The sequence below is a fragment of the Hevea brasiliensis genome, chromosome 3 (genome assembly GCF_030052815.1).
Source record: "Hevea brasiliensis isolate MT/VB/25A 57/8 chromosome 3, ASM3005281v1, whole genome shotgun sequence".
NCBI classification, from domain to species: domain Eukaryota; kingdom Viridiplantae; phylum Streptophyta; class Magnoliopsida; order Malpighiales; family Euphorbiaceae; genus Hevea; species Hevea brasiliensis.
Window position 1 is genome coordinate 95,955,924 of NC_079495.1, and position 72,089 is coordinate 96,028,012.

At 32.7% G+C, this 72,089-nt stretch overlaps 5 protein-coding genes and 1 non-coding gene across 8 annotated transcripts; 3 read left to right on the plus strand and 3 right to left on the minus strand.

Annotated features, from left to right (window-relative positions):
- Positions 1 to 31,216: 31,216 nt before the first annotated feature.
- LOC110651568 (expansin-A4) lies at positions 31,217 to 33,268 on the plus strand. The gene is made up of 3 exons (XM_021806938.2): positions 31,217 to 31,443; positions 31,666 to 31,984; positions 32,561 to 33,268. Exons 1-3 carry the CDS (start codon positions 31,302 to 31,304, stop codon positions 32,868 to 32,870), a joined length of 771 nt encoding a protein of 256 aa, XP_021662630.2. The 5' UTR covers positions 31,217 to 31,301; the 3' UTR covers positions 32,871 to 33,268.
- A 1,201-nt stretch (positions 33,269 to 34,469) lies between these two features.
- On the minus strand, positions 34,470 to 34,541 carry TRNAK-UUU (transfer RNA lysine (anticodon UUU)). Its single transcript has one exon. It is a non-coding gene; the product is annotated as a tRNA-Lys (tRNA).
- On the plus strand, positions 34,539 to 37,797 carry LOC110651569 (uncharacterized). The gene is made up of 3 exons (XM_021806940.2): positions 34,539 to 35,100; positions 36,322 to 36,490; positions 37,457 to 37,797. Exons 1-3 carry the CDS (start codon positions 35,041 to 35,043, stop codon positions 37,651 to 37,653), a joined length of 426 nt encoding a protein of 141 aa, XP_021662632.2. The 5' UTR covers positions 34,539 to 35,040; the 3' UTR covers positions 37,654 to 37,797.
- Positions 37,798 to 38,012: 215 nt separating this feature from the next.
- Positions 38,013 to 43,729, minus strand: LOC110651567 (receptor-like cytoplasmic kinase 176). The gene is made up of 6 exons (XM_021806937.2): positions 43,332 to 43,729; positions 42,385 to 42,701; positions 39,780 to 39,915; positions 39,507 to 39,643; positions 39,260 to 39,383; positions 38,013 to 38,700 (listed from the first exon to the last, which is right to left on the minus strand). Exons 1-6 carry the CDS (start codon positions 43,381 to 43,383, stop codon positions 38,306 to 38,308), a joined length of 1,161 nt encoding a protein of 386 aa, XP_021662629.2. The 5' UTR covers positions 43,384 to 43,729; the 3' UTR covers positions 38,013 to 38,305.
- Positions 43,730 to 54,674: 10,945 nt separating this feature from the next.
- On the plus strand, positions 54,675 to 59,083 carry LOC110646290 (transcription factor AS1). 3 transcript variants are annotated; one of them, XM_058144086.1, is made up of 2 exons: positions 54,675 to 55,147; positions 57,755 to 59,083. In XM_058144086.1, exon 2 carries the CDS (start codon positions 57,805 to 57,807, stop codon positions 58,873 to 58,875), a length of 1,071 nt encoding a protein of 356 aa, XP_058000069.1. In that variant the 5' UTR covers positions 54,675 to 55,147; positions 57,755 to 57,804; the 3' UTR covers positions 58,876 to 59,083. The 3 variants fall into 3 exon arrangements, with proteins under 3 accessions (XP_058000069.1, XP_058000070.1, XP_021655382.1); XM_058144087.1 differs by lacking the exon at positions 54,675 to 55,147 and adding an exon at positions 55,256 to 56,861; XM_021799690.2 differs by lacking the exon at positions 54,675 to 55,147 and adding an exon at positions 55,261 to 56,170.
- A 269-nt stretch (positions 59,084 to 59,352) lies between these two features.
- LOC110646291 (uncharacterized protein At2g37660, chloroplastic) lies at positions 59,353 to 62,196 on the minus strand. Its single transcript, XM_021799691.2, has 7 exons — positions 61,931 to 62,196; positions 60,986 to 61,257; positions 60,864 to 60,900; positions 60,671 to 60,768; positions 60,428 to 60,489; positions 59,801 to 59,924; positions 59,353 to 59,648 (listed from the first exon to the last, which is right to left on the minus strand). Exons 1-7 carry the CDS (start codon positions 61,983 to 61,985, stop codon positions 59,529 to 59,531), a joined length of 768 nt encoding a protein of 255 aa, XP_021655383.1. The 5' UTR covers positions 61,986 to 62,196; the 3' UTR covers positions 59,353 to 59,528.
- Positions 62,197 to 72,089: the final 9,893 nt, after the last annotated feature.

The window sequence follows — 72,089 nt, forward strand, 5'->3', positions numbered from 1 at the left end:
TACTTTTCATGCAAAACACAATATAAAATCATGATTTCAAATAAAATTCATCATAACTATAATGAACTCAATCAGCTGTTGTAGAAAAATCCTTTCATGGAGAATGTAAAACATGTAACAATAAAACCATTTTATCAATATAAATATATAAAAACATTTAATAGTTTAATACTAGTTGTGCATAAACCTGTTTATCTCCAATTTAGGTGTTTTTGGTTCCTAAGTCAACACTTTCACTTTTTTCCTTATGAACTGCTATCATATAGAAAAATACAGATAGTTTAGAATAAATTCCTCAACTATTCCTAATAAGCACTCTCACCGAGTTAATTTTGCTATTTATTCAAGAATTTTCCTACCCGATAAACTATAAAAATTTTCTTTAATCAATTGGTCATTCTTCCCACATTATATTAAGTTCATTTAGGCATTTTATAAAACACTTGGTGTGCAAGATTCACATGCCAAAAAAAACTAGCTTCCTTTGTTTTTCAGACCCTCGGAAAATACCTTGGTATTCTCCGTCAAAAGCGCTTTAATCTTGCTATGTCACCATCATCCAACCAACATCCACACAATACCAAATAAATTCATCAAAGTGGCTAGCCAAAAAGTACCTTTTCTTCATTTTATCATATATTTTCTACACTTTAACTCATGAGAAATTCAATCCAACGTCTAAACAAGTGTTCTAATGCTATAATTCATGTTTAGAATGCTTAATTAGCTCATTTAACTTATTTATTGGAATCAAAATCTATTTTCCCCAAACTCCCCCATCTTGGCTGAACCATGACACTTGGAACCCTAGGTGAGTTTTGTTTATTCATGCAAAATTCTTGTTGGTTTTGTGTTTAGAATGTTAAAATCATGCTAGAAATCAAATTAAACCTAATTAAATCAAGTTACTTTCATGAAATCTTAAATTTCCATCAATTTCCATATTCCAACCCACATCAACCCTAACTTTCCTCTCTCCCAAATCATGAAATTAACTAAGAAAAAGTGAAAATAAATTGCATAGAATTGATTTGGAGTCAATTTACCTTGATTAGAAGTGAGAAATCAAGTTGAAAGATGGAATTTCTTCTCCCCCTTTCTCTTCTCTTTGTTCAGCCACTCTCTCCCTTTCTCCTTTCTTTTTATTTTCTAAACTCTAATATGGTTTAAGGGATGTTTTATGGCTGTGTGGGTCATGTGCAAGTCACATGACTAATTCTAGTTTTTAATTGTTACCTAAATCTTCCTTAATTATGCCAAATGTGTCCTTTTCCTATTTTAATTTAACTTAATTACTTCTTTTCATTACTTTGGCTTATTAATTCATAATTATACCTTAATTAAGTCTTAAATAAGAGTCTTACAAAGTCCTACACTTATTAAAATAGCAACAAAATCAAATTACCGATTTTTAGCTATTTCCCAGGGGAGTTGCTCATTGACAGGACTTGAGCACATTTAACTGTTTCTAATCCATTCCTTTTGATTTCTTTTACCATTAATTGACCAATTTAAGATTAAGTTATGTCTCATCACTTTAATTTAAGGATAATTCTAGACATTTTAGTCATCCGAACAGATGTTAGTCACCAAAACAGTGGAATATACGGAACTACCTTAAGTGAGGGCATTATAGATGTTGTAAATGTTATTATGTGGTTGTGCTTGGATGAGGGAGTTGAGTTTCTATTGGATTATATGTATTTGTTTGAGGATTGTGAGGATGAGCTGAGCTCTTCAAATTGAGATATATTGTGATTACAGGTCAGTGAGCGATGCTCCCCGTTGGGTAGCCTAATTTATGAATAGACTTTGTCCGTTTGTTTTCTTAGATTTGGACTACAATGATGGGCTATATGGTTGGGCTGAGAAAAATTAGGCTTATTACGGGCTTTGGGGGCCTTATGCTAACCCAAGTTCTAGTGCCAGTCCGGTCCATAATTTGAGTTATGACAGTAAGGCTATCCTCTCATCCTTATCTAGGATCCTAATCTTATAAAGTTCATTATCTAATTGTTTTGGAGAAAGAAAATGATGTAAAGTAGAGAGAGTGACTAAAGACCTAGTGCTTCCAATGATAGGTAAGCTAAAAAAACCACGAAAAAGTGATTTATTCATACCTTATAAGTATAGTTATTGTAAGGAAATAGCTTGAAAAGGCATTGAAATAGGAAGGCAAAAATAAAAAAAAAAACAACAAATAAAAAAATAATAATTTTGATAACCAAGGTAAAAGGCTTATGAGAGAAGGAAGAGCTCTATATGGACAGAAATCCTCCATTATCATCCTAATATGTGGCAAAAAAGGGTTTAGGCACCAGTTTTATTGCCATAAATGATTGATAATTGGGCGTCGCGTGAAATGAAGGGATGCGATCATTTAACTGCAATCATGAATAGGTCATATCCTGATATGTGAGTAATTACCCAAGGTGCTAGCCATAAATAGCTTGCACTCAGAGTAAAGGACATCTAATACAAAAATGGACCCTAGCCTCTCACACCATATGTCCCTGACCATAAGCTTGATAGTTGTATTGCATTGAATGTCAAGTATAAACATATACACTCGATATAGGATTAGGACCTTTTAGTGGGTCCCTAGTGAGGAAAGTGCTCTAGGTGGGAAAAAAGCTCATAGGAAAGTAAAAGTGCTCATAGGTAAGAAAAGAGCTTGTTACCTCCCATAATACTTAACTTAGTCTTAATAAATGCCTTTAAGCAATCTAGGCCTATTTAATGAGTACCCTAAGGACTATTAAATGAATAGCTTGCTAATTAAGGAACTTCAAGCTAGCTAGGGCATTAAATATATTACTACACATATTTAATGCACTAGAGCTCTAAGAGCCCCCTATGTCCTTGCATAGATACCATAAAGTAGCATCTTGTAAGATAACCATCATTGGAGAATCAGAGTGTGGCCCTGGCAACATCCCACAAAGGCATGATGGATAGGACATCTCAATAAAGCCTGGACCATTCATTAATGACCGACTTGCACTGACACAATACATGGCTTAACCCTATGCAACGATCAGGATCCAACCACTAGAGGAATTATCCGCTTTGATCATAAGCCTCACGGTTTTGTCCTATAAGTGGAATGTAGAACGTCCCAGGAGGTCACCCATCCTAGGATTTCTCTCAAGTGAGCACGCTTAACCCTGGAGTTCTTCCAACTCTCCAGGCCATTCCACCAAAAGGCGCCTCTAGTGATTAGTTTCCCCATTTTATATATCATTACTTTTTGAACCCAAGACCAACTCCGTGCTTTGCCAATGTGGGATTTGCCTAAGGGACCTTTCTCCCCCCCTTTCGGGACTCAGCGTCCTTGCTGAGGTTTGCCCCACCATCACCCAAGAGGACACGCGAGCGGCTCTGATGCCAATTGTAACGATCAGGATCCAACCACTAGAGGAATTATCCGCTTTGGTCATAAGCCTCACGGTTTTGTCCTATAGGAGGAATGTAGAACTTCCCAGGAGGTCACCCATCCTAGGATTTCTCTCAAGCGAGCACGCTTAACCCTGGAGTTCTTCCAACTCTCCAGGCTATTCCACCAAAAGGAGCTTCTAGTGATTAGTTCCCCCATTTTATATATCATTACTTTTTGAACCCAAGACCAACTCCGTGCTTTGCCGATGTGGGATTTGCCTAAGGGACCTTTGAGACTAAAACATGTCACATCTTACCCTTCTATAAGGCATAACATGATCCCGTAGAATACCTAATGAACTATCAAACTTCACCTACCGATAACTCATTAAGTACCCTACAAGGGATTTTAAACAATTTTCTTACTTTTGACAAGTGGTGAGCATTTTCTAATAGGTATTTAAAACATATGATTAAAAGTAAATCTAGTTAATATTTTTTGTCCATTTTATTTTTTCGCAAATTTTATAAAAATTTTGATAGAGTTTTGTTTGTATTTTGAGAAACCAGTTCTTCAAATACCTGTAAAAAGCACTTCTAAAAATGTTTTCTCAACAACTACTTCAATTTCACAGTCAAACTCTATCCATTTCAACAACTCCACAATCATTTCAATCAATTTCTCAAGTTCAAAATTTAATAATCCTCAAAATACTAGCAATACATTTCATTCAAATTAAATAAAATAGTTCCACTCATTTTTCATTAGTGACAAAATAATTTATATGCATCCTTACAAAATTTACATCAAAAGAAATACAAACTAAACTTTATTACAAACTTCATACAAATTTTGTACAAGCTGCCCAAGACCCATTTACATGTCCATACTTTTATATACAATACATACATCAAAAGAAATATTTACAATTAGGGTATAAATTATACCCAATGACTTCAAGCTGAATGATCTTTAATCCTTAGTAGCTCAGTCTGCTGCTCTTCTAGTCTCTGTATCTGCGACAGCAATAGAAGCTATCGCTGAGTACTAGGACTCAGTGGTGCACAACATACTAAAATAATCTTTATGAAAAACTTAAATCACATTTATTCAAAAATTTGACTGAACATGAGAATTAAGTACAAATCATGCATTATGAGATTTAAATCCCAAACAATTTCATTTTAAAAGATCAAATCACATTTCATAAAACCCACAGTTAGTTCATGCCATTCGAAACAAATAGAATCTCAATAGCCAGAGGCTAAAGAGAAATCACATCACAAGGCTAGCTAGCTCAAATATATGGATATCCATTCACATCCTCTTCTACTAGCACACCTCAACACTTCTCCAGAGAAGGAATCAAAATTCAAAACTAATTACCCCCACTAGTCGTGCTAGTGAGGTGTTCAAATATATGGTCATGACACTGTGGTTTCAAAACTTATCTTAACAATTTGCTAAACATTGTCATTTCAAATATACATAATAACTTTCAACAATTTAAATCAAACATCATAAGAATGCCATAATCCAATATTTCACATTATTCAAAACAGTATGCAAAAGATTATTATAAAAAGTATACGTTGTGCACAAACCTCAAACGAGTCGCTTGTTGGCCTTGACTCGACTCCTCGGGTTCTGTCCCGGTATTCCTTTCCACTGAAACAAACAATTTCACAGTGTTTCAGTACCATAACTTGGCATAAATCCAGAAATAAATTTAACTTCACTTTTACCTAGCTATAACGTGTTAAACTTGACGTTCTTGAAATTTTGTGTTTTGGGTTACTATTCACTATACTATTTAAGTCAAATTATTGACTTTCTAAGGCTTAATAGGTATGGGAATTTCAACTTTACCCACATACCACATTTTGGTCACCAAACTTGTTGGTTTTGGTCATTTTCTCAACACTTAAGTCTTTTAGGCAAAATTGTCAATTTTCAGTTTTTGGTGTCTAAGGTTGCACTGTTTCATTGGTCACTTTTAACATTGGAATTTGGCAAAACTTTCTTCATAGAAAATTTTCCCTATTGTCTTAAGTTCATTCTTCTTTTTGAATCACTCCAATTGGAGTTTTGTAGCTCAAGTTATACCCAAAATATAGTTACTGTTCATGCTGCAGAATTTAGTCTGGCAAATTTATTGATCCAAATTCGTTCAGCAATTTGATCAAGTTAAGTCCATAATTTGGTCTAATTTTCTTCATGTGAAATGTTCTACTATGTCTTAGGTTTCCATCGGTTCAAGAATCACCTAAATCAGAGTTTTCTAGAGAGAGTTATAGCCATTAAAACTTTACTGTTCATATAGTAAATCTGCAGTTCTGTAGGTTCAGGTCACCAAATTTGCTCAGTAATTTGAGTGGGTTAATGGAATAATTTGGGTTTGTGTTCTCCATGAAAGTTTTAGGTCTATATCTTATTTAACCACTGGTAAAATTTCAGGTCATTTTGACCTGCCTAGCTCGAGTTATGACCAAATGAATAAATACTATTCATTTGGTCAGTTTGTGCAGAGGTAGACTGTGATTTCTCAACTTTGGTCAATTTGTTCACTAGGTTTTAGTCACTTTTTGGGCATGCTTCCTAAATGAAAATTGTGTCATTTAGTGCCTATTTTCATTCCCAATTGGTCCCATATCAATTGGACTTGTAAAATTTTATGTTTGATCCCTCAAAGTTGACTTTTGGTCATGCTTCATACCCAATCCGAATTTGGCTTTGATTTAAACACTTCTAACACACTTAATTAGGTCACAAATGACCATTTCTTCCCTTAAACTATGTCAAAGATATCATTTAGAACTTCTTCACATTTTTGGTCTCTAAACCCTAATGTTCAAAACCCTAATTCATGTAATTTGTTGCATTTAGCTAATTAAACACTTATAAACATGCTCCCTTAACTTAATTAAGCTTCCTAACATGTTTAGCTCAAACAAATTTATACTTTGTCCAACCAAACCCTAGCTGTCCAAAATTCTATATAATCCCTCGACAAGTTTTCTTTCCATTTTAAGTTTATTTCTAAGTCACTTTAAGCATATTTACATGAAATTTGAAGAATTAATTTAGAGTTCATTACTAACCTTTTTTTTGTTGAATTTCTCCCTCTTCAAATCTTCTTTCTTTCCTCTTCTTTTTGTTGTCAATATGCTTGTCAAGATCCAAGAACAAGATTTACTTAAAGGAGTTAGGGAGTTTATAAAATAAAATCAAGCTTTGAAAGCTTGAGATGGGTGTTATTTATTTTCTCCGATTTTATTTGACAGTTAGGTCAGGAGTCAGCTCTCGGGGTCAACTAACCAAATTGCCCCTCGCCGGTTCATCCCAGTTTGCAATTAATTCCATATTTCTTCTAGCTCCCTGACCTAATTATTTGACTTGCTTGACAGTTCTTTTTCGTGATTTTCTCTTTTCCACTGTGTTTATAAGGGTCCTAAGGACTGCAGCATCACATTTTACGATTCAAAATTTGAGTTTAAAACGACTTCGCAGTCGTTCCCGAGACGGTCACCCATCGCTGTGACTCTCAGCTCATTTAACTTCTTATGTTCTGTTTTTCTTATTTATACTTAACTAATTGGCAATTACTAATTATTTGTATTTATGGCTTCTTTAGTTGTCTTAAGTGTGGTTCTAATCCCCTTAATTATTCGGACCGACATCGATCACCGGAACAGTGAAATATACCAGGCTATACAAATAGGGGTGTTACAATTCTCCCCCCCTTAAATAAATTTCGCCTTGAAATTTTACCTGGTATTAATCTCTGAACAGCTGTGGGTGCTGTATCCTCATGTCCTCCTCTCGTTCCCAAGTAGCTTCTTGGCCAGAATAATGGTTCCATAGCACTTTTACCAACGGTATCTGCTTGTTCCGTAGCTGTTTCACTTTATAAGCCAGAATCACTATGGGTTCTTCCTCATATGTGAGGTCTGGATTTACTTCAATTTCCTCTACTGGTAGTACATGAGATGGGTCTGATTGATACCTCCTCAACATCGATACATGGAAAACATTATGTATCTTCTCCAACTCTGAAGGTAGTGCCAACCGATATGCCAAAGGACCCACTCTTTCCAGAACCTCATATGGCCCAATGAAACGAGGACTCAGTTTCCCCTTTCTGCCGAATCTCATAATTCTCTTCCAAGGAGAAACCTTGAGGAATACTTTCTCATCCACTGCATACTCAATATCCCTTCTCTTTAGATCAATGTAGGACTTCTGACAGTCTGATGCAGTCTTAAGTTGATCTCTGATCACCCTGATTTTCTCTTCAGTTTGCTGAACAATTTTGGGTCCAATCATCTTTCTTTCACCCACGTCATCCCAACACAACGGGGTTCTACATTTTCTGCCATACAAAGCTTCATATGGAGGCATCCCAATGCTTGATTGGTAGCTGTTGTTATAAGCAAACTCAATCAAAGGCAAGTGTGTATCCCAACTGCCCTCAAATTCAACCACACAAGCCCGTAGCATGTCCTCCAAAATCTGAATTACTCTCTCAGATTAACCATCTGTCTATGGATGGAATGCAATACTGAAGTTCAATCTAGTTCCTAGGGCTCTCTGAAGACTACCCCAGAATCTAGAAGTGAACCTAGGATCTCTGTCAGACACAATGGATACTAGCACTCCATGCAGTCTCACAATCTTATCGATGTATAACTTGGCCAGTCTTTCTAAACTGTAGTCCATCCGGACTGGCAGAAAATGAGCAGCTTGGTTAGTCTGTCAATAATGACCCATACTGCGTCATGACTCTTTTGTGTCCTCGGAAGTCCCATCACAAAATCCATCGTTATTCTTTCCCATTTCCATTCTGGTACTAGTAGTGGATGTAACAACCCAGTGGGTACTTGATGCTCTGCCTTCACTTGCTGACAAGTTAGGCATTTGGATACAAACTCTGCTACATTTCTTTTCATACCCATCCACGAGTAATGCTCCTTTAGCCCCCTATACATTTTTGTGCCACCAGGGTGCATGGCAAAAAGAGACTCATGTGCTTCCTTCAAAATGATCTGCCTCAAATCAACATCATTAGGAACACACATTCTTCCCTGGTGCAGCAATAGACCATCATCTCTTATTGAGAATTCTGGTTTCTTGCCCTGCCGGACTTCTTCCAACAGCTTCTGATAATTTTTATCATTCTGAGCAGTCATTCTAATCTGATCAATCAACACTGGCTGTACATGCCATGCAACTACTGTCTGTCCATCGTCATTAATCTCTAAGCTGGCATATAATGATCTTAACTCATGCACCAAAGACAAAGGAGTAACTCATAGACTTGCCATAGTCTTGCGACTTAAGGCGTCAGCCACAACATTAGCTTTTCCTGGCTGATAGTCTATCAGACAATCATAGTCTTTTATCAACTCTAACCATCTCCTCTATCTCAAATTCAACTCTTTCTGGGTGCCCAAATACTTCAAACTCTTATGATCTGTGTAGATGTAGCACTCTCCCCATACAAATAATGTCTCCAAATCTTAAGAGCAAACACAATAGCTGCAAGCTCCAAATCATGTATTGAATAATTCCTCTCATGCGGTTTCAGCTGGCATGATGCATAGGCAATGACATTTCGATCTTGCATCAATACACAGCCTAACCCATTATGAGAAGCATCGCTATAAACGGTGTATTCTTTACCCGGTGTAGGTAAAGTCAGGACTGGAGCTTCAGTCAAACATCTTTTCAATTCATCAAAACTCTATTGGCATTTATCCGTCCACTGAAATTTTACATCTTTTTGGAGTAGCTTAGTCAATGGAGATGCCAACATGGAAAATCCCTTCACAAATCGACGGTAGTATCCAGCTAAACCCAGAAAACTGCGAACCTCTGTGACATTTCTGGGTGCCCTCCAATTAAGGATAGCTTCTATCTTACTTGGATCTACCTTGATTCCCTCTTCTGATACTATATGCCCTAAGAAAGATATTTCTTTCAGCCAAAACTCACACTTCGATAATTTGGCGTATAACTGTTTCTCTTTCCAAGTCTGCAATACAATCCATAGATGTCTATCATGCTCTTCTGCATTCCTCGAATAGACCAATATATCATCTATAAATACCACAATAAACTGGTAGAGGTATGGTCTGAAGATAGTGTTCATCAGATCCATAAAAGCAGCTGGAGCATTAGTTAACCCGAATGGCATGACTAGGAACTCATAATGGCCATAGCGGGTTCTGAAGGCAGTTTTAGGAATACTCTGCTCTTGTACTTTCAGCTGATAATAACCTGATCTCAGATCAATTTTGGAGAACATAGCTACACCCCTTAACTGATCAAACAAGTCATCAATGCGGGGCAATGGATATTTATTCTTTATTGTCACCTTATTCAACTGTCGATAATCAATACACAAGCGAAGAGTGCCATCTTTCTTCTTTACAAACAACACTGGCGCTCTCCAAGGTGACACACTAGGGTGGATAAAGCCCTTATCAAGCAATTCTTGCAACTGCACTTTCAACTCTATCAATTCTGCAGGTGTCATTCTACATGGCGTTATGGAGATTGGGTCCACACTAGGAATAACATCAATCTCAAACTGCACCTCTCTTTCTGGAGGTAATCCTGGCAATTCATCAGGAAACACATCCGGAAAGTCACATACAGTAGGGATGTCCCTTAGTGCTGGGCTCCCCACTTGGGTGTCTATCACATGTGCCAAGTATGCTTCACACCCCTTTCTGATCATCCTTCTGGCTAGTGCAGCTGAAATGATGTTTGATGGCAGTAAATGCCTCTCCCCATGTATTACCATATCACCGTACAAAGGGAGACCAAAAGTGACTGTCTTCAATCTACAGTCAATCATCGCATGATGCCTGGCTAACTAATCCATGCCCAAGATGATATCATACTCTCTGAAGGGCATTTCAATCAAGTCTGATAGGAAAACATGTCCTTGGATCACCAAAGGACAGTCTCTATAGATTCTGTTGACCTGGTCCTCTTGTCCTAATGGACTAGTTACTAGCACTTCAAAACCCATTTGCACACATGAAACAACAAGTGAACTGACTATGCTAGCACTAACATATGAATGGGTTGAACCCGGATCAAACAACACAAATACATCTTGCTCAGAGATATAGAATATACCAGTTACTACATCAGAAGTCTCAGCCTCTTTTTGTTGTCTCATTGAATAAACTCGATCAAGCACTTCCTGTCTTTGGTGACCAAGCGTGCCACTGAAGCAGTGCCTCTAACTCTGCCTATTCCTCTGCCAACTGAATGTGAACCTCTGGGAGCAGAACTCTGAATGGATCCCTCGGCAGTAGTAGGAGCTGAACCATATCTCAGAGACGGAGCACTAGTGCAGTCTCTTGCTAAATGACCCTTGCCTCCGCAATTAAAGCAGGCTCCCGTGGCGCAATAACACTCCCCCCCATGAATCTTGCCACAAGTCTCACAGGGGTGGGCAGAATGTGAACCCCTGCTCGACTGCTGACTAGACTTAGGGAGTCTCTGTCTGGAAGATCTGCCCTACCAAATCTTCCACCTTGACCCCTGCTGGGTCCACTAAACTTCTTTTTCTTTCCAGAGGTACCACCAGAACTCGGCTCTACTGACTTTTCCCCCTTATCTTTTTCTAATTTCTCAGCTTTCTCTGATTTTTCTTTTACTGGGGTTGCTTCTGATTCTATTCTTTCCAACTCAAGTGCTTGAGATATGAGCTCTGAGAAGTTACTGTATCGGAATCCCACAACTTGCATCCTTATGCTGGGTTTCAAACCCGTCTCAAATCTCTTGCACCTTGTCTTGCTGGTAGTAAGGAGACTCTCAGCATAATGACTTAAGTGGGAGAACTCCCTCTCATACTCTGCCACTGATCTATTCCCTTGTTTCAACTCAACTCAACTAAGCCTTTATCCTAAAAATTTAGGGTCGGCTATATGGATTCGCTTTCTCCACTCTGAACTATTTTGGGTTAAATCCTCAGAAATGTGTAATGCTTCTAGGTCATGTTGTACTACTCTCCTCCAAGTCAATGTAGGTCTACCCCTTTTTTTCTTTCTATCCTCTAACCTAATGTGCTCTACTTGTCTAACTGGAGCCTCCGTATGTCTACGCTTCACATGACCAAACCACCTCAATCTCCCTTCTCTCAACTTATCTTCAATTGGCACCACTCCTACCTTTCTATAATACTCTCATTACGGACTTTATCTAGTCTAGTATGGCCACTCATCCACCTTAACATTCTCATCTCTGCAACTCTTAACTTAGATGCATACGACTCTTTCAGTGCCCAACACTCACTACCATATAATATAGCCATCGTATGGTCATGCGGTAAAATTTTCCTTTTAATTTATTGGGAATCTTACAATCACATAAAACTCCCGTGGCACGTCTCCACTCAACCATCCGGCTTTAATCCTATGACTAACATCCTCCTCACATCCCCCATCTACTTGAAGGACCGAGCCTAGATATTTAAAGTGATTACTTTGGGGCAGTATCACTCCATTCAAACTAACTCCTTCCTTATCACCAGTTTGGCCTTCACTGAACTTGCAATGCATGTATTCTGTCTTCATTCTACTTAACTTAAAACCCTTTGACTCTAGAGTACTTCTCCAAAGTTCTAGCTTTCTACTGACTCCTTCTCGTGTCTCATCTATCAGAACAATATCATCCGCAAATATCATGCACCAAGGAATACTCTTTTGTATATGTTTCGTCAGTTCATCTAAAACTAATGTAAAAAGGTAAGGGCTTATGGCTGATCCTTGGTGTAATCCAATTGAGATCGAAAAATCCCTTGTGTCCCCTCCCACTGTGCTCACAATAGTAGTTGCTCCTTCATACATATCTTGCAATACTTGTATGTACCTAATAGATACCCTTTTTTGTTCTAACACATTCCATAAGACCTCTCTTGGAACACTATCATAAGCCTTCTCCAAATCAATAAAAACCATGTGTAGATCTTTTTTCACATCTCTATATTTCTCCATCAAGCTTCTAATGAGAAAGATCGCTTCCATAGTTGAACGACTGGGCATGAAACCAAATTGATTGAGAGAGATAGAAGTATCATGACGTAGTCGATGCTCCACAATGCTCTCCCATAATTTCATAGTATGGCTCATGAGTTTAATTCCCCTATAGTTTGAGCAACTCTATATGTCTCCCTTATTTTTAAAAATAGGTACTAAAATACTCTTTCTCCATTCATCTGGCATTTTCTTTGAGTTTAGAATCTTATTAAATAATTTAGTTAACCATGCCACTCCCATATCTCCCAAATAATTCCACACTTCAATTGGTATTTCATCGAGTCCACAGGCTTTACCCACTTTCATTCTCTTAAGTGCTTCCTTTACTTCTAAAGATCTACTCCTTCTAGTATAATTCACATTCTTTTCTATTGTTCTATAATCTATATTCACACTATTACCATTTTGACTATTATTAAAGAGATCATTAAAATAATTTCTCCATCTTTCTTTAATGTCTTTATCTATTCCCTTGTTTCAAACTCAAAAATTCTTGCAATTTCTAATCAACATATGCATCTGGGATGTATTTCTGTCTGAATTCTCTGATGAAGTCATCCCAGGTCAGCACTGGTGGTTTAGCCAAGCTGTGGGGGATGGTCTTCCACCAATCATACGCATCCCCTTGCAGTAGCGACACAGAATACTCAAACTTTAGTTCATCTTGGCAGTACAGCTTCTTAAATACTCTGTCCATTCTTTCAAGCCATTGTTCTGCCTCTAAAGGTTCCACTGTACCCTTAAATTCTGCAGCCCCATACTTCAATAACTTGTCATACTGTCTAGCTGGAGGCAGTGGTTATGCCACAGATGGTTGGGGTGAAGCTTGAACAGGCATACCCCCAGCCATTTGTTGAAATATTGCCGTCATCTGTTGTGCAAACTGTGCAGAAAATTACGGCATTTGCGGGGCTGGTGCTACGGATCCACTGACATTCTGTAAAGCTGGGGCTTCCCTTTGTGCCTTAGCTTCAACAGATTGCTCGACTGAGCGATCCCCTTCTTCCATTTCAGTCCTAAGTTAGGGTATCTTCTGAAAAAGTAACACATGGAGATTTCCCTCTGTTAGTTCATATTTATGATGTAATGCACTGTATGTAACAAATATGGACATTGAGCAGTTGTACTTAATAAAGAAAAGACACAAATTCTCAAGTTAAAACATACTTCAAAAACTTGCTCTGATACCACTAAAACATGTCACACCTTACCCCTCTGTAAGGCATAACATGATCCCGTAGAATACCTAATGAACTATCGAACTTCACCTACCGATAACTCATTACGTACCCTATAAGGGATTTTAAACAATTTTCTTACTTTTGACAAGTGGTGAGCATTTTCTAATAGGTATTTAAAACATATGATTAAAAGTAAATCTAGTTAATATTTTTGGTCCATTTTATTTTTTCGCAAATTTTATAAAAATTTTGATAGAGTTCTGTATGTATTTTGAGAAACCAGTTCTTTAAATACCTGTAGAAAGCACTTCTAAAAATGTTTTCTCAACAACCACTTCAATTTCACAGTCAAACTCAATCCATTTCAACAACTCCACAATCATTTCAATCAATTTCTCAAGTTCAAAATTTAATAATCCTCAAAATACTAGCAATACATTTCATTCAAATTAAATAAAATAGTTCCACTCATTTTTCATTAGTGACAAAACAATTTATATACATCCTTACAAAATTTACATCAAAAGAAATATAAACTAAACTTTATTACAAACTTCATACAAATTTTGTACAAGCTGCTCAAGACCCATTTACATGTCCATACTTTTATATGCAATACATACATCAAAAGAAATATTTACAATTAGGGTATAAATTATACCCAATGACTTCAAGCTGAATGATCTTTAATCCTTAGCATTTCGACACGCTTCTAGTCTCTCAGATTCACATGATAGAAGCTATCGCTGAGTACTAGGACTCAGTGGTGCACAACATACTAAAATAATCTTTATGCAAAACTTAAATCACATTTATTCAAAAATTTGACTGCACATGAGAATTAAGTACAAATCATGCATTATGAGATTTTAATCCCAAACAATTTCATTTTGAAGGATCAAATCACATTTTATAAAACCCACAGTTAGTTCATGCCATTCGAAACAAATAGAATCTCAATAGCCAGAGGCTAAAGAGAAATCACATCACAAGGCTAGCTAGCTCAAATTTATGGATACCATTCACATCCTCTTCTACTGGCACACCTCAACACTTCTCCAAAGAAGGAATCAAAATTCGAAACTAATTACCCCCACTAGTCGTGCTAGTGAGGTGTTCAAATAAATGGTCATGACACTGTGGTTTCAAAACTTATCTTAACAATTTGCTAAACATTGTCATTTCAAATATACATAATAACTTTCAACAATTTAAATCAAATATCATAAGAATGCCATAATCCAATATTTCACATTATTCAAAACAGTATGCAAAAGATGATTATAAAAAGTATACGTTGTGCACAAACCTCAAACGAGTCGCTTATTGGCCTTGACTTGACTCCTCGGGTTCTGTCCCGATATTCTTTTCCACTGAAACACATAATTTCACAGTGTTTCATTACCATAACTTGGCATAAATCCAAAAATAAATTTAACTTCACTTTTACCTAGCTATAACGTGTTAAACTCGACGTTCTTGAAATTTTGTATTTCGAGTTACAATTCACTACACTATTCAAGTCAAATTATTGACTTTCTAAGGCTTAATAGGTATGGGAATTCCAACTTTACCCACATACCACATTTTGCTCACTAAACTTGTTGGTTTTGGTCATTTTCTCAACACTTAAGTCTTTTAGGCAAAATTGTCAATTTTCAGTTTTTGGTGTCTAAGGTTGCACTGTTCCATTGGTCACTTTTACTGTTGGAATTTGGCAAAACTTTCTTCATAGAAAATGTTCCCTATTGTCTTAAGTTTATTCTCCTTTTTGAATCACTCCAATTAGAGTTTTGTAGCTCAAGATATACCCAAATTACGGTTACTATTCATGCTGCAAAATTTAGTCTGGTAAATTTATTGATTCAAATTCGTTCAGCCAATTTGATCAAGTTAAGTCCATAATTTGGTCTAATTTTCTTTATGTGAAATGTTCTACTATGTCTTAGGTTTCCATCGGTTCAAGAATCACCTAAATCGGAGTTTTCTAGTGAGAGTTATAGCCATTGAAACTTTACTGTTCATATGATAAATCTGCAGTTCTGTAGGTTCAGGTCACCAACTTTGCTCAGTAATTTGAGTGGGTTAATGGCATAATTTGGGTTTGTATTCTTCATAAAAGTTTTAGGTCTATATCTCATTTAACTACTGGTAAAATTTCAGGTCATTTTGACCTGCCTAGCTTGAGTTATGACCAAATGAACAAACAATGTTCATTTGGTCAGTTTGTGCAAAGGCAGACTGTGATTTCTCAACTTTGGTCAATTTGTTCACTAGGTTTTAGTCACTTTTTAGGCATGCTTCCTAAATGAAAATTGTGTCATTTAGTGCCTATTTTCATTCCCAATTAGTCCCATATCAATTGGACTTGTAAAATTTCATTTTTGGTCCTCAAAGTTGACTTTTAGTCATGCTTCATACCCAATCCGAATTTGGCTTTGATTTAAACACTTCTAACACACTTAATTAGGTCACAAATGACAATTTCTTCCCTTAAACTATGTCAAAGACATCATTTAGAACTTCTTCACATTTTTGGTCTCTAAACCCTAATGTTCAAAACCCTAATTCATGTCATTTGTTGCATTTAGCTAATTAAATACTTATAAACATGCTCCCTTAACTTAATTAAGCTTCCTAACATGTTTAGCTCAAACAAATTTATACTTTGTCCAACCAAACCCTAGCTGTCCAAAATTCTATATAATCCCTCAACAAGTTTTCTATCCATTTTAAGTTTATTTCTAAGTTACTTTAAGCATATTTACATGAAATTTGAAGAATTAATTTAGAGTTCATTACTAACCTTTTTTTTGTTGAATTTCTCCCTCTTCAAATCTTCTTTCTTTCCTCTTCTTTTTGTTGTCAATATGCTTGTCAAGATCCAAGAACAAGATTTACTTAAAGGAGTTAGGGAGTTTATAAAATAAAATCAAGTTTTGAAAGCTTGAGATGGGTGTTAATGGTGGAAAGGAAATGAGAGAATTGAGAGAGAAAAGGGGTGACGGGAAAAGAAGAAAAAGAAGAAGTAAAAAAATGTTTTTTTTTCTTTATTTTGGATATTTATCTCTTAGGAAGACCCAAAAATCCAATTAATTAAATTTACAAATTCTTATTTTTTTTATGGCATCATGCATGAGGTCATGCATGATGTCATCACCTTTTGACTTTTCCATTTTCTTTTTTTTTTCTATTAGTTCTTTAATTTAATTCTCGATTCCGAAATTTTCTTTTCTCTGATTTTATTTGACAGTTAGGTCAGGAGTCAGCTCTCGGGGTCAATTAACCAAATTGCCCCTCGCCGGTTCATCCCGGTTTGTAATTAATTCTATATTTCTTCCGGCTCACTGACCTAATTATTTGACTAGCTTAACAGTTCTTTTTCATGATTTTCTCTTTTCCACTGTGTTTATAAGGGTCCTAAGGACCGTGGCGTCACATTTTACGATTCGAAATATGAGTTTAAAATGACTTTGCAGTGTTCCCGAGACAGTCACCCATCGCTGTGACTCTCGGCTCGTTTAACTTCTTATGTTCTGCTTTTCTTATTTATACTTAACTAATTGGCAATTACTAATTATTTGTATTTATGGCTTCTTTAGTTGTCTTAAGTGTGGTTCTAATCCCCTTAATTGTCCAGACTGACACCGGTCACCGGAACAGTGAAATATATCAGGCTATACAAATAGGGGTGTTACACCCTATTTGTCACAAGATGGTATATAAACTCTGTAGATACTAGGTATAGAACATTCATTAACTTATTTACTCTTTTGTGTTTACTTTATTTTCCCCTTATTTATTCTTTCTAAGATTTATATTACCTATTATTATCCCTTCTAACTTAACCATTAGAGTGCCAAGTAGGGGAGTCCAACTTGGCCCCTTAACACCTTTTTTTTTTCTTTTTCAGATAACTCAACCATAACCCTTAAGAGCTCAAGAGTGATCATTGAATAGTCATAGAGGTCAAAAAGTACTCGTATTCAGTTACCCTACCTGTTACCACTTGATTCCATAGGCTGGATGGGCACTAGGACCTGGGCTAGCATAAAACCCCCCAAACCCGTAGTAAGCCTAACTATTTCTAGCCTAACATAAAGCCCATAAATATAGTGCAATTTTAAGAAATCAAATGGACAGAGTCTCATCATAAATTGGTCTATCCAATGGGAAGCCTTAACTTACCCGACCTGTAAACTAATAAAACAACAATATGGGGAGCTCAGCTCACCCTCATAATCCTTAAAATAGATAAATAATCAAATGGGAGCTCAGCTCTCTCACCCAAAGGAATGAATATCTCATGCATCCAAACATTTCCACATAAATAAGGTTACAACTCCAAAAGTTTAGTTAATACAACCCTAGATAAGGATAATAAACTACTGGTATATGTGGAGTTCTAGAATTTAATAAAAGATAATAAAAGTAAACTGTACTTTTCTGATTTAACCTGCGAGAAAAAAAAGCAAGTTATTTTCAACAAGTCCACCTGTCACCTGAGGAAAAATAGTTGAACAGGGGTGAGCATTCAACTCATAGAGTAAGATATTGATTTTAAACACAATTTCTATAACTATCTAAACCTAGTGTATTCTTATGTATAAAATGCAATAGAAACATATAATTTCAAATAATTCAAACAATATTCGCATAAAAAATAATTTGGAGCACTCACACACTCGTGTGTCATATTAACATATATACATATAGGAGTTAATCCCCTATACAACTTTCTTAATTTTAATACCTGCCAACACACACACAGATGGCAGGGGTAAGCGAGATCAACTCAAAACCGTACTTACCCCGACTTATCCACATATAAGGATCGAGTCCCAGCGAGTCAAGCTCCAGCAGTGACTACCCGTCCTACCCATATCCATATCCACACCACACACACGCCAACACACACACAGAGCTCTAAATTACTTTAAGGCAACATCCACAATAATTTCATCAATAAAATATGCAACATAAGGACGTGCCTAACATTTAACTACGTGTGTGTGTGTGTGTGTGTGTGTATGTGTGTGTGTGTGTGTATATAAGTGAATGCATGAGTATATCTTGAATATATAATAATAATAATATTGAAATTATAAATAAAATTAATATCTACTCACAAATTATCCAAATGTCATTAGGGTGGCTGAGAATATAAGAAAGGTTGACTCGGATCACATAAACAATCATATTTAAGAAATTTATCAATATTAACCCAAAACAAAAAATTAAAGAGCCTCAGACACCCTAGATTTATGCTGAAAATCCAACAAAGTTTTCTCTGTATCTAGGACCTACCCAACCTACAAAATAACTCAACTAACATTTTTCAATCTAAAAGGTCTCAGGCCCACAACACAACAACTACACAATGTCAAACTAGTCAATTCTCATATAAAATAATTATTTAAAAATTCAGAACGTTACACTACCTATCATGATACACATAGCATTCATCCAAACACCCCCTAGAATCTCATGACTGTTAAAAAAAATAACCAAATCATCCCAAAATAATGATGGATTAACTATCGATATATAAATATGAAACGCCATTTTTATTTCTTTATAAAATGTAATAATAGAAGCTTTCATAGTTGATTGGCAATGAATTTCAACAATCGTGGATTAGTGAAGTTGTAACGAGGTCAATTCCCATTGGCAAAATTATTTTTGTCATTTTCTATCCAAAATTAGCATTGAAATTTTTACTTTTTAGCTTTGATTTAACTATTGCGAGTTAACAATGGATTACATTGTTCCCCACTGTTTTGTTTAGTAATGAAAGTTTTGCTCATGTCATTTTTTTTCCTTTTGTTATTTGTCACTATTTTTTATAAGATTAACTTAGCATAATTAATTTACAAACAAAAAAGTAACCAAGTGGAGGTCAATTATAATACTTGGACAAGCTAGAGTGCCTAAAGTGCCTAAAACTTTCCTCAATTCATACCCAACTTCCGAATATATCTTTAGATAGATTTGATGATTAGGTCCTTTGCATAGGGGTCTTGCTACCAATCCCATAATCAGTGTATTAGTATTACCCAAGTGGTGACTTCGTTCTCTTAGCTAGCCTTTATGGTCTGTACAATATTTCTTTAGACCTTCAAGTCTACAAATGTGTAGTAATCGCTCATTCATATATATATACATATATATATATATATATACATACATACTTGATTTGTGCAGTGATATAATTTATCTTTTGGATATTTGTTTTAGGAATTGATCTGTAAACAACAAAGTGAAAGGTAAATTCACTTGCAATCCGAGAGTACTTTTAGACTATGCTTAGTAAGACTTAATAAAAATTGTAATAGAATCACAATTATATTATATATTCTATTATTTTATTTGGTTATACAATAAAAATTTGATGTGATAAAATGATAATTCTATATAATTAATAACATTTTGTTTAATATATTGACTACTAAATATAAATATGAGTGTAATCACGATTACTTATTTTAATTTTATTTTTTTATCGTAATTTTTAATCATAATTATCACTCATTCGAATTAATTATGATCATTCTTATTACTGTTACCACCATAATTATAATTACTCAGTAATAATTACCGTATATTTCACTATCTAATCATTACCATCGTCTCTACTACTGTCATCAGTCACTCTCTTATTATTATTATTATTATTATTATTATTATTATTATTATATTGCATATATTTTTATGTTTACAATAAAATATAAAAATATTTATTACATCATAACATTAAAAAATTAGAGAGAGGTACAAAAAATATCATTTTTGTTGGTAAAAATTTATGAACTGTACACATGATGAGCCAATCCAATAGCCTTCCATTCACATGCGGGCAAAATTTGGAGAAGTTACCTTTTTTTTCATTTTTTCAAATACAATGGACGAATGATGTAATGACAAAAGGCACATAACTGCAGTCATGCGCTTATTTTAAAGCTTTGCATTCGTGTAATACAACTTTTGCAATCATCCCCCTCCCAAGCTATACAAATAATGAAAAAGACTCCCATCAACAATGATAAAAAGATATATTGACTTATAAAAGAAATGTGGTAATACAAATCGATTTTTCGATATTATAATAAATTTGTCTCATTAATATATTTAATTAATAACTATTAAGATTTTATATTAATTTGAGATATAAGTAATATGCTCCTTATATAATTTTAGTATTTCTCTCTTGTGTTAATTTTTTGAGTGAGTTAGGCTCAAAATATTTTTTTAAGTTGGAATCAGAGCCTCCTAACCAATGTTTAAGTCTCTCATAAATATTTCATACTCCAAGTATTCGGTTTTGAGTATGAAAGGTGTTAAGATTCGATATTGATTTGAGATGTGTAATATACCTCATATGGTTTTGGGTATTCTACTTTTCTTTAGTTAATTTTCAAGAGTGAGTTAAGTTTGACTATTTTTTTAAGAATATATTATTTTAAAAGTAAATTATTTATAAAAGGAAAAAAAGAAAAAAAAATTTCCTTAAAATTTTAGAAATTGTAATTATTTACATTCGGGTGTTTATATATTGAATTTATATGTGAGATTTATTATATTTTAACTAACGTGATATTTATAAATAAATAAATAAATAAATATATAATTAAATGTAAATAGTATTTTTCTTATAACTTTTATGTTTATATATATATATAAATTAATCTCATTTAATAAAGAGAATATTATATCAATTAAGTAATTCTTAAATTTAGAAAAGAAAAGGGAAATTGAGGATACATTATGAATCGACATGAACACAACACGTGCGTGTAAGATGATAGAAATGGAATAATAGGTGAAAGGGAGAGCTAAGACAAAATGAAAAAGAGAAGCAATTAGTGGAGGCATGCACATGGTGGGAGAACAGTTGGGAAGAAGAAAGAAGCATTTTAGCAAATGGAAAACGAGTCGGTTACGGAAACAATAAATCGGATCACATGCCACTCAGTTTGAATCCTTTTATGAGTTTTGACTCGGTGGCCATATCACATGTCAAGCGGCCATGTGCTCGTGCCGTTGATGTGACCCTACCGTTGTTCCAAAAGGAGGAGGAGACAGGCGGAGGAAAAAAAAAAAATGAAACCATTCTTTTAACTTACAGAATTATATCCATTAAACTCATTGTCTAAAATTATAATTAAAATAAAATTAATTTATGTGTGAATACATGTTATAAATGTAATTTTGACTGTTAAAAAAAGTATTAATTTATATAATAATTATTTTAAATTCAAATTATGAACAAGAAAGTAATTATTAATTTATTAATAATTATTTCTTCATTTTCTCTATTGAAATTTAGCTCTTCATCTTCTCCATCTCCATCTCCATCTCCATCTTCCTCCCATTTCAAAAACCTTAAAACACAAAAATACCAGTGTGTGGCTTGTCTTTTAACATCTAAACTCCTATTTAGTTACTATTTATTTGTAACAAGAAAGTAAATTTCATAAATTATAAAAAGGGCAAAAAAATATTTTAACTCTTAAATTTTTTTTAAAATTCAAATAAGCTTTTTAAATTTTAAAAAAGTTGAATAGGTCTTTCAAATTTTAAAAATAGGTCAAATAAACCTTAAGACCTTGTTTGATTCAATTCAATAGTAAAATTCATTTCATTTGCAAATGAATTCCATGATACAATTCATTTATAAATAAATTTCTTTATTTAGTATATTTTATATTTGAAATAAATAAAATGATATATAATAAGAAGATAATTTTATCACTTGAAACATATATTATTTTAAATTTGAAATTCATTTGTAAATTCTATTAATTTTAATAGAATTTGGTTTAGTTATAATAAATTCTATAGAATTCTTTCTATAGAATTAATTGTTAAGAATTCCAAATGAATTTTCATTTAAATCAAACATTCAAATATTAGATTTATAAATGAATTCCACAAAATTTTATGGAATTCATTTTAGATTTATAAATGAATTTTAAAAAATTTTGTGGAATTCATTTATACCAAACACTAATGAATAAATAAGCTCTTTAAATTTTAAAGATATACATTTAACTTTTAAAAATAGATCAAAAGAGACTGAATTATAATTTGTCTCCAATATAAATTCGGCCAAGGCAATATCTTCTAGTACATGGAATTTTCATCAGTAATCCTGCTTATTTTATTTGGATGTTGTTTTTAATTTATTGTATTTTGCTAATATGGGACTCCAACACTCCTCCTCAAGTACAATTGCACTACACTCAAGTTTATTTTGACTCACTGTAAAATTGCTCACTATACTTTTTCGTGTCCCAAATTATAGCCTACTCTGATACTATGTGAAATTTGTTTTGACTCGAAGAGTGTTAAAAATTGTTAGTAAGATTTTGTTGAGTTTGGAGTTGCCTCCACCAAAATGATTTAAGCCAATTTGATTTGACTTTCCTTATTATATATACACCTTTGGCTAATCTGGGACTCCAACATTTTTAATACACATAAATTGATTTGAAAATATTTTTGATTTTGAATATAAAAAACATATTTAAAAAAGAGAAATAAAAAATAAAAAATTATTATTTAAATCATATATTTTGATTAAATTTTATTTTCTAAATAGTTAATTAAATTATAAAATATTCAACTCTTTAAAGTTTTGAAATTTAAACTCATAATAATACAACTAAAACTATAGTATATGTTGAACATAAAAAAAATATTTTAAAATAAATCACAATTTTAAATTGAAAAAAGGAAAATAAATTAGTGGTTAACAAATAACAACAGGAACAAAGACCCTCTTTATGCTTACATATTAATTAATTATAATTCTGATTCTACGTTTTTTGGTTTTTTTTAGCAAAGGAATGCTTTATCAAAATCAAACCAATCGACCAACAAAGATTAAACCCAAACCAAATACCAAGGAACCATAGGACTTAGGGCTGTACATGGTTTTCGGGGGTTCCGAATCGAACGAAGACTCGTATCGAACTAACAGACTCCGTACCAAACCAAAGTTATTTTGATACTTTAGTTCGGTTCTGGTTCTTCACTAAGAACAAAATTGGAATTATATTGAAACCGAACTTGAATCATATCGAATATCAGAACTAAACCGAGAACTAAATTTATATATGTGTTTTTCTATGTTTTTAAGATGCATATATATGTATATATATATATAAACTAAATATAACTTAATATTATATTTCATTTCTCTATAGTTCTTAATAATTTTAGTCATAAATACATTAAATTACCTTATAATTTTTAATTATAAATGTTCTATTGTACTACATATATATGTTAATTCATAATTATATTGGTATTACAGTTAAATATTGCATAATTAATAAATAGTTAAATTATATTATGTGATATACTTGCACTACTATATTATATAATATACTTAAGCCTAAATTATAAATGCACTTTATAGTTAAGGATTATATTTTTAGAAATAGTTAAAAGATAATATTATATGATATATTACATATTAATAACCCAATTTAAAACTTAAATACTAATTCAAATATGACTTTTTTAAGAAAATAATTGTATAAAATTATTAAAGAACTGAGAATCAATCCAAACCAAAACTGAAGAATCGAGAACCATACCAAACCCGAACCAAAACAACGAAGAACTGAAATGGAATCATACCGAAATTTTGGTTCAGTTTCGATTCTTAAACAAACCTCGAACGGAATTGGAACCGCACACCCCTAGTAGGCAAGGACCTGACTCTAGTTAGCATCAAGCACTGGTATAGAGAAATGGATCGGGTCTAACTACACCTCAAAAAGCTAGCTCAAGGAGAGGAGGTTTGCCCAAGTTATATATATATATATATATATATATATATATATATATATATATATATATATATATATATATATATATAGCTCAAATATCTTATCTCAAACCAATGTGGGACAACATACCCTCCTCACGTCTAGGCATGAACATCTGGAGTATGAAGTTTATAGGTAAATACATTTGTGGGACTCAATATTGAAGCAAGATAGGCTTTGATACCATGTAGAGAAAATGGACCAAGCCTAATTCCTCCAAAAAAACTAGCTTGATAGGGAGAAGGTTTGCTCAAAAGAGCACTACAACCAGGACAAGCTAGGAGGCTTTTTTCAAACAAGAAAAATACAACTATTGAAACAAAAAAAGCAGAACTTCCTCCATTACAAAATATATCACCTCAAGCCAAGGTAGGGCCAAACTAGCAAATCAGTTAGGCGTTTGGTAGAGTTCCAGAGGTCCTCTTAACCTTTAAGGGACTAGATGCATCAAGTGTACATTGGTAGAGTCTCTCGAAGATACCAAACTCATAAAATAAACCCTAAGACTAGATTGAAAGAACCCAGACAATTAGAGCACCCACCACAACATTTCACCCTTTGGCCAAAGAAAAAATGTAATTTAGGAGCAGAACCAAGCACATGCATCCCTCTAAATAAAGATCTACTTGCAAAACAAGTAATCAAAAGTAATTACAGCCTCATCCAGAGATGGGAAGGGAGAGACCCACTCTCTGGAATAGGGGAAGGAAGCCTTCTGCTACCCCAGATGGATTAAGAAAGGCCAACTATTTCGGTAGGAGAAAGCATAAAGCTTAACCCTATGTTTGGATCGAGAGAAATGGGAAGAAAAAAAAAAGAAGTAAAATTTGGTTTCCATCAATTATCTTATTTGGACAGCAATTTGAATGGAAAGGGGAAGAAAGGAGGAGAAAAGGTATTTCTCCACCCATTGCATCTATCCAAATGAATTCTGTCCAAATTGGAGGGGAATGGAGGGAAATTGTTCCTGTTAATATAGAAATGACTTCAATGTCCTTCAATCACTTTAATAGAAAAATCATTTCTGCTACTCTATGCTCCATAGAGTCTCTTACTTTCATCATTCCTGCCCTTCTCTCTGCAGCAGAAAAGTATGTCAAAATGCTTTCTCTTTTAATTTTTTTCTATTCTTCATCATGGATGGATGATTAACAGTGTGAAATGGTTTTATTATGTATATGGGTATATAGATCTTGGTAAAAACTATTATCTATGAGTTGTCTCTACTTGTTGTTGATCATTATGTGTTGTAATGCTGTTGATTTTTTTATAATCATCTACTTAAGGAGAGGGAAATGATCAAAACTTAATAAATTTGGTCTTTGATTGAATATATGGTCTTTGATGAATTTTGTTGGGGTGTATGAAGGGAATGATAGATTTTCTAATTAAGCATTAACTAAACAAGGAATCCATGCTATCTTATTGTTGCTTGTTATATAATAACCTTTTCAGGTTGATTCTAGAGAAAATTATGCAGATCATATTACTGTCAACACTAAATTAGGGTTCAAGATTTGTAGCATGCAATAGTTCTTTTGATCTCTTGTGTAAAAGTTAGTAGCTTGAAGAAGAACAACTTATAAGGTCATGATGCTTTTTCTTAGTGTCTGTTATTTTCACAAAGCAAGCTCTTCTTTTTTAAAATTGTCAAGTTTTTTCCCCCCTACTTAAATGTTGCTGAGGTTCTTAAAGAAGGAAATGTTATTGCTAAAAGAGAAACGAAATTGTAGAAAGAACACATCAACGTGTTTATTCAGAGCATGAAGTTTATTCTAAGTTATTGAATATTGGCCTTGATGTAAGCACACGCTATAAGGCTTATGATTTCTCACTACAAATGTCACTAGAATGAGAAATTTCTTTGGTTGCCTGGATCATGAATGCAAAGAATACTTATTGCACTTGATGCATTGTGCTCCTTCTCAAATGGATCCAAAATAAACTTATGTCACATGAACTTTTGCTTGGCATATGCTTGTTGGAGGTCTAAGCCATTTGGATATATTTTGTTGATAACATAGAAAGAAATGATTTTTTTTGGGTATTTACTTTAGTATCATTGGATAGGCCTCATTTGAAAGATTGTTTGATGCAATATTGGAAGAATGATCAATGTTTCCCTATTTTGATTATCACTTTTGTGAACCTTTAGCTTGTTGATGATGTTCATGTTGCCACATGGAAAATGGCTATTATGTAATTAAAAAAAAATTAGCCTTTGCCTATCAAAGTTTACAAGTTTTATTATAATAAAGAGAATTTCTGTTGTTGCTATCTTTTTTTTTTTTTTTAATGAGAGCATTTTAGGTTGTTGATATCATTGCAAATAGAAATAGGTTGTAATGCTTGATTATAATATATGTTGAACCAGGGGCTTGTGATCAAAGTTGTGACATTCAAGTTGCAAAATTTGCAAATTTTCCTAAAAGTGTAGTTGCCCTTTTTTGAGAAAAGCTAGTTGAGTTGGAAGATTTCCTGCTTAATGTTTTTCCAAATAATAATGAAGCATTGTACTATAAAGCCTTTCATTTTTAAGAGTCTTGAGTGCATTAATTTGTATAGTAGTGTACCATAACCCTTCCAAGGCAAAAACTTTCTTAGTGATTTTACTCCAATAAAATGGTATCAAACTTCATGATATAAAACTAGAAAAACAATCAATACTTTATTTATGAATCACAAATTAAATATCTTATAAGAATCAATATGAGAAGATTATCAAAGGTATAAAAAACATTTTTATCTTTTAATTTAAAAGAGAAATTATATTTTTCTCATGTTCTAATAAGCAATCCAAATAATGGAGAGGAAATTAAATTTCTCTTTTTTTCTTTTCTCTTCAATTTCCCTGTTTAATTTCTCTCCATTTTCCCTCAACAATTATACATCCAAACAAAGGGTAAAGAAAAACCAACCAAGAGGGAAAAGTCAACTGTTTACGAATTGATGGTTCATTCTGATTCTAGTTTAATTCATATTTAATGGGAGATTTTCACGCATGGAATAAAAATAAATTAACTATTTCCTTTATTAAAAACATCAAGTTTTATTTATCTTAAATTATAAATTTTTAAAATGATAATTAATTTATTAATATTTTCATATTTAAAATGTATTGAAAATTTTAAATTCATTACTTTTAAGAATAATTTAGTAATCTATAAAAAAAATATAAATAGAGAATATATTCAAAAAAATTATTTTAATTACTCATTTCTTTAAATAATATCAAAATAAAAATAAATATATCAATATGGGACCGGGGGAAATGTAATTTTATAACAAACTACAAAGCATGTTGGCGTGGCCTAATTCCACCCTTCCTTCAAACAATAAATACCACTCAGAAATTCACCAAACAATATCAAATTCATATATATTAACCAAGAGGTATTTGATAAGCAAATTGATGCATTTGTCATTTTTTAATTAAATTTAAAATTATAATTTGAATAAGAATTTAAAATAATTTTTATTTTTTTGAAAGTCGTAAAAAAATAAAGATTCAATTTAATTGATTTCCATGTAAAGTTGATAATATTAAATATATTCTTTTAAAAATAATTTTAATATTATTGAGTTAAAATTTATCAATTAAGCAATTGAATTTTAAAATTTTATATATATATATATATATATATATATATATATATATATATAAAGGTTATAAAATTGGGAAAATAAATGGGTGTGAGCAGTTGGGATTGGTGAGTGGTTGGGCCACCAAAAACCAACAGGATAGTAAGCATTTTCGGCCGTGTCCAATAATAGCCAAAACCAAACAGTATCCCTAGAGACTCAATGGGACCCACTTACGGTTATATGCCCTACAATACGTACGTACATACTTTTGTACATACGAACCGTGGTCCCCGCCTTTTACGCGTTTTGGGATTTATCGTCTTCTTGTGTAAGAGAGATTTTCCTTTTTCTTTATCATCTTTTCCTGGTGTGTCCTTTTCCTCTGTTTGGTTAAATGCCCAATTACCATTCACTTTCTATTTGATCGCAAATGAAAATGAATAAATAAAGATGAGGACCACTGGATCAGGCAGGCTTCAATTTAAAGCACAAGCAAAGTGACTTCAAATTGGGCTTTTTATGGAAAAATTTCACAGTCTCTCTTAATTTTAGTTTTTAATAAAATAAATTAGACTAAAAATATCAAATATCAGTGTATTAAAAAATAATATATTATATATTTATATAAAATAAAAATATATATGTATGAAATGTATTTAATAATTTATCTTAATATTAAGCGCAATTTTATTTAAATACTCAAATTAATTTTGACCAAATATAAATATGCCACTGCTAACATGTGGCATTTATCTCTGAAGTCCACGTAATCTAAAATCAAACCAAGGGTTAACTCTGACCCCAACCCAACCTAACCCAAACCCAGACACTCTCATCCCAGAAGGGCCATCTGTGAATACAATTTCCGCAAGATGCTGACTTGCAGCATAATTCCCTAGCTCCAGTGCAAGAAACCAGCATGAGAAGTTGCCAACACGAGCTGTTTGGTACAGAGAAAGACCATATTCCTGTCCATCTCCAATTGTAGCTTTTGCCCTTACAGTATCACTACCTGCGAAACAAGTGTCCTCCAAAAACTCCACAGCATCAGTGGATCCAACATTGATGCTTACCACAGATGGAGGGTATTTTTTGGGAATTTCTCTTCCTTTGCTGGCTTCAGAAGGAGCTCCAAGTAAGATTCAGGAGACAATTCTTTGTCAAATTTTTGGAATATTGAACAAAACTTTACAGATGAGGATTTATGAGTATCTTTGGTATTAGTAGCCTTGATACCATTCTCTAGAGAGAGCTCAAAAGAAAACTTGTACTTGTTTCTATTCGATAATTCAAGGGAATCTCCACAGGCGTAGTCGTTGGTATGTCAGGGGAACCAGAGCAAATAACCAGATCAGGAGATGTTAAAGAAAAAACCAAGCATGGAGTGACCTGGGAAGATAGATAGCTCAGAGCTGAATCAAATTCTGGAAAAGCCCTACAAAATATCTGATAATTGAAGGCCGATTCAAGTTTAAACAAGTGGGAATTTGAAGACATTTCAAGTGTAAACCTTGGCTTGATTGGGTTTGATTTTAGCTTATATGGACTTTTTTTTGAAAAAAGAAAAAAAAAATTGGAGATAAATCTCACCTGTTAACCTAAGCACAAATTTAACATTCGGTAAAAATTAATTTATATACTTAAATAAAATTTTGTTTAAATGCCAAATGTGTCACTATTTCACACAAAATTATAAATTTTGAATATAATTATAATTTCACATAAATATTTGAATGTTTAATATAATATTATAAATAAATTTATAAAATGGTATCAAAGAAAATTTAATTTTCAACCATTTTCTTGCTATATCTACACTGTGAATTTTACAATGAAACAGAATAAATCTTATTTCAGGGACGGATAGGCGAATATAGGCGCGTGATGGTCGCTTGAAGTTAGAAGGAATTGTGAGAGTGACAATAGGGAGTTAATGCAATGACGAGCTGAGAAAAATTAAAGGAAACTGCGCTGTGTTTGGGATGGGGGGAAGAAAAATGAAAGAGGAATGGAAAATAAAAATAAGAAAGTAAGAAATAAAAATTTTTTTTTTCTCTTGATTGGATTGGGAGAGAAAAATATTAGAGAAAAAATTATTTTATAAATAGTAAAATTATAACTTTACTTTCAAATTAAAAAAATACTATTAAGTATAAAAATATTTTTATATTTTTAAATACTTTTATCTCACTTTTCTCCTATTTTGAAGAGAGAAGAGAAAAAAATAAAATATTTTTTTTTTTCAATATTTTTTCACCTCCTTTATTTTCTACTCAATACAAATAAAATAATAAAAAATAAATTTATTTTTTCTTCACATTTTCTTTCCTCTCTTACTTTCCTCCCTTCCCAAGCATACTCTTGTGAGTATTTCATAGAAGGGAGCATATTGATGCCATGGAAATGGGTCTTCGTGCAAGAAAAAGGAAAAGGGTGCGATCTGCTTATAAGTGAGGGCTTGAGACGGTGCCATTCGGCCAGGTTTAGGTTTGTCGGCGATGGAATGAAGTTGATTGAAAGAAGATCGTGTGAATGATAATATCCAAGGCAATTGTGAGAAAATAGATAATTTTAGGGTTTATTATCAACATAATTCATCAAACCACCGAAAAAAAAAAGCATTTTAAAGTAAATAGGTCAAACCATTCCGGTCCTATAAATATGAAGATTCAAAGGGCTATTCATCCATGATCTGCCTCTGTCTGATATGATATTCAAGAGATGTTCTGTCCTCTGGGATTTTGTATTTTCAATTTAATAAATGAAATTCTTATATGTTTATGAAAAAAACAAATATCTGCAGAACTTTTTATTTTTATCTTTTTTGAATTGAACTTGCTTCAAGTAACCCTGGCCCCTGGGCTCACCAACCAAAACTAACAAGAAACGCCATGTGTGTGGGCCACATGCCCACATGCATTCCTATTTGTGTTGTTATCCCTCTCTCCAGTCTCACAACACACCACTCGGTGAGAAAAGGAAAAAGCTTCACTCTTACATAGAATAAAAATTTTAAAAAAGTAAATTAATAAAGTGAAAATTATTCAAAATGGATCTACAGACTACAGCAAATTGCATTAATTCTAAGAGTAGTAACTTTTCAGACCTGCCTGCCTACACTGGATTACCACCCCGGCCTCTCCATAAATACCCCACCTTCTCCCCGCTTTCCGCATTCGCTCCCATCTGCTCATTCACACAGACACTCGCTATACTTCTCTCTCTCTCTCTCTCTCTCTCTCTCTCTCTCTCTCTCCCCCAAATGGCTCATCTGCTCTGCATTGTATCTCTGCTATCGCTTTTTGTGGTGGCTAACGCAAGAATCCCCGGGGTTTACACCGGTGGCTCGTGGCAAAGCGCCCATGCTACTTTCTATGGTGGCAGCGACGCCTCTGGAACTATGGGTAGGCTTTCTGTTTGAGTTATGTGCTTCTCATTTGCACTGAGAAAAAGAATCTTCTACAGCTATACTTGTTTGTTGGTGAAAAAGCGGATTTCAACCCTGCATTTGCTAAATCACAGGGATTTGATTCATTGATGCACGGTGTTGCTTTTCTTTCTTGTTGAGGTCTCACCTTTTAAACCCGCAAATGTTAATGTCTGTTTATCCAATGTTCTGTGCGCAGGTGGTGCTTGTGGGTATGGGAACCTTTACAGCCAAGGGTATGGAGTGAACACAGCAGCGTTGAGCACAGCTCTCTTCAACAATGGTCTCAGTTGCGGTGCTTGCTTTGAAATCAAATGTGCAAATGATCCCAGATGGTGCAATCCTGGTAGCCCATCCATCTTCATAACCGCCACCAACTTCTGTCCTCCAAACTTCGCTCTGCCCAGCGACAATGGTGGGTGGTGCAACCCACCTCGTCCCCATTTCGATCTCGCCATGCCCATGTTCCTCAAGATCGCCGAGTACCGCGCTGGAATAGTCCCCGTGGCATACCGCCGGTGAGTGCACTAAGCATCTCTGCCTTTGTTTTTGCTTACAATTTCTGGGTCAGATTTCATTTCTCCCCTTTTTGATTTCAGTTTTCGCTGGTTATTTTGCTTGATTGCTATTAAAAATGAGAGATGGCCATATTTTTCAAAGCATTTATTTTTCTCATGCTCAAAAGAATAATTTTCGCATAATGGCTATCTGTTTCTTCTTTTCAGCAATTGGTCACTTGTAGGGGAGAAATTACAATATACTCCCGATGTACAGTAAGCCATATATTTATAAATTTATATTTATTTTTTAAACTCACCCTAGTCTCCTTCTGGTGAACGCACTGCATATTTATAAAATGGCAAAGATAACCTTCACCTTTCATAAGTAGAGTGACCCGAAAAATCCGGAAAAGGGCAAAAATTACGGGACAAAAATACACGTTATCCCACGCGTGTGTTGGATCGCTCGCCATGATGAAAACAAAAGAAAGAGATAAAGCCTCAGATCCACGAATTTTTTTCTTTTTTGTTTGGGACTATTCGGTAATTAAAAAAAGTACTAATTTATTTCACATTTTCTTTTTGGGTTTCCAGGATACCATGCAGGAAGCAAGGCGGCATTAGATTCACGATAAATGGATTCCGTTACTTCAATCTGGTTCTGATCACGAACGTTGCAGGTGCAGGGGATATAGTGAAGGTGAGCATCAAGGGATCAAAAACAGGGTGGCTGACCATGAGCAGAAATTGGGGGCAAAATTGGCAATCAAATGCAGTGCTTGTGGGGCAGTCTCTTTCGTTTAGGGTCACGGGCAGTGATAGGCGCACATCTACTTCCTGGAACATCGCACCACCTAATTGGCAGTTCGGTCAGACCTTCACGGGAAAGAATTTCCGCATCTAATTTACCTTCCCATGATTTTATTTTCAAATCAATTTTTTCTTTGAACTTTATGGACTATATTAATGTTTCCCTCCTTCGATTTTCCTAAATTTTCTCGGGAAAATTTGATATGGGGGTAAAGAAAAGTAGATATGGGGATTTTGGTTGTGGACAGGGGAAAGGGGAAAAGTGTTGTCTGTGGTAGCCTTTTTCTTTATACTATGGACTCCGTGTTTTGGAGAAAGGGGTGGGTGTTTACTTTTTTACTGTTTACTGTGTTGGTGAAAATGTTTAAGAAGCTGAAGCGGCTGCACTAAGGAAAAACATGTAGCCCGCAGCCTCTTGAGTAATTCAGTCTCAAGTCTCTAGATTGTCCTGTTCCTACTTCCTAGTAATGTTATTATCATAGTTATTCATAATTTTTCTTGCTCTTATTGCTTCCAACAATATGCTCTTTTACCTTTCACTAAATGCGAGCGATATGAACAAAGGGTAATTTTCGCAAAATGGCCTGTGCATACCCTTTAAAAGGGTGTGTTATGAACTTATGATCGATTTTGACCACTAAACTGTTGGATGAATATGAGAAAATTGACTTGAGCCATTTTGACTATGGGTGCATTACTGCATCAGGAGTGGAGGGTTTTTTTATTTTCATTTTTTATATATATATTCCGATGATGTCATATCAGTTGGTGGTATTAATTGCAAACAATGCTTATCAAGCTGGCAAAAGAATGCTGAAAGCAAGTAGAAGACCTTGATTTTCCCACTTGTCGGTGGATGCTCAGTGCTCAGTACTCCATGTGCAGCCTCTCTTTTCTCTGTCCATTGGGTAGTCTGATTAGTTGTTGTTGTCTATTTATTTTTCTTTACCATTTTAGAGAGTTTCTTGTCCTGTCTTTGTTTTGCTAAGAAACAGTATTATGATTCATTTGTAAGCCTGTACAAGGCAAAAAAGGTTTTGCTGAGGAGGATATCCAAATCAAATTGTGGTTGGTTTTTGCCTGCTTTGGAAAAAAAGCCTATATATGTGCAAAATGGAACCACATTATATCTATTTTCTGAAAGTACAGTCGAAATTGTACTAAAAAAATGGTCTATTTGGTTTAGCTCTGCTCAAACAGAATCCATTTGCCTAGAAACTGTCCAATTTCAAGTGGAGTTACTGGCTATTTGGACTCCAAAAGTTTGCACAAGTTGCTTGTTTTATGAATAAAACAGTAGGCCGGTGCTGGGTTCTGTTTAAGCCCAAAAGGAAACAAGCCATGTGTGGGAAGCAAACAAAGGATGGCATTTATTTCTCATCTTTATATCATCTTATCATTCATAAAGAAAAAAAAACTTTCGGCAAGATAACGTGTAAGGTTCTGATAAAAAGAAATAAATTTAAAAAATAAAAAGATAACAAACAGGGGTATAGTGGGACCAATTCCTTTGGCATTTGCTTCCCTAAACCATGGTAGAGAAAAATCTATTTCTCCCTTAGTAAATTCTGATATACTGTTTTTCCAATTTGATTTCGATGAAGCTTAATGACAAATTATTTAATTTTTTTTTTTTTTAAATTAATTCAGACAAAATTTTATAGTGAATATTGCACTGTAAGAAACTTAAATTCGCCGTCTGTGGGGATCGAACCCACGACCACATGGTTAAAAGCCATGCGCTCTACCTCTGAGCTAAGACGGCCCTTTGTTATTTGACCATTATTAAAATAATTATCTGTACCTCTAATTTTTTTTGGGTTAACGAACACTGAAATGATTTCAAGAACCGGCGACATTGGATCCAAACCCGAAGGCACCGATCACTGGACTTGAGAGTGAGAGAGAAATCATCTATGAGAAGTTTTTAGTTTTGACCCAGGAGGTGGGTGGCCGTCGATTCTTGAAACGTCAATCCCTGGCCGTTGATCTCTTCTTCATGCTCCGCGACATCCATCTTCCTCTTTTTGTTTGAGGAGGAGCCTGTGAATCTGTTTAGCTTCTTCTATGCTTCTACTAGCTCTTCCTTTTACCTAGCTAACACGTGGCTCTATAAATGCTGTCACTTTATAAAAACCCAATGGGCTTCAATAGGACATACGGTGGAGATCTGTAGGTAGTTTTTCTCCCAGTAAGAACGTTTCGATCCCATTGTTAGGTTTTTTGACTTCTACTTCTTCTTCTTCTTGCTGTTTGGATTCCGAATGGCAGCGATTTATAGCTTATATATTATCAACAAATCAGGTGGTTTGATCTTCTACAAGGTATCGCTCTCCTTCAATTGTCACGCCTTTGTTTCCGCTGAAATTGCTTCTGATAGGTGTTTGTATATTTATTTTGGAGAAATTGATTAATTAGTTATTAATTAAGTTAAAAGTGGAGCTCTATGATTATTTTTTTTTTTTCATGAGTTTGAAATAATTTAAGCCGAGAATGAGCAGGCAAAGATTAGAAATTATAGATTTGATTCAGCATATGGGGACGGGATTATACTTTTATAATCATAATAAATCATTTGGTTGGAAAAAATCATTTGGTCGATTTTCTATTTCTTTTCAAATGAAACTTTTTTAAGTTAAAAAGAATTAAATTCTTACATTCTAAACATAAGAATTAAGAAATTAATTGAATTGAACTGAATTCTTGTAAAATTCTAGTTTTCAAACAGGGATAATGACGATTAATATGAAAGTAACCCTTACTCTTTGTTTGTTTGCTGAGAAAATGGAATTCTCTTTAGGGACAAAAAGGATAGTTTTTGGAGACTCATTTAGAGAGGCAGGTTCAATTTTTTTCAGACCTGGCAATCCTTTTGCTTTTATTGAATCACAGTAAGAAGTGATGGACATCATTGACTGGAAAATAAATTTTTGGAATTCTTATATTACAAGCTAATGAACTGGTTAGGATTGGTTCAAAATCGTGATCAGGTGGCCTCGAATATAATACAGAAATTGATCCTCGGATATGGTACGGTACATTAGGCGATTTAGTTTCCTTCAAACAAATGAAGTTATTGGATGGGAAAGCATGTGGAAGTGTAGAGAATTTATAAACTACCCCTGTATACCTTAGGTTAATGAAAGAAGGGAAAAGGTGGACAAAAATATAGAACTGTTGCAACTCCTAAATAAAATGGTCAAACCTACTGGTAAATTAACTTGTCTTCCCCTTAAAGATAGTAGTGGAAGCTGCATTAAGCTCCATTTTGGCACTGTGTGAATTCACACTGCTCCCTCACTGCTCTTTTTTGTTTTTTGTTTTTTGAGGTATCATTGTCGCCTGATGCATTTTATTGTTAGCAATGGGAGAGATGGATTTTTTTTTTTTAAATGGCAAAACAATTGAGACATTGCAAACTTACCCCTTGTAATGGAGACTTGTATAAAATTATTAAGTTTGATAAGAACTTTTGGAGTTGTTATCATTATTGCTTTCGACTGGGCTTGTTTGATGATCTTTCATTTATTCTATTATGAGATCAGGATTATGGATCTGCTGGACGGATGGATACAAATGATAGCTTACGAGTAGCTAGTTTGTGGCATTCAATGCATGCCATCTCCCAGCAGCTATCACCAACTGTTGGTTGTTCAGGCATCGAACTCCTTGAAGCTGATACATTTGAGCTCCATTGTTTTCAGTCTCTTACGGGTAAGCAAGATCTTAATTTTCATTTACACAAATAGCTAAAAACGCTAAAATGTAAATAAAAAAAAAATCCCATTTTTACTTTTTCTCTGGAATCTGGACTCCATATAATGAAAATGTCAGCTTAACTAATTTTGATTGCTGTATATTAAATATTAATCATAAATTTTGATAAGTAAAATGCATGTAATTACTATATATTATATCTTTGAATTCTTCTTACTAAATATATCAACTTCTTTCAAAATTCCAATTTGATACATCAGTTTATTTAAGAAACATACAAATTTTTACAATTTAGTAAAAAGCCTTAATCATGTCAATATGAACCAAGAAACTGAGATATTTTATGAGCAAGTTAATTATATCACTAAATGATTATATAGTGGTTTGAGAGTGCAAGTATGATTTTACTGTAGAAGGTATTAGTTGATATTAGTTGAAATTCGACAAATGGAAAGGGTAGATTACTGTGCATTCATGAATACATTCACATTTTTCTGTTTATCATGTCTTGTGTGGTTTCTTTTATGTGGTGAATGAATGTTGCCTACCATGTGGGCCTCCTGGCTTTAACTGCTAAATTGACATTGTTATATAAGTTGGTTGTGTGAAGTATTATTATGGCAATTTATTTCTTCTGAAATGTTAAATTCAAGTTTTTCAAGCTTTGGGTTTCTATGGACAATTTCCCCACCTTTGCATAATGCTGAATTTTGGTCACAACAAAAAGTTCAGGGCTCCTTCTAGGGCTTTAATATGGTGGCCTCTATTTATTTGGGGAAACAAATGAAACATGTCTTTATGAGTAGGAAAACTCAAATTGTCATCGAACGTTCTAAATTTAATTTCAAAAGAGAAAAAAACTAATGGATTTATTACTCAAATTGGAAAAATGATTCAAATTATTTTGAATCATGTTATGCTACAAGTTCTAATTCTATTTCGTTCATTGTTTTTCCCCCACAGGGACAAAGTTCTTTGTGGTATGTGAACCTGGGACACCAAGCATGGAGGGTCTCTTAAAGGTCATATATGAATTGTACACAGATTATGTTTTAAAGAACCCCTTCTATGAAATGGAGATGCCAATAAGATGCGAACTCTTTGACATCAACCTAACACAGGCGATACAGAAGGATCGTGTTGCTTTGTTGGGGCGATAAACTGCTACAGGAATTCTGTTTTCCAATAAATGCTTCTTTTTTTTTTTTTTTTTTTTTTTTAATTTGTGTATTTGCCATGGATATTTTTGCTTGTACAACCTTCTTTTGATGCATTTCCTAATATCAATCTTACGCAATTGGCAAGTGGTGTGTCCTTGGAGTTACCCTAATTATCTTTTCTGTCATGGTTGAAGAATTGAATTGCTGGAACAGAGTCCGTAGTTACAGGTCACTGATGAACGTAGTTACTCCTCTACCATGGCTTCAAAGGATATGGTATGCTGGTTTCGACCAAGGGGGATGCCTCAAGAAGAGGGCATCAACTCCAAAATCCTGTACTGCATCAACTCCAAAAGGCATGATCAAAATAAGCTTAATTATACTCACATGAAAACTTGGCTTTTCAGTAGCTGTTACAAAATATTACAGTAATCCAGATAAATCTGTGCTCCATCATTCTGATGGAGGACAGGAAACATCCAAAAATGAGGACAAACGCTACACACATAGCACAAACAAGAAACTGTACACAGCTCGAATAAACACATGCCTCTAGCATATGCCTGAAATCCAGAAACTGTTTCACATCCAAGGACTCCATTGTATTAACATTAAAAAAAATAATAAAAATAAATAAAATACTAACTCATGCCTATGCATGAAGCGGGGATGCAGAAGGCCGTGGATATGCAATGCGTCCACCATTGTTCTCCTTGTGACTAATTGGATTGTTCTCTTTTTTATTTGATTCTTGAAGCTGCTCCAATGCTTTTACCACCTCATCCATATTTGGTCTGAGCTTTGGTTCATCTACGCATTGAAGTGCAAGGTTAGCCAACTTTTGTGCCCGACTGAGGGAGTACTGACCATTAAGACGTGTATCCAGTACACGGAAAATTCTGCGTTTGTTTGTCAGGTAAGGTTTTGCCCACTCCACCAGGTTATGTTGCCCAGAAGGCCTATTCTTGTCTACAGCTCGCAGGCCAGATAACATTTCTAGAAGTACAACTCCAAAACTGTATACATCGCTCTTTGCAGTCAAATGGCCTGCTCAATATCAAAATACAATCAATGATCAGAACTCAATGCACGGCTATTGTATTGTTGCATCTTACTTAACTGATATACAAAAGTGAAGGCAGAACTCAACAGATAGCATTAACAGCACCCATGCAAATCCTATGTAAAAATTTTGAATCATGCTATGGCACTTGGAGAACGTTTAACAAAACATAAACTGTTAAAATAGGCTCCCTTGTATATATTTGGTTGAAACTACTTAAAAGGAACCAATGTTTGGCAATTTTCATTCACAATATCTCCCTATCTGTGGTAGCTTTCACTTGGTCTCTCTCTCTCTGTCTCTCATGTTAACATCCATATGTCCATAGACATACACACACAGACACACAATGTTGTAGGTTTAAGGATCTGCTTAATGCCTCTAATGGTCAAACAAGTGAAAACTAAACTGTTCTCAACCAACACTTCAGGGTACATTGATAAAATGATGAAAGTGCATTGAATCAGAAGATTGAGGTATGTAAAAGTGATTCAAAATTTAAATCAGTTGAGAATTGCAAGAAACCACATACAGAAATGGTACCTGTGGCCACATACTCTGGTGCAGCATATCCATAAGTTCCCATGACTCTAGTAGAGACATGACTCTTATCCCCAGTTGGTCCATCCCTGGCTAAACCAAAATCAGAAAGCTTTGCATTGTAGTTCTGCAAACATGGAACAAAAAGCAAAGGGTAGCTCACCAAATTCGGACATTCGCAACTAAGACTTAATCCCAGATTAAGATGTATCACAAAATAACAATCAATCAATGTTAAAAGATTACATACTGAATCAAGTAGTATATTAGAAGTCTTAAAATCCCGATATATGACTTCAGCTCTATGAAGAAATGCAAGCCCTCTTGCAGCACCAAGAGCCACTTTCATGCGAATGTTCCAAGAAAGTGGCTGGAAATGAGACCCTCCTGTTTCAAATTTTGCTTAACATTTTAGTTAAAAAAAAATATATATAAATCTACGAGCAGTGAGTGTGGGATTGAGCCACTCTTCATGTAGGCAACAAACCGAAAGTAGCAGCTAATTCAAAGATCAGGAACTCACTCCTAAATAGATGATTCTCCATACTGCCACGGGGCATGAATTCATAAACCAAAAGTCGATGGTCATCCTCAAAGCAGTAACCAACCAACTTAACAAGATTAAGATGTTGCAATTGCCCAAGATAGTTGATCTCTGCCTGCTCCGAACAAAAAGAAAAATCAACTGTTTAGCTCATAACAACCTTTCAAACACTCTGGTCATGAAAAGGTAAATATAATATCATCATTTCAATGATAATTAGCAAGAATTGTTTGGACATCACTATAGCTAGAATATGGGATTTATTAGAGTCTAAGTTAAATTAGAATTAGGCAATTAGATAAAATAGAAAGTTTAATAGAGTTTAAATTATGAAGTTTAACGATTAGAATTTTAAAAGAACTAAGTTTTGGCCTATATATATAAATAGTTGGTTGGTCATCATATTGTATTGTAGAGAGCTCACAAAGTAGAGATGTGCAAATTCCATGAGTTTTGTTTGAGTGATTTATCAGTGTGAGAAAAATAATTAGTGGTTGTATAATTATTTTTTCTTTGATAATAAATTTATTTGGTAGAGTAGACTTACGCCAAATCACGTTAAATTTTGTGTTCTTTATTTTATGTAGGTGTAATTTTCACAACAAGTGGTATAAAAGCTATGGTTTGAGATGTCCAAAATGACGAACACAAAATTTGAGGTGAAACTGTTCGATAGGAAAAATAATTTCAGTTTATGACAATACCGTGAAGGATGTCCTTGTGCAACAAGGATTAATCAAAGCATTGAATGAGAAGCAACCGGCGGCTATGAAAGATGATGATTGAGAGGAGTTTCAACAAAGCATAGTAAGTATGATTAAATTGAAATTAACCCCGAATGTGAAGTACAACGTTTTGGAGGAGAGGAGACTTCGCCAGCTGTTTGGTAGAAGAAATTTGAGAACTTATACATACCAAAATTACTCACAAATCATTTGTATTTAAAGAAGAAGTTGTATCAGAATGGATGAAAGTATTGATGTGAGGAATCACTTTAATATTTTTAATAAATTAATTACCCAATTGGCTAGTGTTGATGTGAAGTTTAATGAAGAAGATAAAAAACCCTCTTACCTTTAACCTCTCTCCCACAACCTTATAAAAATTTGGTGAAAGCCCTAACAGTTGAGAAGAAGACTTTAAAGGTGGAAGAAGTTATCGTAGTTATCTTAGATGATGAGCAGTTCAAGAAGACATGCAATAGCAATGAAGGTAGAGCTTTTGTTGCTGGTTCTAATCGTAGTAGAAGCAATCTACGTGGAAACAATTAGAGAAAATAATAGATCGAGCTCAAGATCACAAGTAGAGCTTAAAGATGGAGAATGCTACTATTGTCATGAGAAGGGCCACATTAAATACCATTGTATGAAGATGAAGAAAGATTTTGCAGAGTTTAAATAATTCAAGAAGAGTCACAAAAAAGAAAAAGAACTGTTGCAATTGCTATGAATGTTGATGGTGAATATTTGAATATGGATAATGATAAGGAAAAGACAAAAAATCCATTACAAGATGAGTGGTTAATGAATTCTGTTTGCTCATTCCATATTTGCTTGAAAAAGGAATGGTTTAATGTGATTGAAGAAAAGAAAGGAGAAAAATTAAAATCAGTCGATGAAAAACAAAATGGAAGTTGAATATGTTGAAAAAGTAAAGATCAAACTGCATGGTGATCGTGTGAAATTGTTCAATGAAATGAGGCATGTTCCTAGATTTAAAAGAAACTTAATTTCCTTGGGTAAACTGAATTCTTTAGGTTATGGGTGTTCAATTTATAGTGGAGTTATAAGAGTTAGCCAAGGTACTTTGGTGAACATGAAGGGTAAGAAGATTGGTACAAAAAATCTCTACAAATTGGAAGGAAGCATATTGATTGAAATAATGCAAGTTGAGGCAAGAGGCAATATCAACAATCAAGAGTGCAAGGAAGTACCCAAGCAAAATTTGACTTTTGCAGAAGCGTTGAAAACTAATTCTATTTGGTTTAGAGGTATAGATAGTTATAGTTTAAGTTAAATTAGAATGAGAGAATTAGATAAAATAGGAAGTTTAGTAGAATTTAAATTATGATATTTAATAATTAGAGTCCTAACTAGCCTAACTAGCCTATATATATGAATAGTTGGTTTGCCATTATATTGTATTGTAGAGAACTCACGAAGTAGAGAGGTGCATTGAAGTCCGTAAGTTTTGCTTGAGTGATCTGTGAGGGTGAGAAAAATAATTAGTAGTTATATAATTATTTTTTCTTTGATAGTGAACTTATTTTGTGAAGTAGCCTTATGCAAAACCATATTAAATTTTGAGTTCTTTATTTTGTGTGGGCGTGATTTTTTGCAACATGATTGATGACTGCTAACTTTGATGTAAGAAGAATATGGATCACAGATATACTTGTATTCCCAAGTTCCCTCTAATTAGGAGATAAGTATGCAATTAAGGACAGGACCCCCTTCCCCAAGTAAATAAAACAGGTATGAATAAAGGCGCAAAGAGAAATGACACTAAATAGAAAAGTGAAAACGGATCACAGAAAACTTGCATAACCAATTAAGAAATAGAAATCATATTGCTGACCACTGACCAGCCATTCCCTGTGACCCTGGAACCCTTCTTGTTTAAGCCTCTTCACAGCAATCACCATGCCAGAACCAGGCCTTGTAGCAGTAAGTGAATGCTCATCAATCCACCCTTTGAAAACTGATCCAAAGCCACCTTCTCCTAGTACACTATCTGGTCGGAAGTTTCTAGTGGCATTCTTCAGCTCATTGAAGCTAAAGTTCTTTAAATTTGCTGCCTGCAAGATCTCACCCTCACTTCGAGGAGTTTGGGGTACAGAAGCTGATGAGACCTTGCTACTCAAATTCTTTCCATCTCTGCTGGAATTTTTTGAATTCAGCCCTACATAATCAATAAACAATTAAATTAAATTCATTAAAAGTGGTTTGCATTAAAACACAAAAGTGTTCTTTTCAGTGCCCAATTTCTAACACAGACTTGCCCACATTTAAGTCCTTCCGAGTAGTATGAACATGATATGCAATCTCACAGAACATCTTTCTTAATTCAAATTTTATTTAAGAATGATTTTATTAATGTCAGAACCCTACAATATGTCTCAAGCTAAGGCTAACTCCAGAGAGCCAAAATCTTGCTTACTCATCATAAGACTTAACAAATTTTTACAACTACTGATAGAATCCTAGGGAGGTTATCATATAATCAACTAAAGAAAGATAACCATACAAATTTATCTTAAAAACTGAAAAAAAAAATGATAATAAAGCTATACATGTCCTGCCAAGAACCTAATGTGCATGTGAAAGCCATAGCAATACAGATTAGACAACATCCTCAGCAGCCAATACGCAGGGAAATACATGAGAACCAATAAAAAGAACAGCTCAAGCATCTATTGATAAAAAAAATAATATAAAATAAAGACAATTCAATCTTAATCAAGCAAAATCAATAACAGCTAATTGCAAAAACATAGACACACACACACACACACAGAGTCAGCAACCAAACCAGTATTAGAAGGAGTATAAGCCTTGATTCGATTGCTAAAGCAGAGTCCCATCAAAACAAACGCTTCAGAACTTCAATATTGCAATTACAAAAGCCAAACTCAAATCAAACAAAGAGAAAGCTCAGATCTTTGTATTAAAAAAAAAAAAATTCCTCTTTCCCGTTTAAAAATGGGATACAAAAACAAAAAGAAAAAGATCACTTAGAGCTAACTTAATAGGCAATAGTTACAGAGGAAATGGAAGATTTTGGTGGGTTGGTTTTGGTACTGGAAATGAGAGAAGGGAAGATTCAATTGAAGGAAGCAAGAAAAGGAGTCTATGAGATGACAAAATGTTTAATTTCTTGATGGCCTTTTTAGACCTCGCCAACCATGGACGGTTGACTCGCTTTTTTGAGCTCTTTTGTCCTTTTTTATCTCTTCCTGCAAGCAACCAAACAAACATCAACATGTTCTTTTTAAATTCCTCAATTATCTTTCTTTATTATTTTATTTATATATTGGAGAAAAAATTTTATATGCCATGTGGCCTAGTCAATTATTTTCTGTAAAATGATCATCTTAAAATTCTTAAATTTTTTAAATTTCCTGAATTCTTTTTGAATAATAATATTATTATTATGAAAAGGGTCCACTTTCTTTAAAAGCCATCCCTTGAAAAGATATGACTTCAATTTTATCTTTATCTTATCATAAATGCATATTCATAGCTGATTCATCAATATTTGTAAATATAGATATATGGTATTTTTTAATACTATATTCATATTAATCCTATTATCATTACTATTTATTATATTTTATATTTTAAACTATAATCAATAATTTTTAATTTATTATCAATGTGATATTTTTAATTACTTTTATATTAATACTAGTATTATGCCTGTGCTTTGTGTATATTTACATTATTAATAATTTATTTTTTGTATATAAAAATTATAATATTAACAGATATTTTTATATATTTTAGATATTATTTTCATCATAAAATTTTGAATATTATAAAATGAGTCATAATAATAATAAAATTATAATTAAATATTAATAATTTTATTAGGTTGAATTATAAATTATATTACATTGTTTGTATGTATAGTTAAGAATTTCACATGTGATGATTTTTTTTTATATTGAATATTTTATACATTTATATTATAAATGTGTATTGTGAACTTTTATGTGTAAATATTATCGACCTTCACAAAGTAGTATATTTACAATTAGTATTTTCAAATGCTTAAAAATAATTATTATTCATAAATTAAGAAAATACTCATGATCATCTTACTCTCATGTTATTCGCTCTATTTTTTAAAATCTTCTTTTATTTCTATAAAAATAAAGGATAAAATGATATATTAAATTCTAAAAAATAATGAACGATGCTATGCCTATTTCATCATCAACAATGATTATCATCTTGTATCTTGGAAAATCAAAGAAAAATTTATCAACTATAATAATAATTTCAAAATAAATATTACTTGAATTTAGAAAATAGCTAACAATAGAATATGAAATTGTCAATATTTTTATACTATTAACATAACATGAGCTACGTATTTCGATCATCTTACTACTATTTTTAGTGGATTAGTTCCAGATAAATTTTTTTTTCTTTATTTAATTAAATAAAGTTATTATAATATTTTAATAAAATATTTTTTTCTGTGATTAATTAAGTTATAATATTATAGTTAATAACTAAAATAAAATTAAAATATTAATATAAGAGAATAAATTTATTAAATTTTAGAATATAGATAACTTGTAGAATAATTAAATAATGAAGTATGGATATCACATTAAGTAATTAGTGGATTCACAATCATCAAATTAATTAATAGTTTTCCTTATTGTAATAGTTGTAAAATTATGTAAATAATTAAAATGAATTGATAATATGTTTATAAATTTAAAAGATGCAAGAAAAGTAAAACAAAGAGAAGAAAACATATGTTAAAAGAAAATGAAATAAGAGTTTATGTAAAAATAACAAAAAAAATTATATAAAAAAAATCAATATCACATTTATTGTAATAAACATTTTGAAATAAATAAAGTTTATATAATTAGAATGTAATTTTGTAAAAGTTTATCCACATAAAATGTAAAAACCATGAAAATTCTTTCACAGTTAAAATAATAAAACAATATATAAATTTTTATAAATATAAAACACATTCATCTCAATTTACAATTTTTAATAGCTTTTTACGTTATAAATTGTAAATGTAAATAATAATAATAATAATAATAATAATAATAATAATAATAACTTTATGTTTTGAGCTTTTCATCCTAGTGAAGCAAATGAAATGATGATTGCAAAGCTACATGAAAATACAATAGATTTTAATTTAATTAAAATTAAAATAAAAAATTTTAATTGAATTTCTATAGAATCTGACGCCCAATAGACAGAAGCTTAAAGAAAATTGCTAATTGACAATACACTAATGATATCATTTGAGCTGAAAATTTATGTGAGAATAAATTTTTTAACTAACCGAGAGCGTATGTATATAAGTTATATAAAAGTAATAATTTTATTAAATTATTATAATTTTAATAATAATTCATGCGAATCTTTGTCTATAAAAGTAATGATTTTATTAAATTACTATAATTAGATTCCTTAGGTGAGATTTTTATCATGGTTTTGAAATCGATCCGATTTGACCGATCAAATCGTAAAATTCGTGAATTAATCCCTCAAACATTTTTATTCACTCTTAAAACTTGTGTGACATTAAAATTGTCAAAAACTTGACGATTGGACCAAATATCCAGTTGTCTATTTGATCTATTACGAATTTAATGATTCGATCTGATCTTTATGAATTTTAATTATTTATTTAATTTAATAAAAATGACGCCGTTTTAAGAAATTTAAGATTATATAATTGAATTATTACTTATTTGTATGAGAGGAAAAAAAAAAATTTGTTACTTAGATATTTGAACTGTTATAGTTATGGCTTGAATCTTTGAATTGTAACGGTCGTGGCTAGAATCTTGAACCGTAAGGAAAATGATTTATTGGTGTATATATGTACTTGTCCATATAATTATTTCCTAAAAATGAAATTAAAAAATGGAAATAAAAATTATTGAAAATAAGATAGAAAATATTGGATACATCCAAAACTTAAATAATTAATGATTCTTGTATTTATTATGTCTTTTTATCCATAATTGTTCTGTTTGTTCCGTCTATTATTCTAGCTAGAAAATAAACATTGTTTGGAATTTTGACCTAAAATATATAATAAATTGGTTATTACCTACCAATAAAATAAAAAAGAAAAAAAAAGATAATTTCAACCTATTTTATATACACAATTATATTATATATTTTTAATTAACTATGATATAGAATATGACTTATGTATTTATATTAAATATAATGATTCACTTTCTACTTTCACTGAATAGGTCAAATCTGAAAATTATCATTTTCTATGTCTTTATTTCTATAAATAATTAAATCTCGACCATCCATTTGAATACATCTCAATCGTCCAAGTATTCATTTGTGTCTGCAACTTCCACCATCACAAACTCCATCCGCCACGCCCCACCTCAACAGCCACTTTTTCTTTTCCTTCTCTCTGCCATCGTTCTTCTCCCTTTCGCACACTTAAATATAATTAATTAAATTTGGAGATATTTACCGAGTGTCTTAATTTAATTAATTACTTTAGTTGTCCTATCTATGGGATTATTAAATTTAATAATTTGTTAAATTTAATTATTATTATTATACAATTGGATTAAGTGATATTTATCAAGTGATTAAAATTAATTAATTATTGATAATTTAATTTACAAATAAATTTAGATTGCAAACAATACTGAGTTTTTTATGTAATTAAATTATTTATTTATTTACTAAGTTACCCTAAAAATAATTAAGCTATTTAAATTATATACATGTTGTAATTTATTCTAAAAAATACATAAAAGCTCAAGTAATTACATCTTAAAAAAAATATTTATTTTTAATATGCTAATTTATTTTATTTCTTACCAAATATTTAATTATATTTAATTTAAATGCCAAACTTAGTTTTATACAAACAATATTTAATTTTAACTTTCCTAATATTTGTGTAATTAAATTTCATACAAGTGGGTTAAAGAGACAAATAAAATTAATTTTATTATTTACTAAATAAATCCTCATTATTACTACAAATTTCATAAAAAAAATTGTTATTTGGAAATTTAAAGTACTTACCTTTATAATAATTATAATTACCACTAGAGCAAACTACCCTTAAAAAAAAAACATTCTCTTTTAATATGGCATGATTATTCATGTCTTACTCCCGTTAAGCTTCATGTAAGCTCCACATAATTATTGTCCTTTTTTGTACTTATTTTAGAACTACTTACTAATTTTATTTATAATATAAAATAAATTAATAACAAATTACATTATAATCTAACACTAATCTTCTAAGTAGTATAGATTTCTGCTTGATTAAAACTACCTAATGGTCATATTTCATAACATCATATCACATCACTAAATTAGATCAAGACACAATTTAAAACTTAAACAAAAAAAAAAACAAATATGAAATTTTCAGATCTGGCTGATTCATTGTGTTTTCTAAAAATATTTGAACAAGTATAAAAATTACAAAAAAATAATAGGAGCAAGATAAAACTTCATATTAAATTATAAAATTAATAATCAGATCAAAATCATTACTAAATAAATTACAAAAATCAAAACTTTTAATAATGACTGATGTACACTATTGTTTTTTTTAAACTGTAATATCTTGCAAATTCTAAAAAAATTTTCATGAAACTAATAGAAAAAGTTAGATAAGATCTTGAATTTATTCGTAGACCCAAGAATTTCAAAAAAAGATGAAGAATTGAATAAGATATGAGCCTCGAAATTCGACCGCATTGCAAATCGTAATCTATAGACACTCTAATTTTGAACAGCCGCAACTTACTCAATTGAATAGTTTTTTCACGATTCTTATGGCTAAAATTATTAGAATTTGATGAAAATTATAAATATAATTTTTATAAAATTTTTACAAAAATAGAAATATATGAAAATTAATAAAAAATGAAGTGACAGAAACAAGAACATTTACAAAGTTGTTATCACCCTTTAATTTATTACATATGCATGTAAATTATTAACATATGGGGCTAATTCAAGGCATAAAAAAAATGAAATAATTATAGTATGACATAAATTTTGAACAAGAAGTATCAAGAAACCTCACCTTAATTAAATCTTAAAAAACCTTTCTTGAACTATATAAAAAAAAAAAGAAAATAGAGAGAGGGGAGAGAGAAATTTAGAGAGAGCTCTATGAGGCTGATTTCTGAATTATTTTCTTTCTTCTCCTTAGTGAGGTATTTTATAGGGTTTGGGTGTAGAATTGTCATACAATTGAAAGATCTATTAATAGAGTTTAGGAAGATATAAAGCAAAAGATAAAATAAAAAAGAATTTTAGTAAAAAAAAATGAGAGTGGAGGACGTCACCTAGGGAGAGAGAGAGGGAGATAACTGATTGGTGGGGAGAGAGAGAGAGAGCCAATTGGTGGAAGAAAGGGAGAGAGAGGGATGGCCAAGAGAGAGAGTTCGTGTGGGAGAGAGAGAGCGATAGAGGGAGAGGTTGTATGGTAGAGGGAGAGGGAGAGAGATAAGGATAATGATAAAATTTATTTTATTTAAAAATTTTAGGAGTACTTTTTATTTAATTAAATTCCCTATTCATACCTCATTGGGCACATAAAACCCAATTAGGCTTAGTTAGGTTTTAATCAAATAAATTCTCATTGTTAAAAATAAATTTTATTTAAATTTAATTTATCATTTTTTGCTCTTAAAAAAAATTAACACATATAATTATTTATTTTTAATGTTTTTAAATATACCTCATAGTTATATAATTTTTTTTTAATTTTTTTTATTATCGGGTTCCTCATAGACTTAATACACATACCCACAAGGTTACAAAAATAGAGTTCTACAATCATAATATTTTTAGTTTCACTTATTTATATGAAAATATAAAATAATATTTATATTTTTAATTGTTATAATTAATTTTAATTTTAATTAATTATATGAAATTTTAAAATATTTTTTTATATTTTTTAATATAATTATTTTAATTTTAGTTTTTAATTAATTATATAAAATATAAGAATAATATTTTTATTATTATTATCATTATAAATTCAATTTTTTATTTTAATTAATTATATAAAAATATAAAATTTTATTTTAATTAATAATATGAAAAATATTAAAATTGAAATATCTAATAAATATTTGGAAATCGAGTCTTTAACCTTTAATAAGATAATCATTTCTTATTCCTATATTTTGAATTTTATGTTGAAAAAAGAAATGATGATTCTTTTAGTTGTAGGAATCAGATTTCCTAATTTATAAAAAAAAATATTTTTTAATTTGTGAAAAATAAAATAAAATAAAAAAGTTTTCAAACATTTACAAAAAGAATGAAATCTATTATTTTTATTATTAGACTCTATTTATTTTACAAAAATTATTTTACTGAAAAATATTTTTGATATTAGTAAATTAGTGAACAGAAAATATTTTTTTAATTGAAGAAAAAATTAAGTCATTTTAAAAAAAATAAATTTTATTTTTTAAAAGAGAAAGTTATTTTTTATTTTTAAATTTTAATAATATTATTAAAATATAAATATATTTATACATATATAAAATAAATACATATCATTAATTTAATATTATAATTAAATAATAAAAAATATTTTCATAAAAAATATTTTTTTTATATAATTTTTTTTTTAACTAAACAAGTCTAAAACTCCAAATTGATTCTAATTTTTACAAAGACCTCAAATTAGGAAAATTCTTATAATTCTTGTAAGCACCGAGTATATATATATATTCAACTAATTAAAAATTAATAAATTATTTTTTTAAATAGATTTTATCAGATAAAATCAAAATGATTATATATAATATTTTATATTTAGATTGATTAGGTCTAATCAGTACTTAATTTTATTAGATGAGACTTGAGATTTTTTTTACGGTGTGGTAATCTAGAGTACCACGTCATCAGTACTCGGTAGCGTTAAAAAAACTTATGACAAATAAAAAATTTATTTTTTTTCGAGCATGTGAACCCATCAGACTATAAATATCATTTAATTTTAAAATTTTAAAATATAAATATTTTTAAAATGACTCTAATTTTTAAGAAGAGAGTTATTTTTTATTTTTTAAAATTTAATAATTATATTAAAATATAAATATATTTATATATTTATAAAATAAATATATATTATTAATTTAATATTATAATTAAATAATAAAAAATATTTTTATAAAAAATATTTTTCACACGTAAATTATTTTTTTTAAAGAAACATATATAAATTATATTTTATAAAAAATATTTTACTAGAAAATATTTTTTATATTAAAAAATTAGTTTATAAAAAATATTTTTTTAGTAAAAAAAATTAAGTCATTTAAAAAAAATAACTTTATTTAAAAAAAAAAGAATATTTTTTATTTTTTAAATTTTAATAATTTTATTAAAATATAAATACCCTTATACTTATATAAAATAAATATATATTATTAATTTAATATTATAATTAAATAATAAAAAAAATTTTTTATAAAAAATATTTCATATAAATATTATTTTTCATGAAATAAATAAAATTTTATGTGTACTTTTTTATTTTTAACTAAATAAATCTAAAACTCTAAATTGATTCTAATTTCTACAAAGAGCTCGAATTAAAAAGTAATAAATTTTGATCAAATTAAATAAATTATTAAAGTTTTTAAACTTTTAAAATAATCGTTTTTTTTATTTTAAACGTTTTAAAATAACTCAAAAAAATTTTAAAATTTTAACACAGTTAAATTTAATTAAAAAAACTAAAAAAAAGCATTTAAACCCTTAAGAAATAATTTGATATTCATTTAAGTCAGTAGAACAAATAAATTTAATTTAAAATTTTAATAATTAAGTTTACAAATGAATTATTTTAATTAATATTGTTAATAAATAAATAATAAAAATAATTTTATCAAATCTGTAAAAATAAATTAAATATTATTAAAAATTTTATAAATATTTAAATTTAAATTTATTAAAAAAGTATAAAGAAATTTTTTAGCAAACACTAAAAAAATTAAGATTTCCTTTTTTTTTTTCTCATCAACCAAACACTAAATTTTAATCTCAAAATCTCCTTAATTTTTTTTAAATACCATTAAAAATATATGAATATTATTCTATAGGTAAGATAAATAACAAAAGTCATAAAGTTATATTTAAAATTTAAACTATAAGAAATAGGTTTAAATTTTCTTATAAAAGCTAATTATAAAAATTGTTTTAGATTTTCTTTTTTTTTTTTCTCAATAATACTATAGTTTAAATCCACTATATATGTAAAAAAAAATATTAAATTTAAATTTATGTATATTTTTATGGCTTTTGTTATTTATTTTAAATGTAAAATAATATTTTTATTTCTTTAATGATTGTTTAAAATTTTTTTAAGGAAATCTTGTGGCTAAAGTTTACTATTTGGATGATGAGAAAAGAAAGTAAAATGTAAATTCTTTTTAGTATTGTATTGAAGTAAATGATTTTTTTTATACTTTTCCAATAAATTTAAATTTACATATTTACAAATTTTTTGATAATTTATTTATTTATTTTATAAGAACTTTTTTATTTATTAATAATATTAATTAACATAATTTATTTATAAACTTAATTATTAAAATTTAAAATTAAATTTATTTATTTAATGAGACTTAAATGACAATCAGATTATTTTTTAAGAGCTTAAATATCTTTTTTGTTTTTAATTTTTTAGGGAAAACTTATTGATATTAAAGTTTTGGACTTTTTACATTATTTTCAAGGGTTTAAGGGGTTAAATAATTATTTTAAAAAGTTCAAGAGTTTAAGTGACGCACTTAATTTGATCAAGGCTTAAGTGATTATTAGCTTATTTCTTAAAGGCTTAAAATAACTTTTGCCAAGCAAAAATATTATTATGTACTTGTTGTTACTGACATAATTTGCACCTTAATGATAAAAAAAAAAATTAAACATTCTCAGCTTTTTATATGTTAATTATAGTAAGATCACTAATTTTGATTTAAATTAATTAAAATTAAAATTTTATTATTTATAATAAAATTAATATTTAATTTGTTTAATATAATAAAAAATTTCCTTCTCTCTTCTGCATTTTTTTTTTTTTTGGAAAATGCAGCATTGCAATAAAACATGGCCCAATGGGCAAAGATACAAAGGTCCAGTAAAAAGAACAAGATAACAAACCAAGTCCAGCGAAAAACCCAAAGCCCTATTCTAGCCAAACCCACAAAACAAAACCCAACCCAGATAATAAACCCTAGGAGTCCTACTCAAGCAAAACACCTAACCCTTTCCAGAGCCGCCGCTTAAGATTGTTACTGGAGATGGAACCTATACAAAGCCACCATTTTGGCTGTTACCGAATATGGAATGAAGTAGTAAGCTGACACCATGACACTACCTCAGCAAGTAGGATAACACCTGCTGATCAAAAGTATTATCTTGGACATCAAACTAACTAGGTACGAGACCATTGGAGAGGCACCACCACCACAATAGTAGTAGGGGGGGGGAGATGGTAGAGTTCATGGCATCTCAATCTTATATAGCCTTGGGGGGAGGGGCAAACAGTCACCTAATTGAGCAAGCTCAACAACCCCAAGTTACCTATCCCCAAACATGCATTGACCCTCCAGAAGATGATGACCACCGATCTCAACTAGCGGTTTTGCTCTAAAGAAAACAAAGCTCCTACGCAGATCTCTGAAAAGCTCCCATTTCATGAAACCCAAATCTGCAAAAAACACACCAAGCAAAGCATATATACTCCCAAACCCAAGGCCAAAGAGCAAACAAACACTGGGATGAGACAAAAACAAAGCGATGCCTTTCTCAACCCGTAGACAGAGGAAGCAAACGAGAACCGATGAGGAACTCGGCTAGATCGAGAGATATTAATCCAACCCAGAAGAGAAAAAATTCTCTCTCTACAACGCATAGAGAGAGTTAAAGTTTTTTAATTCCTTCTTCATGTTTTTTTAAATTGTATATAGGTAGATGTGTGTGTATATAATTTATAATTAATATCTAGGTGGATGTGTGTATATTGTTTTGGCAACTATGTGTGTGTGTGTGAGAGAGAGAGAGAGAGAGAGAGAGAGAGAGAGAGAGAGGAGATCGTCACTGGAGGGAGAAGGGACATTCGGTGGACAAAGGAGGAGAGAAAGAAAAGCAGATGGAGAAAATGAGAGAGAGAGGGACAATGAAAGAAAAGGGCGCCCAGAAATTAATTTTTTTAAAATATATTTAAAATTAAGGTTGAAATTTATTTTTAAAAAATATATATTTTTAAATTATTTAATTATTTTTAAAATTAAAATTTATTAAATTTAATATAAAATAATAATATTAATAAAATTAAAATAATATTTTTATCAAAATCAGAAACTATACACAATACAAAAATGTGCCTAAGTCTCTCAATAATTCCAACCTCCGTCTCCGATCCCTATATGATCTGTAGGCTGTCCTTACACAATTATTTTGTATATCTCTAGTGTCTTCCCAACGAAACTATACTGTGATGGCCATTACCAAGTAACTATTATTATTTTTGAATTATTTTACTAGTATTGTTCCCTACCACAAAACCTTACCTCTTAGCTTTTTCAGAGGTGGCCTCAGATCTCCCTCAATTTTACAATTAGCTTGATATGTCAAATCATCTTTTTCTTTTTTTCCAAAATTATCCCTCCTGTACTCTACTTTCTGGTTTTAGCCCAGCACTGCCAGGAGCATGTGCATTATTCAGTTATCTGATTCAACTAAATACATAAAACTTAATTATTTTAATAGAAATAAATTCAATTTAATTTGACATTTCATTAATAATCTTAAAATTTTTTAGTTTTAATTATTATTATTTTGATTATGTTTAATTTATAACTTAACTAAATAAAATAACATTATATTATAATAATAATTCTAAAAACCTGTTTACTGCCATTATTAATTCATTTGATAGGTTGTGGGACTACCACTAGCAGCAGACAGCAGTGACAGGCCACCATTTTGAAACAAACTCCAAATGGTTGTAAAATGTAAGTACGAAAAAGGGTAAAAAGGGAAAGTGAGAAGGTCATAAGAAGTATTTAAAGGCCCACCATGTCATATATATACATATAAATATAAAGCAGAGGGAGAAAGAGAGAGAAGGGAGAAAAAACCGAGTTAATGGGTGGCGACTGGCGACCTCTGAGCCTGAGTCTGAGCACACCAGAACGTCCCGTCTCAATCACCCTCGTCTCCTAGTGCCGCGAAACCCGGACTGCAATCCTCCTCGCCTCATCCCCTGACTTCCCAGACCCACTCCTAATCATACTTCCCTTCCCTTCTATCCCCTACCCTCCTCCCCATCTTATTTTCTTTGCACCCTAGTAGACTTTTCAGACGCTTTCCTATCCAGTCTGATGCCCATCAGAATGCAAAGAATTTTGTTGGGACTCATCATCACCATCATAAGATAAATCCTTGCCTTGATGGACGGTTAGATGAATAAGCAAAACATGTGTCGTAAATACACGCTAACTCTTTACCGTGTTGATCTCTAGTCACGTCCTCGCAGTTTTGCATCAAAGCAAGAAAAGAACAAACGGAGGGGGAGTGTGGGAGATAGCGAACCCTTAAAAGGTAAAGCAGTGAAAAATCATTTTGCCCAGATTACGAAGTATCGCTCCTTTTCGTTTTTTCGATGACGCTTTCTTTTGCTATTGTGCGCGGGAATTTCGCCCTTTCTTTTAAAAAATATATAGATTCTGAGGACTCGTTGACTGCTAATTCCCCAATTAGACTCTGAACGTATAGATTAGGGTTCATTGGGGACCACATTAATGCTCTACCTAATCGCAAGAGATGACACATGCGTGTCGTTGTCACGCTTCTTCCTGATAATAATGTGAAAATCCGTCATTTCATTCGCTGACTCTCTGCAGGTGGCGTCTCCGTTTCGTGATTATATGGTTGATGAAACTTCGATGGCTATGATGTAGCTGTTATACTATATAAATGACAGGCATGTGTTTTTAAGTAACGGAACGCATTATTATTAGTAGGGAAGGGAGACTGGGATGTTAGACGGTAGACGCCTCCAAAACTGAAAGCAGCATAATGACGGAAGGTGGCGCATTTTAAGCGCTGAAATCGAGCCTACTCTACGCAGCACTAATTTAATACAATTGCTTTTTTCTCTGCTTGTTGCTCTTTTTCCTTCGTTTTCTGTCTCTCTCTAACTTGGCCAGTGGCACTGGTGGTGGTGGTGGTTATGTAGGAGTAGGAGGAGGAACAGGAGGAGCTGACGCAATCACATTCCATAGAAGGCGTCACCATCAGGGATTCAATAACCATATTTATATCTCTTTCTCCCTCTCGCATTCGCGTGCACTCTTGTTTCGGCCCCTGTCAGATCTGTGTTTCTCGACATGTTACTGTTGCTTTGTTGCTCTGTTTTTCCCCCCTCTTTAGTATAGTCTAATCTCTCATTTCCACTGTGTCTGTCTCTCTCTAGCGATGGATTTTTCTCTCTCTAGGGTTTAGGCCGTTAAGCTGGTTTTGTTTCATTTTATTTTTATCTCGTGTGTGTTTGTGTGTCGTTCATAGTATCGTGCAGGAGATGCGTCGAAGAAGAACCTTGGTTTTGAGTACTTGATGAAAAATGTAAGCCTTTTTACTTTTCATCATTTTCCATGAGCAGGGTAGTGGTTTTCTTGCTATCGGGCAAATTTTTGTCTGTTTGTTTATTTTCTGTAGTAGAATGCTTGGTTGCGGTGGAAATTTTGGAAAAGCTTGTTTCATTGTCTTGTGATTGTTAAAAATTTCTACGAATCTATGGTTCAAATAGACTAGCACAGCGGCTATATTATATATCAAGTAACAATTTTTCAATACTCCACTATGCTCATTATTTTTTGTTGTTCTTTTCTGGGAATCTGGGTATGTTAGTTATGGCAGCTCTTGCTTTAATAATACATTGATTAATGATTCCATTATGGAAACCCTGTTGTAAAGCAGGTTTCTTCAGCTGATAAGAGTTGATGTATCCAGATATTATTTGCAAATTTAAGTCGGTTCTGATCTCACCTTTAATGTTTGTGATTCGGATCTAACAATGTCAATTATTTTCTTCGTATTAATTTTGCTGATAATATCAAATTTGACAGCCCCATTCCTCGCTTACAAAAAAGGATTGATTTTTGCGTACTATAAACGTTGGAGTTGTACCATAATAAAATCGCTCTGCAATTAGTAACACTTGATCTTAAAATTAACATGCTTTGGCAATCGTACGCCCATTTGCTTATTGGTTATGAGATGCCCCATTAGTGTTAAGAACTCAAGTTTGTTTGAGGTATTATTTTGCTGCAAATCCTATGCAATTTACATTGTCATTGTAATTTCTTGATTGGGTCACATCTATTGGGAGTGGCTAAATGAATTGTTAGTTGTGCATGAATTTAGTATGTTTTAGGTTAATTTCTGAAGCATCGGGCAATACCCTATGCTATTTCACTAAATGTTGTTAATGCAGGCACTAATATTATCTTTTTCTGTATGATATGCTTCGTTGATGCCTAGCAGCTCTAGAATGGGACTTCCCTATTTATTCATTCTCCTGGATTCAGTCCTATAGTATTTCTTCTTCCTTTTTTGTCATTTACATCAAGTCTATTGTGTAGTTGAGAGCATAATCATTACAACGCTGACGCTGTACCACTGCTTTCAGAACTGACTGAGAAGCACTTACTGTCGTGATGTCATTTTCTTCCTTTGTATCAATCGGTGTTTATTGTTATACCTTTGGTTCTTGGTTAAGTTCACTGTTTTCATATGTTTGGCTTGATATCATTTTCCTTTTCATGTTGAAAATCAAAACATTAGCACCCACTAAGTTGCATAATCTACCGTTGTTTCCAATTGTTTGTTGGTTCCTGATTTTGTGGTGTAATAAGGTAAATCCATCTGGCCGATTCTGTGGTTGTACCAGAGGTGGAAGCATAAAGGTTGAGTATGTTGGATCTGTCATCTTTTCAATGAGCTCATAATTAGGTTATATATATGTATTAGTGCTGTCGTCAAGTACTTCAGTGGTGCTTGTTATGAGTCCAACTTTTGCTAATCTTGCCTCCCTTCCTTTGTTTTGTTGTATTGTATCTTTGCAGTGGAATTCTCAATTCAATAGATTAATTACTTGTATCATTTCTTCGTTAAAATAGACTGATATTTTGACCTGACAATTTTCAGACACATTATGAAGAGTTTAAGGCAATGGGCATTGGCATTTTCACCTGGAAATGAAGGAGAGGCAGCGTTGGAGAGCTGAAGAGGACGCTTTGTTACGTGCATATGTTAAACAATATGGTCCTAGAGAGTGGAACCTTGTGTCACAGCGCATGAACACACCTCTAAACAGGGATGCTAAATCCTGCTTAGAAAGGTGGAAGAACTACCTCAAGCCTGGTATAAAAAAGGGATCTCTTACTGAAGAAGAGCAGCGTCTTGTTGTCCGACTTCAAGCCAAACACGGCAACAAATGGAAGAAAATTGCAGCGGAAGTTCCAGGTCGAACTGCTAAGAGACTAGGAAAGTGGTGGGAAGTGTTCAAAGAGAAGCAGCAGAGAGAGCAGAAGGAAAACAACAGGACAGTGGAGCCAATTGACGAGGGCAAGTACGATAGGATTCTAGAGACATTTGCAGAGAAGCTGGTAAAAGAACGCCCTACTCCAACATTTGTCATGGCCACTTCCAATGGGGGCTTTCTTCATACTGATCCCCCTGCTCCTGCAACAACTCTGCTTCCACCCTGGCTTTCTACTTCCAACTGCGCATCCTCTGGCAGGCCACCCTCCCCTTCTGTAACCCTAAGCCTCTCGCCATCAACAGTTGTAGCTCCTCCTCCAATCCCCTGGCTACAGCCTGAGAGAGGACAGGATAACACTGCTTTTGTTATAGGCAGTTTGCCACCTCATGGATCAGTCCCTGCTTGTGAGAATCTGATGATATCTGAGTTGATGGAATGTTGCAAAGAGTTGGAAGAAGGGCATCGCGCCTTGGCTGCACATAAGAAGGAGGCCGCCTGGAGGCTAAGAAGAGTAGAGTTGCAGCTGGAGTCAGAGAAATCAAGCCGGAGGAGGGAGAAAATGGAAGAGATAGAGTCGAAGATCAAGGCTCTTAGGGAAGAACAGAAGGCTTCTCTCGATAGAATTGAAGCAGAATACAGAGAACAATTAGCTGAATTGAGAAGAGATGCGGAAACGAAGGAGCAGAAGTTGGCTGAGCAATGGGCTGCAAAACATTTGCGTTTTTCCAAGTTTCTTGAACAAATGGTGTGCAGGCCTAGGCTTGCGGAGCCTAATGGCCGATGAAAAGATTTGCTCTATCTGGCCGTATCAGGTATAAGGTCCGGCTTACTGGTTTGTCAACGGAAGGGGCTTTTAGTAAAGATTTCTTTTAGTGGATTGTCTACTTATATTATTTAATTTCTGCTTAGGGCTTGGTGAATGTAAGATAAACTTAGCTTAACATTCTATATATGACATTCGCTTGCTGAAATATATAATAATTTTATGCCCACTGTCGCATGAAGCTTTCTTGGGCCCGAATTGCAACAGAAAGATAATCCTGTTCATTGTTTGTAGGAATATTTCATGTCTGCTTGCACTCCTTGGTGGATGAAATCATTTCCTCCAAGGATGCCGTGGATTGATTGCTACATGATCAAATTTATTTCAATCATAATTAAAAATCTTAATTTGAATTGCAAAATCTCTGATTACTTTGCGAATTAATTAATTTGTTTATTAATTGCTTATAACCACACACATCGATTCCCAATACAACTCTGAGCAAACAATAAATAAGCAATTAACATTATACATCCGTTCTTAATTTAAGATACTTTCACAAGCTGTGCAGTATCCTCTTATTATTTTCTTTCTGCTCATCAACAGACAACTCTTTCTGAAGTTTAAACACAGAAATGTAAAATCCAAGACCGGTCATAATGGTCAATTGAAAATCAAAATCGAGTGGTGACTTGGGAGAAGAGAGCCTTAAAATCTTTTGTTGGAGTGCCAGTTCCCTCTGGCTTGGAGGCTAAGTCAAATGCCTTAAATTTAGCTTCCTCGTATGCTAATGCCTGGTCAGGAGAGGGGAAGGGGTAAAATACAAATGTATACGAGTACTCATAAGTTGAAACAAATAGTCCAAGGATCCAATGCAATTTTGATGAGCAGAAGGATTCCCAGAAAAATTATATGTTTGCAGTTACAAACAACTTGTAATTATTACCTCAATGCAGACTTCTGCAACATCAGCCCTTGCAATGGCTCTTGTATCTGTTTGAAGAAGTTCATCATCCTTCCCAACAAGTAATTCTCGGACGCCGCCTTCTTTATCTTGCAGGCCTCCAGCCCTAAATCATCCAAATAGGTCCATGTCAATTGGCAAGCCACATTAAATATTAGAAACAAGAAGAATGAGATTGCAATAGCACAGTGAAAAATACAATGGGATCAGGCTGGGTAAAATTTTACAATGTCTTTGACCCTGTTTTCTACGTCTATGAAAATTCAGGTGTTTATTAAACTTTTTTTTTTGGGAGTCATAATGAACCGAGAACAGGATTGTATTTGGGAGGGTACTCAATGCCCAAGGGCACAACATATGGATTCAGTGATAATTCATATTTCTATATTCAGTGGGTATTATGCAAAAGCTTAGAAACCATTTTTGCCAGCATAAACAACTTCGGAAAATAAAATTCCATATAACATAAATTATTATATTCTCCCCTCACTGACTTAATAGAAATATGAAACTCCACCAATGGTGTCTTGACAATAATGTGGTATAAAGTGTAGCCCCCTGACACCAAATTTCGAAATGGGAAGCACAAATGAGATAGAAAGCATCAACCTTATAATTGTGTATGGGATACCAGAATCAGCCAAATACTGTTCAGCCTTTCTCTTCCAAATCTAAAATAACATTGAGAACAAAGTTAGGCTCTCAATGGAAGAAAGGACAATAAATTAATCAAAGAAAGAACTAAAAAAAGTCCAATTAACAAAATGAAGAGTAAACTAGTTCTCACAGAGGCTGCAAAGCTACCATAAAAGGGAAGTAAATTTTTAAGTGGTACAGAAAAGGATCACAGACCAATATATTCCCATTGCCCAAACTGTTTAAGGGATGGTTTGGATTTGTCCCACCCATAGACCCAACCAAAATAATCTGATTCACTCCCGCCGCCTTAGCTGTTCAAATGGATAAAATCTAATTCAGCAAAGAAAAAAAAAAAGCAACTAAGAACAGGAAACTGAATCCCTGAAACAAGGAAATGGACCCCCACCAGCGTCTATTTGATTCTTCTGACCAATCCAGTCAACCTAAAAAAAAATTGCATCAAACAATGTCGAGAACAAATAAATGAAGTAACAGTACCCAACATTTAGGGAAGTGTGTGTGGATTACCTGTTCAGGATATGCTCCATCTTCATAATAAAACTCAGGCCTTCCACCTTTGGACGGATCAAACCCAGGTTTCATCTTCGGCACTGCACTTGTGAGAATTATGAGAGCATCAATTCCTTGGATAGCAGGGGTGATAATTTCTGCTTCCCTAATATCCCCAACAAAAACATCATCTGCTCCACCAATTTTCTCTTTGCTATCTTGAGTTCTGACCAAACCTCGTGCAACATATTGGCCAGACCTCTCCTTCAATTTCTTATAAACTATTGAACCTGCCATAGTTGAGGCATCATATCATGTCAAAGAAAATACAATCAACAATCCATCTCTTCATTGGAAGCAAGAAGAGGAAGAAGAGGCTATTTCCTCTCCTTTTGGCTTCAGTAATGAAAAGAAAATATGAGTAAGCACAAGAAACTTCAAGATCAAACGAAGTGAACCACGTACACATAATAGAGTGATTAAAAAGCCAATCTTCCTAAAATATGATTGCACAACTCAAGCAACCCAAAGTCCATTAATTAGTTTGTCATTTTGGAAATAATTGTTGATGTAATTAGAAGAAAACATATACAGCATATAATATCAAATAGAACATCCAACCAGGATTTTTAATCAGACAACGCAATAATAAAGTAACAAATTTTCTTTGTATCTGATTGTCATCAGCAACGCAAAAAGCCAAAGCGCGAGATTCTCAACGGAAAACCTTCGAAACCCCCCTAAAAACCCCAATTCGCGCATCTGAAAACTTTATACAAGAGATTTCCTCCCCAAAATCTATACGCTTCAAAAATACCAAAATTTTTTTCTTCTGAAAAGAAAAGTACCAAAACAATTCAATAAAGCATTAACATTTCTTTCCTTTCAAAGCGTCCATCGATTTCTCAACAACGAAAAGTTGCAAAAGAGAAACAAACTGAGAGAGAGAGAGAGAGAGAGTACCAGTTCTGCCACCAGCTCCAGTGACAAGAACAGTGGTTGGACGCGAATCCGCCATTGACAATGAAACCGGTTGAAGCCTCCTGAAAGTGTTGCAGTTATTGTGGGTGGTTGAGAGAAATGATAGAGAGGATGAAGAAAAGAAAGGAAATGAAATGGTAGACGATTTTGAAAGACCCCGCAAGCGTATTTATGACAACGACGGGGCTAGAGAAAGAGAAGAACAATGGCAGTGGACACGTGTTGTAGTAGCCATTGGATGAGTTAAGTTGATGGAATTGAAGTAGGTCGTCGCTGAGAGGGAGCCCTGAATGCGCCGCTCAGTTGTCTCTTTGGTAGCCGTTAATACGCGGCTAAAGTGGTTGGTCGCTCCGGAGTTAAAGCAATATTAATGATCTCAAAAAGCATAAATCTATAATATTTTAAAAAAATATAAGAGAATTAAATTTAGTGCGGAAAGATAACAATTAATAATTAAGATATATAATTTATAAATATAATAATATCATGAAAAATAACGACGCGTGTCGACTCCTTTAGATTATATACTTTTTTTTAATATATATATATAAATAGATTAAAATTGAATCTTAAAAATAGTTTCACGAGAGTAAGCCCCACTTCACTCAATGGCTTGCTTAAAAATCAGAGAGTTTTTTTTTTTTTTCTTTTTGCCTTTTTTACATTTTTTATATAAAAATTACTTTATAATGTTAAACATTAATTTTTTATCTAAATGTTCAAATTTTAATTGCTAAATCTTATATCATACAAAATAATAATAATAATAATAATAATAATAATAATAATAATAATAATAATAATAGTTACTACATCTATTAAGAATTTTAAAATTTTTAACCTTTTAATTTTGGGCATTATAAAACCCTACTTATTATATTATATATATTTAAAAATCAATTGATTTTTAATTAAATTTTCAGTTAGAATAAAAAATTGGAGAATTATTTTAAAATCTCTAAATTTTGCCATTATTCATAATAAATTTAAATTTATTTTTATTTTTTAAAAGTTATATTAATATATATTTAAATAATTTTTCTCTAAAAATTGTTTATAAAATTTAAACATTTATCATTAATAATATTTCTTATATTTAAAATCTAAAAATTTTAATGACATTAAATCACCACATGTCGCATATATATATATATATTAACGCTTCAAATGAAATTATACTAATTAAAAATTTCATCATTAATAAATTTTTATAGTATGTTTTGGAATTTTAAAAATATAAAAAATATTTATTAAATTACAATTAAAATAATATAATAAATAATTTGTGTAATGCTCGTAAAACGACTAATTTTATAGGGAATCCAACACCCCAGTGTCTCACAATAGAGATTTATTTTAATAAAGTTTATCTATAATCTATCAAAAACAATAGAATGGGAAAAAAATATGGTTAAATTTATTAAAGATAAATGCTCTTTATTTTAATTGACTAAAAAATAATAAAAATAATTACTTTTTAAATTCCTCTATTTTAATAAATATAATGTCACGACCCAACCTACGGGTCGGACCGGCACCAGGACCTAGGCCAGCCTAAAGCCCCTAAGGCACATAGTAAGCCTAACTATTCATTAACCCAATCCTAAGGCCCATATTAAGCCCAATTTCAAGAATTCAACTGGACAGAGTCTGGCCATAACATGAACCATCAAACAGGGAGTTTTTTATTTACCCGACCTGTGAGCATAATATATATAACAATTTGGGGAGCTCAGTTCACCCTCCACATACTCATAATGTCATAAAATCAAATGGGAGCTCAGCTCCTTCATCCAATCCAATCATACATGCATTTAATAGATTTACAGATCCAACATGACATTATAATATAGACCCAATTCAAATAAAATAACCTCTATACATGCGGAGTTCTAAAACTTCCCTTGATTACATAAATTATACAAAATGAACATAAGTAGACCTGTGTGGAAAGGAACAAGTCATTTACAACAATGCTCTCCTGTATCCTGAAAAAATAGTAAACAAGAGTGAGCGTTCGACTCAGAGAGTAAATATTTATTTTACCTATGATTTCTATAACTATCTAATTCTAATGCATCCTTAGAAATGAAATGCATAATCTTTATACAAGTCATGCAAACAAGTCAGGTCACATCAAAGATAATCTAGAGCACTCACGCACCCAAGTTATATTCATACTTATGCATAGATATATGGAGAGCTGATCTCCCTACCCAGCTCTCTTAATCCAAGGCCTGCCAGCGAGATCAATTCAAACTGGACTTTCGCTTAATAATCCATATGCGAGGGCCAACGAGATCAACTTAAAGCTGTGCCTACCCCGACTTATCCATAATAAGGATTGGGTCCCAGCGACTCAAGTTTTGGCCGCGTCTATCCATCCTACCCATATCCATATACTCCACATACACACCAACTAACACACATAGCTCCAGATTATCAAAATATAACAATCAAAGTAATATCATTAAGTATTAATGCAAAGCAGGGTATACCTAATATTTAACTACATAAATATAAGTAATAGTGATGCATGAGCATGCCAGAAATATAATAATATTGAAATTGTAAATAAAATAAATATCTACTCACGGATTAGTCGACTGGACTGCAGTTAGTCCGGCTGAAAGGAGAAAACGGCCGGTACTGATTACCTAAACATACACACTGACTTCTATCAAAAGACTGACAAAACTAAATAATTAATAAAAAACCATAAAATCAAAATAGTTTTTAAGATCTTGCCAAAATTTCAACAGAATTTCCCCTACACCTAAGACCAACCTAACCTATACAATTGTTCAAACAACACTTATAGAATCATACATCTCAACCCATATCTCATCAATATCATATGGCCCCTCCTGGGCCCTCCAAACCAAGCAATAGTCACAAACTTGAAAAAGTGCGTTTTAGCCCCTAAAATGGATATTTTGCAAAAATACTCAAATTAGCTCTAAAAATTCTAAAATTTTGCCCCGCGGTCCTCAACAATATTATAAAGCTATTGCAAAAAGATTTATAATTTTCTAATAACTCCTAAATATTTTATGGATTTTTATTCTAAACCTGATACTAAATAACTGAAGAAACTTTGTGTTCGGATTTACCTATACAAATTCTAATGCTTGAAGCATGTCCAGGGCATCTGCAAATTGTGGGGTAGCCTATAACTTTGACTCGGTTTTAAAATGATTCCAGTAGCTTATCTGCTCGACCTAAAATTGCAGATCCGGGCGACGATCGAATTTGACGATCGAATTTCACGAAATGAAAGTACACATACGAAGTCCACAATACCAAGGTTAGAATAAAATATTTACATATAAAATAATTATTTGAAAATTAGAGATGTTACATTCTTCCCCCCTTATAAAAAATTCATCCTCGAATTTTATATAAGGCAGAATAAAATTACAAGATTACATATTGAACAAGTACGGGTACTTGCTGTACATATTCCGCTATGACTCCCAGGTGCATTCTTTCACTGACTGGCTCCTCCATAAAACCTTAACCATAGGGAGCTTTGAACTTAATTGTCTCATCTGATAGTCCACTATGGTTATAGGTCGCTTCTCGAAGGTTAGGTTCTCATTCAACTCTACTACATCTGGTTACAGCACATGTGAAGGGTCAGGAACATACTTCCTCAGTATGGAGATGTGGAATACTAGGTGGACATGAGAAAGGCTTGGTGGTAACTCCAACTGGTCAGCAACTATTCCAACTCTATCAATGACCTCAAAAGGTCCTATATACTTAGGTGGCAGCTTGCTTTCCTTCCCAAACCTCATGACTCCTTTCATCGGGGAGACTTTTAGGAATACATAGTCATCAATTGCAAATTTTACATCTTTCCACCTTGGACCTACATGGATGGTTAAAAACATTTTACATCTATCTGCCCCTGTTGTAATACGCTAGCTACCATCCTCCTTTTGAAACTAAACCATCATATCTGACTAATCATTTACTTTTTTTTTGACGTCTCTAGTACTCACTATAACTCCACTGTGCTTGACTTGATATCTCATAACTTTAATCAACTTTGGCACTTACCTCACTTTCATTACGCCCTAACACGTCTCTTAGTGACTTCTCCCCATACCTCTGTTTTAACAATCTCTGCTTCCTATAGACATGACTTATGTTCCTTATCCTATAGTTTCCTATGAGATGCTTTCCTGTAGCACCTATCATAGGCATCTTGTTGGACATCTTTACTTGTCCTATGACCTCAATGGTCAACACTTGTGCATCTTCTTACTCCCATGACACTTCGAATTTCCAATCTACCTTGTGTCATTAGGTCCTTAGGCCAACTCTTGTCCATCTTATGCATCTAGTCCTATAGAGCTCCATCCAAGTGCCAAATATACCCTACACCATCTATCAATATTGGAAAGTGAACTGGGTCTCTTCTCTTATATGACAAAAGTATTTGTATTCCCTGACAACCTAGTTCATGCGACTTTATCATTTTCCACTCCTCCTCTGTAATGGAAATATCTTGACTTCTTCTTAAAACTTCTTATTATGTGACGTACTTCCTGACACATTAATACTTAAATCATGATTCTACTACTTCTTGAATCTATTATCTCACCATAACTTATTTTAAACATGCCTTAGTGTGTCCCTAGCATACTTATTCTTCTTATTCTCATCATTATAAATAACTCTATTGAGCTTTTCTCCTGTCTTTTGAATCTTGTCCACTTCCTTTTCCTTTTTTGCTATTGTTAACATTTTTCCAACCTATTGTACTTATTTTTTTAACCTTTGTTCTCTCTCAACCTTATACCTTTTCCTTCAAGGATGTCCATCCCATCATGAACTTTAACCTTCTTTTTATTTTTTAGTCCTATTTTGAATACTAGTTCCATTATTTTTGAAATTCTAACCTTACGATTGGCTCCTACCAGCATATCTTTTAAATTATGTAACACTTGTAATTGACCCTAGAAAATTCTTTTTGTGTCTCATTTCTTAACTTAACCGTTAGAACATTATCATTCCCTACTACTCTTTGTAGGAAATTGTTCATCATAGTTAGATATGAGCCCTTAAAACTATAAGTTCTACTTGAACTAACATGACTGTGGAAAATGTGTGCTATGCTATAATTCTAGACAAGATACTTCACATGTCCATTCTCTTTAATATAACCACACATACTGCCTACAGCTCTCCAAACTTCAGCCTCAAATTTTTCCATTAGCAACAATTTCATTCATTGTAACTCATTAGCAAATAGTACTTCCTCCAGCTTATAGTTCAGAAGGGTTGTAAGCCCTGGTAACTAGCTCGATTTAACTCCTGTCACTCTCTGATCATCCTTTCATACTTAACATTAGGTACACACTTATCGTCATTTCCTTTTTACAGAGAATGCGTACAAATTGGTGCCTACCAACTTCTTAAATACCGGGTTACCTCAATATAATTTTCCTTGCTTATGTAGTCTTTTGAAGCCCAAAGCATGAGCTAAATTTGAAGAGAAGGAGAAATCTCTTCCTACAATCATTAGCACACTATTGTCTATAGAATAATATTCAACCAATATTTCTCGGTCTTTTTCTTGAAATTTCATCATCTCTTCCTATAAGATATCAGCTGCAACAATCCTTCTGTTGTACCACCGATTTGCCTGACATATCATCTTGAGATTTACTATCTTTACTTATACTCTATTTTTACCTTTTATGCTTATCCTCATTCTTTTACATCCTTACATCTTACTGTATTTTAGAAGATACCTCTCACTAATAAACTCTTTCAGAATTGATTCCAATTATATTTACTGCCATAACTCTTATTCTAGTACTTCTCAGTGACTTGTGACTATTACTCAAATATATTTCTTTCGACTCTATCTTCTACTATCGTTTTGTCACTTATTTTCATTCATGTTTCCTTATAAAGTGACCCTTGATCATAGAACCCATAAATGCTATATCACCATCTCTTTTCAGGACCTAAGCTTATGTGCCATTTTTCACCATCCTTTTTGTTTGTCATGCCTATTTGAACCATTAGGTTTACTTTTATTTAACTTACCACTTATTAATTCACTCCTTTGCCTAATAGGACAGTTCAAGACACCATTGCACATCCTATAACTTTTGCCTACTCTGGTTGCATCCCTCAACTAAATTTCCTCACACCATTAAAAGTTTAAATGGATCTTATTCCAGTGCTACCTACTCCATCTTGGGAACAGGAATAGACAGAGTTTGATCCATATCCTACAACTCTGAACTCCATGTTTTGGCTCTTGACATTGCCCAAACTATAACCTGCTCTAAGTTCTACACTTCTGGATCCTATATCTTGACAACTATCCTCACTAGTGTAATCTCGTTGTGGCTTTCTAATATTGCTTTTCAGTTTATCCTATTTACCTTGCCCAGGATGGTACTTTATGTACTTTATATTTCACTTTGATCTTTCTAACCTTATCTTATTCTTGGTTATTCGATTTGCTCTTTAATTCATCTCTTTTATCTTACCTAAAATAGAACCTTGATTACTTTATTCCCTAGTTACATTCTTCTTCTTGACCTAACAGCTATGCTAGATAACTGTACTTTTCAGTGTCTCTGCCAAGTCATCTTCACCTTTTTACTACTCAGAATTAGCCTTTCGATCACTCTGATTAACACTTTCACTACCATTCAAATTTCTCTTTTGTTACCTTTGAAACTAATTATCCAAATTTTCATTTCCATATTTTCTTTCATCTACTGACATTCTATGACTTATTTTCATTGACTTCCAGTCATTGTTCCTTTCCCTACTTAACTAAAACTACCTCTAATACTTTAAGGAGGAAATCTACAGGGATTCTATTTTCTTATATCTACTCAATTAGTTAAAACTTGTGGCACTGGGTACCATAACCTGTCATTCAATTCACCAGCTCTTCATCCATCATGATCCAATCAAGTATGGTCCTTACAGTGAAACTTATACCCTCTTCAAGATACTTGAGCCAACTACTCTCTACCACACTCTACAGTCCCATATGAAACACTTCCTTAGGTTACCATCACTAGTAGTAATCTCCTATCTTTCGTGAAAGTATAAGATCATACCCTACATCATAACTGATTGTAACAGGGGCACTGCATCTGCCACATTCCTCAAAACCATATCAGATCATTTACTCTCTTATCATACCATAACTTTTTAAATTATCATTTCACAGGCTATAAACTTTATTCCTACCCTCTAGTATTCTCTAGGTAGTAAGGTTGTACTTTGTATTTTGCTGACACACGAGGGATATATTATTCTTATTAAGCTTTAGGCAAAACATCTCTTGTCATGGTAAGACTGTCTAAGACCCCATATCGGAGGCCAGATGGTCTCACTAAGTAGGTGTTATCATTACACTGAAACCACAGTAAAAAACTCCAGTCTCGTGCCACTTATACTATAACTCTGCGCTCAAGTTAAGATAACTAAATCATCAACTTTAGTTATCACCCAACTACGATCTTTGATGTTCTATCTCTAAGGTCTTAAATCCTAACAAGGAGTTCTCCTAACTCCTCTATAGAAATAAAACTCTGTCTTGACATAACTGTACGAAAACAGAGTTTGTTTACAAACACCCTAATCATGGTGCATCGCGGGAAAGCACGTAACTCTACATAATAATTCCATGTCGATACTGTAATCTGTAGCTTACAGAGTGAACATCGAGAATATTGTATAGTTGCTACGATACATCCCGACAGACTAAGTCTCCCATTCTCTTGTCTCTCTTGAATCTACTGATATTATAAACTTACTCTGATTGGTCATCTACTGATGACTGCCAACAGTGGTATCCTCACCCTTATCTAGGGCAACTGTACTATCAAAACTCATCTTTATGTACTCGTACCTAGAACCAGATAGGCACACCACTTAGACCCATATTGACAGAAATATAATATCACACCTTACCCCTCTGTAAGGCATAACATGATCCCGTAGTATACCTAATAACTTACCGAACTTTACCTATCAATAACTCATTAAATACACTACAAGGGATTTTAAAACCATTTTCTTACTTTTTGAAAGTGATAAGCATTTTTGGTAGGAACTAAAAATATTTAATTGAAGTTGAAAAGTTATATAAAAATTTTGACCAATTTTATTTTTTCGTAAATTCTGGAAAAATTTCGGTAGAGTGCCGGCAGTAATTAAGAAAAACAAAAAATTTACCTGTGGAAAAACACTTCCAATAATAGCACTTCATCAAATCTCAACCACCAAATCATTCAATCAACACAAATCCATCCAATCTCCACAGTTCAAAATAAAATTTTATCTCAATAGTTCAAAATAAGCTATGCACATTGCATTCAAAATAAGAAATTTACATTTGCAGTTAAATCCAAAAGACAATAGTATTACACATGAACTGTACAACTGCTCAATTATAAAAGTACATATGACTACAAAATTATTTACATCAAGAAATTACAAGGGTATAATCAAATACCCGTACAAAAGTCTCTGAGTAATCCCCACAATCAGCAGCTCACTCTGCTGCGACAGCAAAAGGAGCTGTCGCTGAGTATAAAAATACTTAGTAGTGCACAATAATATGTAAAATGCGTAATATAAAACATTTATGAACAATTCACAATTCAAAAATTTCACAATCACATTTCACAATTTTTCAAAGCTCATTATAGCACCGTTTTGGTCAAACGATTTAATAAATATAGTGTTGCCAATTCATATACAACTTAAGCCATAACATAAAATTTTCGATCAATGCCTTGTTGTATACCACGATAAAGCAATCTATAATCTCACTAATCGAAATCAATGAGGGAGGTGGCTAGCTAGCTAATGAGTACTCATCCAATATCGACCTCAATTGGTAAGTCAGAAAGGGAGGAAAATAAATGATCTCAACCCCATAAATGGAGGAGGAATGATATGGTACTGTCATGCTAAGTGTGAACACAAAATCAGTTCAAAATAATTTATTCAAATAATTTTCGAGAAATCTGGTCAATTTCCAAAGTCATATTCACAATCATAAATGACAACACAATTTATAATTAATTCAAAAATCAAATTTTCAAGAATCATATATTTAAATAAAAATTACTATGCACAGACCTGATATAAGCCGCCTCTAGGCCTTGACTCAATCCTTTGTCCCTTTCAGGTATTTTTCAGCTGAAACACACAATTGATAGTATTTCAATACCTTATCTCATAATAAATCCAATAATTAATTCCTATATGCTCAATTCTGGCCATAACATGCTTAAACTAACGTTCTTGAAGATTTTTATTTTGGAGTTACTATTTATGATACTATTCAAGTTAAAATATTGACTTTCTTATGCTTAATAGGTATGAGAAATCTAATTACACCCACATACCACATTTTGGGTGCCTAATTTATTGATTTTGATTGTTTCTTCAAATGTTAGGTCTCTTAGGTACAATTTCAAAATTTTCAAATTTGATGTCCTGTTTTGTACTATTCCATTGGTCATGTTGCTGTGGGAATTTGGTAAAGTGTTCTTCATAAAACTTGTTCCTTATTGTCTTAACTTTAATTCCTTTTTTTGAATCACTCCATTTGGAGTTTTGTAGCCCAACATATGGCCATTTGAACATGGCTGGCTGGATTGGTCAACCCAGAATTTATGGGCCCCTAATTTGGTTCTGGCAGTTCTGGATCACTAATTTTGGGTGGCCAAATGACTTAGTTATGGGTAGAATTTGGGTTGGTGTTCTTCATAAAAGTTGTAGTACTATGTCATACCTTTCCAATTCCATAAAAATCAGGTCATTTGGACCTATATAGCCCAAATTATGGCCAAATGAAATACTGTTCATTTGGTCATTTTGGTACAGTGGCAGTGCACTATACCCGGGTTTGACCTAATTGTTCACTATGTTATGATCATTTTGTAGGCATGATTCCTGAATGAAAAATGTGCCATTATGTGTCTATTTTCATTCTCAATTGGCCTCATACCAATTGGGTTGGTAAATTTCTAGTTTTGGTCCCTGAAACGGACCTAGGTCAAGCCGCCAGAATATGAACACTAACCAATCCGAATTATAATTTGGTTCTACCAATTCACACGCACCACAAATGTTCCTA

What these genes read in the sequence shown, in the direction of transcription:
- LOC110651569 (XM_021806940.2), top strand. Translation starts at nt 35,041, where the DNA reads ATGGCAGCGATTTATAGCTTATATATTATCAACAAATCAGGTGGTTTG. An exon ending in GTGGTTTGATCTTCTACAAG is followed by an intron (nt 35,101 to 36,321) that starts GTATCGCTCTCC and finishes TTATGAGATCAG; the next exon opens with GATTATGGATCTGCTGGACG. An exon ending in TTGTTTTCAGTCTCTTACGG is followed by an intron (nt 36,491 to 37,456) that starts GTAAGCAAGATC and finishes TTTCCCCCACAG; the next exon opens with GGACAAAGTTCTTTGTGGTA.
- LOC110651567 (XM_021806937.2), bottom strand. Translation starts at nt 43,383, where the DNA reads ATGGGACTCTGCTTTAGCAATCGAATCAAGGCTTATACTCCTTCTAAT. An exon ending in TTATACTCCTTCTAATACTG is followed by an intron (nt 42,702 to 43,331) that starts GTTTGGTTGCTG and finishes TTGATTATGTAG; the next exon opens with GGCTGAATTCAAAAAATTCC. An exon ending in CTAATATACTACTTGATTCA is followed by an intron (nt 39,384 to 39,506) that starts GTATGTAATCTT and finishes CCATGTTTGCAG; the next exon opens with AACTACAATGCAAAGCTTTC.
- LOC110646291 (XM_021799691.2), bottom strand. Translation starts at nt 61,985, where the DNA reads ATGGCGGATTCGCGTCCAACCACTGTTCTTGTCACTGGAGCTGGTGGC. An exon ending in TGGAGCTGGTGGCAGAACTG is followed by an intron (nt 61,258 to 61,930) that starts GTACTCTCTCTC and finishes CAACTATGGCAG; the next exon opens with GTTCAATAGTTTATAAGAAA. An exon ending in TTGCAGAAGTCTGCATTGAG is followed by an intron (nt 59,649 to 59,800) that starts GTAATAATTACA and finishes TCTCCTGACCAG; the next exon opens with GCATTAGCATACGAGGAAGC.
- LOC110651568 (XM_021806938.2), top strand. Translation starts at nt 31,302, where the DNA reads ATGGCTCATCTGCTCTGCATTGTATCTCTGCTATCGCTTTTTGTGGTG. An exon ending in CGACGCCTCTGGAACTATGG is followed by an intron (nt 31,444 to 31,665) that starts GTAGGCTTTCTG and finishes TTCTGTGCGCAG; the next exon opens with GTGGTGCTTGTGGGTATGGG. An exon ending in GTCCCCGTGGCATACCGCCG is followed by an intron (nt 31,985 to 32,560) that starts GTGAGTGCACTA and finishes TTGGGTTTCCAG; the next exon opens with GATACCATGCAGGAAGCAAG.
- LOC110646290 (XM_058144086.1), top strand. Translation starts at nt 57,805, where the DNA reads ATGAAGGAGAGGCAGCGTTGGAGAGCTGAAGAGGACGCTTTGTTACGT.